The sequence below is a fragment of the Rhinolophus sinicus genome, linkage group LG16 (genome assembly GCF_036562045.2).
Source record: "Rhinolophus sinicus isolate RSC01 linkage group LG16, ASM3656204v1, whole genome shotgun sequence".
In the NCBI taxonomy this organism is placed as follows: domain Eukaryota; kingdom Metazoa; phylum Chordata; class Mammalia; order Chiroptera; family Rhinolophidae; genus Rhinolophus; species Rhinolophus sinicus.
The window spans coordinates 26,548,763-26,610,342 of NC_133765.1; the positions used below are offsets into that span (position 1 = coordinate 26,548,763).

A 61,580-nucleotide genomic window follows, 5' to 3' on the forward strand; every position below is an offset into this window, starting at 1 on the left:
AGATTACCCTCTGCTAAGGAATCTATAGTGGGCATTCAAAAGGGTGGTCCGTGAACATCTGGAAATAGAGTATAAAATTATATACCCGTATATCTATTTTCCTACGGAGGAGAGAGCCTTAACTTTCAACTACTTAAAGATGGGAAAACAATCCAGAGGGAGAAGGGGCCTTGCTCAAGTTTCTCACTTCATTCACTTATTTGTTCATTCACTCCTCATTTCATCAACCAAGCACCAAATATTTCCTGAGGGCCTCCTGTGTGCCAGAGATGAACCAGACACAGTCACTTCGTAGTCTCTATTCCCTACCTGCTAACTCTTGCCCCCAGGCATCTCCTCCTCACCTGGGAAGGGCTTCTGTTTTTATTCTGATTCTTGTGCTAACACACTGTCCTGGGGGCCGTCAGGCACTTCATCAGATCAATCAAGGCACTTGCCCCAGTTGAATGCCTTACCATAGCTTTACTTTTGAAGCCTTTAGTTCCCTTCTCTGAGCCTCAGTTTCCCAACTTGTAGAAAGAGGGTAATCATGCCAGCTGCGCAGAGATGTTGTGAGAATTAAAGGAAAAAGATTTAAAAGTGCTTTATAAATTGTGCTATGCTGATATTAGATATTATCGGCTGGAGAGAGATGAAATAGAAATCAATAAATAATTAAGAACTGCCCCCATTCTCTCCGTTTCCAATTTTTAAAAAAAATCTGCAGTAGGGACTTTCTTACCCAACCTGGTCTGATGAGTAATTGGTAACTTTATTGAAAAAGTCCATTGAAGCAGGAAATGATAAAAAAAAAAAATTACTTACAACCTTTAAATATCCTATTTTAACTTAAAAACCTTTCACTATATATTCGTTCACCAATCTTTTGATGTAGGACCAGAGCCTCTTCTTTGAGTCTGATCTGAGTCAGCCGGTTGGCGTTCCCTCACATCTTTCTTGCATGAGCCACTCTCCCGAGTTCTAGTTTGGGCTTCTTAAAAGTTGATGTGGATCTGAAGGCCGTCGTTGTCCCGATTATTAGAATTCCATCTCCATCCTCACCCAATAGTCCTTAGTTGGCCAGGCCACACCCAACTTAACTAACTCTGCCCATCCTCAGTGGCTTATGACAAAAGTTTGTTTTTGGCTCAGATTCTATGGCCACCATGGGCCAAGCTGGGGCTTTGCTCCATCCATCTTTCTTTTCCTTCCTTCCTTCTTTCCTTTCTTCCTTCCTTCCATTTTCTCTTTTTCTTTCTTTCTTTCTTTCTTTCTTTCTTTCTTTCTTTCTTTCTTTCTTTCTTTTTTCTCTTTATCTTTTATTCTCTCTTTTTCTTTTCAATTGACTTTCTATTTAGAGCATCTTTAGATTCACAGCAATATGAGTATTAACAAGGGTACAGAATTTTTCATATACCTCCCACCTCTGCGCACGCACAGCCTCCCCCCATTCTCAACATCCCCACCAGAGTGGAACATTTGTTACAGTGGATGAACCCACACTGACACATCATTATCACCCCAAGTCCATAGTTTACAAGAGGGTTCACTCTTGGTGTTGTCCATTTGCTGGGTTTGGACAAATGTATAATGACATGTACCAACTAACTTTTTAAAAGTTTTTCCAAAGCATTCGACTGTGCTTATAGAAACATTACTGTGTTTCCCCGAAAATAAGACCTAGCCGGACAATCAGCGCTAATGCGTCTTTTGGAGCAAAAATTAATATAAGACTCGGTCTTACATTATAGTAAAATAAGACCAGGTCTTATACTAATTTTTGCTCCAAAAGATACATTAGAGCTGATTGTCCGGCTAGGTCTTGTTTTCGGGGAAACACAGTAGTTTTCTTTTCCCACTACTATGAGGTCAGACGATTAAGTTCGCGAACTCATCCTAGGAAAAATGCTACATACCTCATTGCTGAATATCACTATGGTCACTTTCGAAGTACTCCCCTTGGGAAGCTATGCACTGATGCCAGTGCTTAGTCCACCCTTCAAAGCAATTTTGGAACTCTTTCTCTGGAATGGCCATCAGAGCTGTCGTATTACCCTTGATGTCCTAAATGTCATCGAAATGTCTTCCTTTCAATATTTCCTTTATGTCCAGGTAAAGAAAGAAGTCATTGGGGGCCAGATCAGGTGAGTTGGGAGGATGCTCCAATACAGTTATTTGTTTACTGGCTAAAAACTCCCTCATAGACAGTGCTGTGTGAGCTGGTGCATTGTCGTGATGCGAGAGCCATGAATTGTTTGCGAAAAGTTCAGGTCGTCTCATGTTTTCATGCAGCCTTTCCAGCACTTCCAAATAGTACACTTGGTGAACTGTTTGTCCAGTTGGTACAAATTCATCATGAATAATCCCTCTGATATTAAAAAAGATTAGCCACATCATTGCAACAAGTGTGCGAACTTAATTGTCAGATCTCGTATGTCATCAATTTATCATATATAATTATGTGATTTAATAACAAGACTAGCTGATTGGAGAACCTGCCAAGCTGACTCTTGGTAAGCACACAGTCACGTGGTTAAGTCCGCAAGCAGAGTTAGTGGCTGCTGTTCATCATATGAAAGATGAGTCCACCAGCTGCCATGGGCATCACATCTTTCTGGGGTTTTGCAGCAGGCAAGGCAAGTGTTAGTTAATCCAGTGAGCCAGATCCAGTGGTTTCTTAATCCAGTGAGGTAGTTCATCCAGAAAGCTTCTACTCTACAACCAGGTATAACAAAAAGCCATCCTTCAGAGTAATTGGTGAGACTAGAGCTAATTGTGTCCTTCTTTCTGATCATTTATAGTTTCTAGTTCTTTTTTGCACCTTTAAAATGGATGCAAGTATATGTGCCAAGTGCGAAATGAACTATACTAGACTTCAAATTCTTTGAATCGAGTCTATTGTAATAGGCTGGACGTGACATAACACGCATAATTGGGATAATGACAGTGGAGAAATCTTGGTATTAGCCTGTGGTTCTCAAAGTGCTCCAGAATCAGCAGCAGCAACTATTACCTGGGAACTTGTTAGAAATGCAAATTCTCGGGCTCCCCCCAGACCTGCAGCATCAGAAACTCAGGGGTGGGGCCCAGTCTTGGAACAAGCTCTCCAGGGGATTATGGTGCTCCCTCCAGTTAACAGATGCTTCACATCCTAGGTTTACCACTTAGAGGCTGTGTGATCTCAGACAAGTCACTGCATCTCTCTGAACCTGTTTCCTATCTGGAAAGTAATAATAATAAACCTATTTTACAAGGTGATTGTGAACATTAAATGCGATAATACATGTAAAATGCATAGGACAGTGCCTGCTATAGCAGGCACCCAATAAACTTTAGGAATAGTTAATACTATTAGGAATTCACCAGTGGCAGCTCTGACTCAGGTGAAAAACATTTGGGAGAAAAGGAAAAAGATGTTAAGGGGTTTAAAATATTTCTGAGCAGCTACACACACTTTGACTTCATATGTCCCTTTGCCCTCCTAATAAACATGATGAAGTAGGTATAGTTACACTCACTCCCTGCCCGTTTCACAGATGTGGAGACTGAGGCTAAATGACAGCTAAGAAGTAGAAGAGCTGGGACCTGATCACCTCCATGTGCTCCACGTGTCCCACCTCACCCCTAGTCTCAAACAGATGCAGGCAGATTGCCGACTCCCAGTGCTGCCCTCTCCCTCCAAACCATCTGCCTTCCAGAGTCTGGCTGTTCTCCTTCTGGCCCCCCTGCCCTGTGCAGGAGGAGGCTTGAATTTCCTGCAGAGGTCACAGCAGGATTGTTTTCTCCATGCTCTAGAAGTCAGGCCTTTCAACTCATCTCTGCTGCACAGGGATTTCCTGGTTCTGTTCCCTGGCCCATTTCTACTGCTTCAAACCCTTGCCCATCTCCAGCCAACACCAGCATGATTCAGTTTTGAATCTCAGACCAGACCTAATAAATGCATTAATTCATTGGGCCCTGGTAGTAGAGAGAGGAGCAAACCAGACATGGGCCCTACTGCAGAGAACTTGAATGTTCACGTGAAGGACACACAGAACCAGACAAATACTATACAGTATGATCACTGCAGGGATAGGAACACAACCTGGCACTGTGAGAGCCCAGAGGAGGCTTCTGATCCAGTCCGGAAGTGGGAGGAGATCTGGGAAGGCTTCATGGAGGATGTGACTTCTGAGCTTATTGGAAGGAGTTCATCTTACTGTTTCATAAATTTCTCATTTAATAGATGGCGAAATGGGTGCAGAGAGAATTATTCAACTATTTATTCATTTAATCAAGCAAACATTCCTGCAGTATCTACATTTCCCCAGTATCAAGCCCGGAACCCAAGGATACAAAGGTGACTAAGGAGACAGGCCTGATAGAGGGAAGGATAGAGAGAAGCCCCAAGCACCCAGGAGATCTCACCTGCTCATTGGCCCATCAGTATCTCAGGGGTTTTTGGTATGTATTTTATAATATTTTATTTTACCTTTTTAAAGTCAAGGTTATGACAGGATGCTTTACGTAGAGTAAAATTCTCCCCTTTTTATATTCTAGTCCTATGCGTTTTGACAAGTATATGCAGTCCTGTAACCACTATCATAGTAGAGACACAGAACATCATTTGCATCTCATGCTTATCCCATTTCCTGAGTCCAAGCTTTGCCCCTAATTCACCGTGGGATTTTGGGCAGATCTTCCTCTCCCTCCGTTTCTTCAAGTGTAAAACAGGAACCATCCTGTCTCTCTCACAAAGGTTGATGCCTGGCACACTATAAGCACTCAATAAACACCAGCTGTTATTAGGATGTCTCCCTTTCACTCTCCTTCTTGCTGGCTTTTCCCTCACCCTCTGGGTCGGTCTCTCTCTCTCTCTCTCTCTCTCTCTCTCTCTCTCTCTCTCTCTCTCTCTCACACACACACACACACACACACACACACACACAAAGACATTTTTGAAGCCTCTTGTTTCTCAGAGAGGTTTTATTTATAGGCCGCGCCTCATTGTGAATGTGAAAAGGAGAAAGCCCAGGCCCTCCGTAGACCTTTCATGTGTAAATCAGCCCGGGCCGGGAGCACCGGGGTCACCAGGAGGAGGATTTCACTCTTAATTACTCCTAGAGAAAGCCGGCGGACGGGCGGGAGGGAGGCCGGCTGCAGACTCCACCCCGTTGGAGGGAGGCCTCGCTGGGAGCCTTGCGCCTCGCTGGGCCCTGGGCCCCTCGCTCCCCAGGCCGGGCCGCGTTGGCTCTCCCGGGCCCGGTCCGGCCGGGGCTGGGGCGGGTGCCTCCTCGGCCTGGCCTTGATTTCTGCTGAACCTGGGCCAAGGCACAGGCGCAGGTGCCTCCGGGGAACAGGGCCCCAAGTGGGTTTCTTTGAGGGCAAGATGTTTGGACGTGGAAAGGGGGCAAACAGCTGGGCAGAGTGGGAGGTAGCCTTCAAAAGGGCAAGGGAGGCTTTAAATTTAAACAAAAATCTTTGAAAAAAAGGTATTTTACTTCTTCTTTTCTTTGCTCATAACATGCTCTAGAAAAAAGTATGGAAGTATTCTTATCAGACCTTGAACGTTGTTGACCCAAGGAGTGGATTTGCGGGTGAGGAAAGGGACATTAACATATTTGTATAACATATTTCTTTATTTTTTACGGATTACAATGACTATATCGCCTTTTGTAATTAAAGAAGATAGTTTCCATAATATCTGTGGCATTGTTTTCTGACTAGAAAAGAAATTCATATTTAGTGTAAAACACTGAGAAAATAAAGTATAAAAACAACCATGATCCCACCCAAAGAAAGTCACTTTTAATACTTAGGTATTATGGCTTTTGATGATTTATTTCTATGCAAAGTTTTTCTGCTTTTATTTTTGTCGGTTTTCTTGTGTGTGTGTTTTTTTTGTGTGTACTTATACTACACAAACCCTTTTGGCACAACTTAACATATTGAAGTTTTCTTTCACTTGTCTTTTCTCTTCATGTGTTTTATATATGTTATATACATATTTATATGACTGGATGGTAATATCTTAAAATTTACAATATACAAACACTTGGGTCCCCGCAACTCCACATCTAAAATTCTATTCAACAGATACACTCACATGAATGGGAAAAGGTAAATAGTATAAACAAATATGTTCACTGCAGCAGTGTTTATAAAAGCAAATCTAGCAACAACTTCATGTTATCATCAACCATGATGGTCATCAGTAAGGGATTAATTCAATAAATTATCATGTAACATTACAGTGGAATGTTTTTATAGTCGTTATAAGAAAATACCATACTTACAAAGACACCAAAAATCACTGATTAACAAAGCAAGTTCCAGAATCGTTTATATTGTGTTAATCTTTGTCTGTCTGTGTGTGTGTGTGTGTGTGTATACACACACACACACATATATATATAATCGGGTGCCAAAAAAATGTATACAAGAGGACACTTTGGTCAACATTGCTCAAGCAGTAGTTCACTGTAATCAGAAGTGTCTGGACGCTTATGGGAACCACTGTGAGCACCTCTTGTCATTGCAGAAGTCAAACATGACTTGTATTCATCTTTTGTTATTGGTATATATCAAGTATTACAATTTTAACACAGTTTTTCTTTCTTAAAATGTGTATACATTTTTTTGGCATTCTCTGTATACACCCATATGTATATGTATATATTTGTTTTAATGGATAATTGTATCTAAGTGTATATGCACAGAAAATTTCTGGAAGAAAATGTATGAAACTAGTAACCATGACTTTGGGGGAAGGAGACTGAGGGGAAAAGAGAGGTCAAGAACTTTTATGTTTTACCTTATATCTTTGTGTACTGGTTGAATTTTTCTTTTAATGTCAACATATGTTATATTTTTAATTTAAAAACACTAGCTAATAAAAATGTAGTTTAGCTATGTATAACTCTAATATATGTTCATTAGAGAAAATACAGTGGTCACTAAATAAACACAAAATTCATTAAAGAAATACAGTGTTGATTAAAGAAAATATAATCCCCTATACCATCCAAAGACAACCATTGTTAACATGTTGGTTTACTTCCTCCTAGTTTTATTTCTAATTATATCTTTTAACTTAAAAAATATACTAACGAAAAATATACATAAATTATATATTTGTAGAAAAGTTAAAAAACAAATACCACTCAAACCCTCTGATTCAGAAATAACCACTGTTTACATTTTGGTGGAGAAACTTTGCTTCTCTGCAGCATTTTCTTTGGGGAGTTACTTTTTTTTTTTTTTTTTCTTTTAACACCACTCCTTCTATAGATGTAAATTTGTGTTTTCCATTTATTCATTTGCTTATTTTTATATGCCTTTCCATGTTATTATGAATTATATGCAAATAAAGTCTTCCACTCAAACATTCCCTTCTTAATGACCACTAAGTTGTTTCTGAGTTTTTGTGATTACAAACAACTCAGATGAACTCATTATACTTACATCTTTTCCTCTATGTCAAATAATGTCCTCCTGTCTCAGCAGTGGCATTATGGGCTAACGGGTATGCCTATTTTTCAGGCTCTTAAAAAGCATTGTCCAACCATTTCTCATGTGTTACCCTTCTTTACATCCCCACCCACAATCTATGAGATGTCCTGTCCATGTCACTTATATGTGATGGGCACAGGTATTCTGGAGAAAAGACGGGAAGGAGAAGCTTCAGCTTGGCACGATTGGGTGGGAACACCTGGAAATTTGAATGTATTTCTCTGCATGTCTGTGGCCAGCTCTCCCCTTTATTTTTCTTCTCTAACATCGCAGTAACTACCATCAACTACTGAGTGTTTACTTTGTGCTTTACACTTTACAGGCATTATATCATTTACATCTCAAAAGAACCCTAGGAGTTGGCTGGTTTTATCAACCCCCATTTTACAGATGAGGAAATTGAGGCTTAGAGAGGTAAGTGTCTTTCCCAAAGTCACATAGCTGGTCAGTGGTGTCGTTGAGATTTGAACCAGGCAATCTTATTCCCTTTGCATGAATTTATAGACTAATCAAACTCTCATTTTACAGGTAGAAAATTGAGGCAGAAAAGGGATGTGAGTTACCCAAAGTCAGAGAAAGAGCCTAGCCCAGGTTGCTGGAGTTTTCCCCACTATGCTTTACTGTCTGGTACCAGGGAACTAATCCAGAGAGTCAGGCTGTAGGAGCTTCCAAATTCTTTGCCTTAGAAAACCTTCCTGTGGGGCTTTGGGGTTCCAACAAGACTCAGAATCTCTCAGAACTACAGCCCGAGCTGTGCGTCTCCCCTCCAGGGCTGGGTGCTGCCTGTCCATCATAAAAAAAATTTTAAAAAAGGAAATAGTCGTTAAGCACCCACATGCCCAGACAGGGAGGAAATCGGGCAGCCCCAGTGCATGTTCAGCCATGGCCATTCCATGGTTAGGAGTGTGAAGCATTAAGATGAACAGAAAAGCGGTGAGATAAGAGGAGAAGGAAAATGCCCAAAGACGGATAGCGTTCTGAAGGAAGGATGCACAAACAGGCAGCACAGAAGGCGATGGTGCCTGGAAGAAGTGAACTGGGAATCAGCTGGTCCCGGAAGGTGAAAGAGGACTAAATACCTTAGCCTGAGTTTCCACTTCAAAGAATTGTAACGTGTCTGGCCTAGAAAGTCCAGGCAGTGCATTTTATAGGGGAGGCCTCTGAAGCACAGACAGAGAGAGAGAACAAGTCTCTCCCAGGCCACAGAGATGGCAAGTCTGGGATTCTGCCACTGCCTCTGAGGTCTCCTTCTGTTACATTGTCCCATCATCTCTTGGCTGAAGGTCAGAGCCCCAAGAGGTGAAAATCTAGATTTGCTTTTCTTGTTTAGGGCTGGGGGCCATGTTCCCTGCTCATGTGGATGCAGATGCTCTGATGCCAAGGGTGGGGAAGCAAGTAGTAGGATGGAAAATTCCAGAAAGGCTAGGATACTAGGTATCCATCCATCCCTCCATCCATCCGTCTGTCCATCCATCCATCCATATAGCCATTGATTTGTCCATTCATTTGCTAGTCCTTCTCTCCATCCACCCACCCATTTATCCATCCTTCTGTCCATCCATAAATATCCATCATCCATGTTAACACTGCTAATCATGGGGCATGCTGGTTAAGACTGAGTTCTGGAATTAGACTCTTCGAGTTAGAATCCTGGCTCCACCACATACAAACTGTGTGACGTTAGGCAAGTTACCTAGCCTCTCTCTGTTTGTTTCCTCCTCGACAAAGTGCAGATAACAATATCATATCCACTTCATAGGGTTGTTGTGAGTGTTCAATGAGTTAATCCATTTAAAGTGCTTTGAGCTAGTTCATATCTATGGAGCAAATTTGTTCACGTTAAAACCACTTATTATTATTTAAGGATGTGCTAAATGGGGTCCCGAGGTTTGAATAAGGTGCTGTGGAATACAGAGGCAAAAGTGAACAGCTTGGTCTGGGGCCCAAGTCAGGGAAAGTTGAAGTTCCTGTTCCTTGATTCACTGTTTCTGGGTCCTTGTTTGGAGTCCAGAGGTGAGAGGAGGGGAGCACGGACCCCCTGGCTGTGGCCTGGGGAGCAGTGTAGCAGATGCCACAGTGCACCGTCCTGATCCCCCTTTAGGACTGAGGCATGCATTTCCCTCGCTGCCGGAGTTGGTGGCTGACAGCTCACAGCTGAGTCCCTCTATGTGGCTTGCCCACAGTTGAAGGGAGTCATGGCAGCAAGGTCATGCCCTCTTCTCAGGGCAGCTCATAGTCTTGGTCTGGTCAACACAGGTATAAATATTCAGGCCTCTTGTGTCAACTCAGGACAATGCTGATGGACCATCTCAGCTTCAGAGCTCCCGGCGTGGTTGGCGGAAGCCTCCACTGAGACTGCATTACAGCCCAGCTCTTCCCTTTACACATTCCTGCTTCATTGCCACAGGTGTTGGCCCCCAAAGCACCTCCTAAGAAAGGTCTGCATGCTAATCTCCATCTCTACATTTGCTTCCTAGAGAACCTGACCTGTTTTTGTTTTGTTTTTAGTTTTGGTTTTTTAAATTACAATTGACATTCAATATTGTATTAGTTTCAGGTGTACAACATAATGATTTGGCATTTATATAACTTACAATGTGATCCCCACGATAAGTCTAGTAACCATCTATTACCATATTATTGACTTATTCCCTGTACTGTACATTACATCCCGTGACTTATTTATTTTATAGCTGAAAGCTTGTGCCTCTTATTCCCTTTCACCTTTTTCACCCATCCCCTCTCCCCACCTTCCCTCTGGCAACCATCAGTTTGTTCTTTGTATCTATGAGTCTGTTTCTGTATGTTTTGTTTGTTTGTTTTAGATTCCACGTATAAGTGAGATCACATAGTATTTGTCTTTCTCTGTCTGACTTAGTTCACTTAGTATAATACCCTTTAGGTGCATCCATGTTGTCGCAATGGCAAGATTTCATTCTTTTGTATTCTGAATATTAGAATCTGACCTGTTGGATAAAAGATACACTCTCTCTTACAGGCTGTTCACCATGTGCTATATATATAAAATTCCTGACAACATCCTCGGGGAGTAAATGCTATTTATCACTCCCATTTGCAGATGGGGAAATTGAGGCACAGCAAGGTGAGAAGATTTGCCCAAAGTCACACAGCTGGTATGTGGCAGAACCAGGATTCAAACCCAGCAGTCAGGAGCGGAGTCTGTGCACTTGCCCATGCACTACCCTGCCTAATGAGGTTCAGAGCAAGCCCAGGAATTCACCCAGGAGGTGGGTGGGTGCAGGTGTGAGTGTGTGAGTGGAAGGATGCATGTGGGGCCACACAGGTGCACACAGGTACCCATGTGTTCACTGTGAGTGTGACTGCCCAAGTGCATGCCCATGTGAGTCTGTGCTCTGCTGGCGTGAGGGTGACCAAGCAAGGCGTGTGGGGCCGCACGTGCACATGGATACCCCGCTCAGGTTCCCACAGGACCTGTCTCCCTGGTTTCTCCTCTTTCCCTTTATATACAGGAGTTGTGAGTGTGTACATGGAAGGGGGGGAGTGCAGGACTTGGATTCCAAAGCTGACCTGCCATTTCCTTCTTCTCACCATGCCTCCTGAGAGTAGGTAGGGTCTGGATTGTGGGAACATCAAGCTCTCTGTAGAACAGAGTTGGCAAATTGGGCAGGGAAGTTTGAGAATGATGTCGTTTGTAGCAAAGGCAGCAACCTCAGCCTTTGGCCCTGCTTGACCTCCAGTGGGGCTGGCTGGTATTTATTACCTCAATAGGGTCCATGTAGTTAGGGATAGGAGAAGCCCGTGGAGTGAAACTGTTGGGTTCAAATCCCAGCTTAGCCTCTTAGCTCTGTGACTTCATCAACTTACTTACCCTGTCTGATCCTCGCCTTCCTCCCCTGTAAAGCGAGAGTCTAATAATAGGAACTCCTTCACAGGGTTTATTGTAAGGCTAAATACCACTTGAAATAATGCTGAGCCTATAGTAAGTCCTCAAAAATGCTAGTTTTATTATTATTTTGAATCAACACCAGACAAGTAAGGGGCAGAGATAGTGCTTTCCCAGAGGAAAGTGCTTTTGTCAAATAGCTATATCATCCAACATTGTGAAGCAGGTACTAACAGGCCCATTTTATAGATGAGGAAACTGAGGCTCAGCAAGATGAAGTAAATTGCTCCAGGTCACACAGCAAGTGAGTGACAAAAACAGATTTCCAATATTGGTCTCATCCTAATTCCAGTGTTCTTCCTACCATCCCACAGCTGCCTCCTTTTTAGCCTAGAAACTTCTGGGTTGTAACAACTTGTCCTGTAAACTCTGTTCAACGCAGATATTTTGCTGCCTACATGTTTTTCTCTCATGTTGCCTACTCACAAGAGACTATGTAGGGATTTACAGGTGGTCAGACTTTATAAAATTAAAAAAAAGAGACATCTTTCTTTGTGCAGAAAGAAACACAAGTGAGACAGTGGAGCAGGGAGCTCTTAGAGGAAAATGGGAGGTTCAAAAGGCAATTAATGCTTCTGTCTGAAACTGTAAACAGCTAGTTACCGGCTCTGACACCAGCAGCATGCAGACAAAAGGCAGACAGAAACAGCGCACCACAAGGAAGCTGGGATGGACTACGCCCAGGGTGGAAATTAAATGTTTTCCTGAAGCAGAAAGGAAAACCATGGTTAAAGCCAAGCCATGACTCTAAGTCTGTGACTCCATGACAGTTTAAGTTTAGTGAGTTAAAGGCCCATAATTTGTACCTAGGTGCTGTGAATCTTAAAGTCTTACTGGACATTTTCTCTTGACCTAAGTTTGTAAAGCAAAAGTAATAATTAGAGGTGAGTCTTCAATGCACACTGTCATTTATATATATATATATATATATATATATATATATATATATATATATATAGAGAGAGAGAGAGAGAGAGAGAGAGAGAGAGAGAGAGAGAGAGAGAATCATTGGCATATTTAGTCAGAACTCTTGGTTGTAAGCAACAGAAAACTCAACTGAAAAAGTTGCAACCAAAATATTAATAGTTAATAGTAATTATTACTTAGTGGCTCACAACTGGATCTAGACATTCAAACATTTCAGTTGGTGTCCTGCCATGTCTTGGCTGTGCTTCTTCTGTGGCTTTGTTCTCAGGCAGGCATGCTCCCTGCCAGGGTGACAAGATGACGCTCAGAAGCTCCATGTTGCTTTCTTCTCTGAGTGAAAAAGAGATTGCCTCTCTTCAGCTAAAATTTTAGGGTTCCCTCTGATTGGCTGTCATTGGGTCACATGCCTTATATTTCAACCAATCCTGTGGCCAGGCTGGATCACAGGGTTGGAGTAAGCCCCATCCAAGGTATGAGGCCTGATATTGGTGGAGGGAGAGTTCCCCAGGGAAACTGGGGTACTGTTTCCAGAAGAAGACACATGTTCACCATCTGGTAGTTCCTGCCTCTCTGTTAACCAAGCTTAAGGAGAGGCTGGCATCAGGAATAATGATAATAATAATTAATAATAATAGCTAACTCTTATTGAATACTCACTACGTGCCAGGCGTTATATACTGAATGCTTTATATACATTATCAAATTTACTCTTCATATTTATTCCTTATTGTCATCTAACTTCACCAATGGGCAGACTGATGTTTGTTCCTAAGAGTGTTTAAGGAACTGACCCAAATTCATACAGATAGTAAGGAGTGAAACCAGGCGGTCTTTTTCAAATTCTGTGCTCTTGGCGTCTCTGGGAACTATACTTAGAGCTGGTGTATCTCTCAGAATCGCCAACTCTGTGCCAATGAGAAAGCCCTGAGCTTTCTAAAGCCTTGCAAAGGTTGCCCAGTGCGGGATGGCAGATAGCATCCTGATGCTCATTTAGAGGGATTCATGATTCTCAGAGGGCTTTCCTGGGGCAGTGCCATGGACCTACTGCCATGAACATTGAGAGGGTTTCAAGGATAGTCTGATCCAAGGATCATTGTGGGTTTAAGAGCCTGGATTCCTTGGTGCCTTGGCCTGCCTCCACATCAGGAGTGTTGGGTAGTATGCCATGGAGGGATGTGCTGGGTCTGAGCCTCTGTTCTACAACTAGCCAACTATATATGTCTTCTAATACTCTCCGTGAATCTGAGCCTCAGTTCCCACATCCTTAAAATGGGCATAACAACACCTACCTCAAAGGATTGTGGGCATTGCATTGCATGCAAAATAATACCTGCTTGTCACCCAGCTGGTGCTCCAAGAAGTTGGTTCTCTCCACATTGTCCCCCTCCTCCCTACCCTGGAGATTTAGCAAGAAGCACAGCAAGGAGAGAAAGAAAAGCACCTTCTGCCTCCCCTGGCCAGCCTGCTGAGCTCTCCTCCCTTCCTCCTCCTCCTCTGTCCAGCATTGTTCCTGGGTTCGAATCCCAGCTCAGTTGTCCTCTTCCTAGTATCATGACCTTGGGTAAGTCCCTGTCACCCCCTTTTCCCCCCTTAGCGAACACACCACCCTCATGAGGTTCGATGAAAGCCTCCTCTGTAACCGGGCCTGGCCCATGGGTTGTTTATTCTCTGGGTCTGAAAGAGTGAAAGGGACAGAACTGGGTGGGTTAGGCTGCTTTGGGCAGGGCCCGAGATGTCTGGTCAGCAGAGGGGCCCTCTCAACTTCACTTCCCCTCTCCTGAATAATTCATGACAAACAAAATGGCTGGCCCAGACTCCTGTGCTCCCTCCTCCTGGCTGGGGAAGGGAGAAAAGTTTCTAATTACAGGTCAGCTGCCTGACTCCCTGGGCCCCTGGGCGCTACACACAGGGGGTATTTATGGGAAGAGACGGGAGGGGAGGGACTCTGTCCCAGCCCCTTTCCAGAAGGAACTCAACTCCTTTGGAATTGTAGCCTGGGCCTGCCAAGGCCTGGAGGACTGGGGAAAGAAACTTAGAATGGACAGGAAGAGAAAACTTTGCCGAAGGGTTAGAGAAGTGTCCAGAAAAATGGCAGGTCAGGGAAGGGACCACACTTCCTGAAGTCCCATGGAGAGTGTGGCCAACCTGGGCTCCCAGAGGAGGATGTCCTGATTCCCAAACCATAGCCTCTCAGCTACCTTACAATTTCCCCACCTGTGAAATGGGGGGAAACACAGAACCTACCTTACAGCATGGTGGGGGATTACATGAGTTAATATATATAGAGTGCTTAGAATACTGCCTGGCACAAAACTCAAAAAATATATATTAGCATTAGTGTAGTTGTTATTTTTTACATTATGCTGCCTCCATGGAGAGGTGGGTAAAAGATGAGGCTGAAGAAGAGAGAAGGTTCAGGGAGATTGTAGAAGAGGAGAAAAGTGACTTGGGAGGCAGTTTAGTATAGTGATTAAAAGTAGGGACTCATATGTTTTGCCACAATAGTAAAAAAAAAAAAAAAAAAGAAGAAGGACCATAGGACTAGGCTGCCTGGGTTCAATCCCAACTCTGTCTCTTACTAGCTGTGTGATCTTGGGCAAATTGCTGCATCTCTTTGAGCCCCTGGATTCACCATCTGTAATAAATGGTAGCCACTTCCAGTAGTAGAGCGTGGTAAACAAAAAAGACAAGGTCTCTATCCTTGTGGAGCTTGCAGTCTAGCAGAAAGTTTCTGTTAATCAAGAGCACTTATTGAATGCCTACTGTGTGCAGATCTTGTGCCTACTGCCTTCTAGAGCTTGCAGTCTACCAGAAAAGCTATACTAATCTAGAACATTTACTGTGTGCCTACTGTGTGCAGGTCTTGAGCACTCTGCAGACATTCTCTCCAATAAACCTCATAGCGTTCACCCCCATTTTATAAACAAAGAGGCGGAAGCTCAAGGTCAGGAGCAAAGAAGGAATTTGAAACGAAGGGATGGGTCAACAGCATGGATGAACCGCCAGACTTGAATAACGTTAAGCAGAAAAAGTCAGACACAAAAGAGTACACATTGTATGATTTCATTTATATGAAATTCTACAAAAATGCAGACTAACCTATAGTGACAGAAAGCAGATCAATGGTTACCGGGGACCGGGAGGGAGGACAAGCATTGACTCCAAAGGGGCACGGGGGAACTTTTTGGGGAGATGGACATGTTTTATATGTGACAGTGATGCTGGTTACATGGGTGTATTCACTTGCTGCTGCTCATTGAACTGGACACTTAAATGAGTGCATTTTATTGCATGTAAAGTATATCTCAGTGAAGTGGATTTTTTTAAGAGGGTGAAAAAACTACACCAGACTCCAGAGTCCTGCAACCCTTCTTGTATTATTTGTCTGATTTCAAGCTCATTAGTGGGCAGAAACTGCATCAGATTCATCGTTAGGTCCTCCCCCGACTTCCCAACCCAGGGCCTAGCAAAATGTTCTCAAACCCACTAGTTCAGATCAGCAAATACACCTTGGACCTTGGGCACCTTCTTTGTGCTGGATGCTGAGGTCACAGAGCAATCAGTCTAGTGGGGAAAACAGAAGAAAATGGACAAATAGACATAATAATACAGTTCAGTACATGTTCTGATGGGGTAAGTGAGACATCAAGCGTGTGCCTGCTGGGCCGCAGTAATGAGTCCTGCACAGAGCCTGGAACTTGAGGTGGTGAGGCTCCCGGGGTCTGGAATGTACTGCCTGGGTTCAAAGCCCCACTCTGCCACTTGCTAACGGTGTGCCCTTGGGTGACCACCTTAACATACCAAGTTTCAGTTCCCACCTCTGGAAAATGGAGATCATAGACTCTCCACTCAAAGAGGGCTGTTGTGAGAATGAAAGAAGATGGGGACTGTCACTTGCTTAGCACAGCATGCACAGTAAGTGTTCAATAATTGTTAGCTGTTCCTATCATGATTGAAGAACAGGGAGCTGGGGGGCAGAGACACACGGAGGGGGCTCCCTACCCAACCTGGGGGTGGGAGAGGGGTTGGGGATCCTTTCCCAGAGAAGTGATACTTGCAGGAGGAGTTGGCCAGTTTAAGTGGCCATGGGGGCAGGAGAGATTGGGAACAGCTTGGGGCAAACGCCAAATAAATATTTGCTCAATAAATAATAAAAAAAATAAAGACCGGTGCAAGGCCTGCCTGTAACCAGGGGGACAGAGAAAGCCTGCCAGGCAGACTGGGGGGTCCTTGGGAGGCAAGATCCGTGTGGCTGGCCCCAATGGCAGACTCCAGACCTTTTTAGGGATGCAGGGCCCACCCTGGCCCGGCTGGATCCCACCCTGTGCCCCTGATCTGTACACCCCAAGACCTGAGACCTGGGGCTCACAGAAGAGGGCACCGTGAGGCAGGTTGGTGAGGAGGGGGTCCTCCTGGACCTTCTCCCCCTAATGAGAATGGGGCCAAGTCTCTGTGAGGCGCCCCCGCGTTGTCCGAGCCACAAAGGGCCGGGATCAATGGAAGGCGGGAGCGGCTGACGGGCCACCTCTTTGTGCGGCTGTCTCAGGCCTGTTTGCGCCGCCGTCTCCGCGCCCCCATTGATCAGGCATGTGGAAAGATTCCGCCTCCTGGTCTCCCTTTGTGGCCGCGTTGCCAGGCTGCGCCCAGAGTGACTGCACCGTGCAGGGCGCTCCCGCCTGCGGTGGGCACAGGGCTGCGAGACAGGTCGGGGGTCCCGAGAGGGTAGGATTGCCAGAGTTAGCACATAAAAATACAGGATGCCTAATTAAATTTGAATTTCTGATAAACCACGAATAAAAGCAAAAAATATTTTTAGTGTAAGTATGTCCCAAATATTGCCTGGGACATACTTATACTAAAAAACTGTTTGTTTTGTTTTATCTGAAATTCAAATGTAACTAGGCGTCCTCTGTTTTATCTGGCACCCTATGAGAGGGGAAGCCAAAAAAATTCCTTTCCCCAGCACTTATGCTGATAACTTCTCCCTACTTCAATGACTGGAGTTTTTCTTTCTTTTTTTTATCCTTTTGCTTTTTGGCCCTATCTGCATAGGGCCAAGCTACTTGAACTATTATTTAGATGTTATTTTTCTTGAAATGAATCCATTTTTATACTTAAATTAATAGTGATTTACTGATGCATACATTACCTACATTCACCTGAACAAGTATTAAATGTAACCTCCGAATGCAGTTTTACCTGTGTGACATCCATCTGATGTGCCGAGATCAAGATATAGTCCCATCACCCCAGAAGGTTCCTTTGGATGGCTTCCCCTGTCAGGTCCCTGCCCCGTTGGCAGCCAGTATTCTGACTTCCCTCACCATGGATTTCTTTTAGTTGTTCTTGAACTTTGCATAAACAGAATGGCTTATACGTAGTATGTGCTCTCTTGAGTCTAGCTTCTTTCAGTCTGTGTTAAATCTGTGAGATTCATCCACGTCGAGGCTTGGGTCAGTAGTTTGTTCCTTTTCACTGCTAGGTGAGGAGTATTCCGTTGTATGGCTTGTACCACGGTTTAATATCCATTCTCTCACTGATGGATGTCTCAGCTGTTTCCAGTTGTTGGCTACTATGAACAAAGCTGCTATGATCAAACTTGTACTGGTTATTGTATGGACTTCAAATATATTTAACCTAAGCAATGCTATTTGGGAATTTGTAGACTGGAAATGCTAGTTTGATTATGTTTCTCCTGCATGTTAAATATAGAACTATTACATGTTTATGGGAGCCTCTTTGTAAGCTCACCAAACTCACCTGCTGTGCCATCGATGCCAAAATGCAGAATAGATGTTAAGAGAACAAAACAGCTTGGGTGGGATCCTGGGCAAGTGAGTTAGCCCCTCTGAGCCCCAGTTTCTTCATCTGTAAAATGGGAGTGATAATGCTAATTACCTCACAGGATGGTTGAAAGGCAAAATGGGATAATCTGTCTGAAAGGATTCAGCACAGGGCTGGCCGGCAAGTACTCCACACAAGAGCTACTGTCAAGCCCTGGATTGACAGTAGCAATCCATGAGCTGAGCATATTAGATGCCTGCTCTCATTCCATCCTCATTTCGATCCTTTGAGGTAGGTCCTGTTATTATCGACCTGTTCTATAGACGAGGAAACTGAGGCTCTGAGAGGCAAAGTCACTTACTCATGATGGCATAGTTAGTAAGTGACAAAGCCACCACCCAGTGTGGTTTCCAGAGCTGGTTGGCAGGAGGGACCCAGGAATGATGAGGCTCAGTGCCTGGAAATGAGAGTGGGTTATCAGGCAGAGCTGGGTACCTTCTCCTTCCTGCCTCTGTGTCGCCCAGTAGCACCCAACCCAAAGACAAGCAGCTGGCTTAGGACCCAGTTTCTCTTTGGAGACTGGAAGGAGCTGGGCTGAACATTTCTAGGAGAGGCTAAACCTTCCAGCCACAGGGCAGGTGGGAGGACAGGCAGGGCAAGTCTGACGGGATAGGTTGGGGGGGGGGGGGCAGAGAAAGCTAGAAGCAGGAGGAAAAGCCCGGCCCCCTTGCAGAACTGCAGCCACAGCCGCTGGGCAGAGCCCAGCATCGCTACCTGCCATCTGAAGGGCACGGGAACTGCTGATCTCAGGCGATTAGCATAACAATCCCCGATCCAGCGTCCTCGGGGCCCAGAGCTGGGTCTGCACAATCCCATTTCAAGCCAGCTCTTTCTTTAGCAGGCTAATTATGGGGGGAGGGGGGAGCGGCCGGGGGAAGAGGGGACACACAATCTTCTTAAAGGGCCCCTGCACCCAGGGCCCAGGCTGGTGCTAGGAGCAGGAAAGGGCCCCAGCAATACCTTCAGCTCTGACAAAGTGTGAATGCCACCACTCAGGCCATAGGGAAAATAACTATTCTCATCAGGGATTTCACTACGCTTCCTGTTTCTATCTTCCTCAGCTTCGTTCGTGCACAAATGTAGGGTATGTCCTGCTCATAGCTGTATCACAGTGCTTGGCACAGAGTAGGTGCTCAAATAACTAACTGAAGCACATAGCCTGTGACTCCAGAACTCAAGACTCTTATCTATAAATACAATAAGGCCCCAGGCTGGGTGCTAATGGAGGTCCCTGAGGCAATCTCATCTTTGCAGGTCCCTCAGAGTCTTCCTTCTGCTTATTCCCACCCTTAAGGTCCTGAGCCCCACTTTACCCCTCCAGCCTCCAAGCGCTAGAACTCAAAGAGAGCACATGGGTTCGAATGGGCAGAGCAGAGCAAGAGTTGGGTTCGAATCTTAACTCTGCTGCTTATCACCTGTGTGATCTTGGGTAAGTTTCTTAACCTCTCTGATGCTCAGTTTTTCCATCTATAAAATGAGGACAATCAAAACCTGCTTCAAACAGTACTGTATTTATAAGCATTCTCTAAAATGTAATATGGGAGTGTCTGTCACATGGTTGGGGCTCAGAGAATGGGAGTCTCCTCTCCACCTTCTTTAGAAACATCCACTGCATTACTACCAATGTGCCTATTTATCAGGTGCCCGTTATATGCCAGGCTGTGCTCAGTGTTTAAATTCTCTCTTCAACCCTCGTGACACCCCTGGAAGTGAGTTCTATACTTTTTGAAGACGAGGACAGTGAAGTCAGAGAGGCAAAGTGACTTGCCTAAAGCCATTCAGCTAGGATGTTCCAAAGGGAGGCACGAGCCCAGCTGACCCTAAAAACAACGATTCCAGGGACCAGAAAGTGACAGGAGTGACTGGGATCACTACCCTTTTCTCACTCAGCCAGCCAGCCAGTCTCAAGCCATTTGATCGTCTCCTGTGTATTAAGGGTTATGCTGAGTGCTGGGGATAGGTTGAACACAAGGTGGATATAGTTTGTCATTCTGTTCTTGAGGACAGTGAAACAGGGTGATAGACTAGAGTCATGGGGGGGTCCAAGAAGTCTTCTCTCGCGGAAGTGATACTTGAACTTCAGGATATCCTTGGGAAGATGGGAGGGGAGCAGGAGAGCATAATAGATAGAGGGAAGAGCACATGCAAAGATCCTGTGGCAGGCTCCAGCTTGGGATAGCTGAGGACTGAAAGGCAGCCAGGATACTGGAGACCTGGGAGAGAGGGTGAGAGTGGGGTGGGAAGAGGTTGGAGAGGGAGGAAGGGTCCTAGTCAGGCAGGGCTTATGGCACCTGGTAAGAAATGTGGATTTCCTCCCTTGCTCCGTCCCTTCCTCTCTTCGTTCCTTCCTTCCTTCCTGCCTCCCCTCTTCCCTCCTTCCCTCCCTCCTTCCCGCCCTCCTTTCCTTCCTTCCTTTTTCTTCCCTCCATGTCTACTATTTTCCAGGCACTGGGCCAGGGGCTGAGGGCCTGTGAGTTTCTCCCAGTTTCTCCTTCTCCTCCCATCTCCCCTCCTCTTCTGAATAGCTGCCCCACCCCCAGTGGTCCAGCTCTTCCCCCTTCACCCCACCCAAGCCCCTCCCCCTGACAATGAGATCGAACCCTGAGCCCAGCTCTCCATAGTATTGTCCCTTTAAGGAATCCCTAAATCCCGACGCCCCTCTCCTCCCCCACCTGAGAACCAATTAGGGTTCCCGAATTCAAGTAGAGGCTTTTGTGTGTCACGTGTTTGGGAAACAAAGCCCTCTCCGGCAGGAATAAAAGCTTCTATTCAGGAGCCAGTTTGTTCTCATTCTAATCGTTTCCACTCCAGCCTCGCCTCCTTGCCGGGTTCCCAGGGCCGCCCAGCTCGGTCTCACCTTCTCGCCTTAGCACCCCACATTAGAGCCCTACCCAAAGGCAGGTGGCCACAGACTCAGGGCTGGGCCCACCTTTTCTTCCGGAAAGGTCATATGACATCTGCTGGCTCTGAGCTGGGCCTTGTGCTCAGTGCTTCACACGGATCATCCTGTACGACTGTTACTATCCTCGGTGCAACTGAGGAAACTGAGGCTCAGAGGAATTAGGGAACTTGCCTGAGGTCATACAGCTAGTAAGAGGAGCATTCCAGACTCTTCAGCATTATTTTTCGGTACCCTCAGCCAGACCTTGAGTAGGACGGAGTAAGGAGAAGGGAGCTGTCATTTTCACAAAGCCCATGGGACCAGGCACCTGCTGGATATTAGATTCCTCACAACGCCATGTGAAGGAGCAACAACTGAGGTCAAAGTCATGGACAAGTCTGTGGCAGGATAGGAGTTCGAACTCAGGGCTTTGAGGATGGAGAGACAGGGAAAGTATGGGACTTCCATATAATGGAGCCATTAGGAGGAATGTATTGATGGAATGGTCATTGATATATTGCCAAGAGAAAAAAGGCAATACACTGAGCATAATATAATCCCATATGTGTAAAAGAAAAAGAAAATATCTACACACAAACACACGCATACACATATTGCACATTTCTATATGTATACATATGGAAAATGTTTGAAGAGAAATATGCAATAAATTGTAGTATCTGTGTTTATTTCTTTGGGGAGCGGAAATGGGGAGTGGGAGGTCACTTAGTACCATTCTGTGCTGTCTGAAAAAAATACTTTCTTACCACAATTATGTATTTCTTTTATAATAATTAATTTTGGGGTTAACTTAAGCATTTTAAAGTGTACAATTCAGTTGCATTTGTACATTCACACTGTTGTGCAACCATCACTTCTATCTAATTCCAAAACATTTTCATCACCTCAAAGGCAAACCCCATACTTGTTAGGCAGTTACTTCCCGTTCCTTCCTCCCCTGGCCCCTGGCAAACACTAACCTGCTTTCTGTCGCTATAGATTTGCCCACTCTGGATATTTCATATAAATAGAATCACAAAACATGTTACCTTTGTGTCTGGCTTCTTTCACTTAGCATGCTTTTGAATTCACCCATGTTGTAGCGTGTATGAGTGTTTGATTCCTTTTTATGGTTGAATTATATTCCATTGTATGGATAGACCGCATTTTGCTTATCCATTCATCATTTGATGGACATTTGGGTTGTTTCCATCTTTTGGCAATCGTGAATGGTGCTGCTATGATCATTCATGCACAAGTTTTTGTTTGAATACCTGTATTCAATTCTTTCAGGTATATACCTAAGGACTGGGTTGTATGGTAATTCCACGTTTAACTTTTTTCCCCTTTTTTAACTTTTTGAGGAACCACCAAAGTGTTTCCTATAGCACCACACCATTTGACATACCCACCAACAGGTTGCCATTTCTCTACATTCTTGCCAACACTTGTAACTTTCCTTTAAAAATTTTTTTCTATTAAAACCATCCTAGTGGGTGTGAAGTGACATTTCATTGTGGCTTTGATTTGCGTTTCGCTTATGGCTAATGATTGTGAGCATCTTTTCATGTACTTATTGGCCATTTGTACATCTTCTTTGGAGAAATAATCTAGTCAAGTCTTTTGTCCATTTTTAATTGGGTTGTTTGTCTTTTTATTGTTGAGTTGCAAGAGTTCTTTATATGTTCTGGGTGTTACGTAGATTCTTATCAGATATATAATTTGCAAATTCTGTTCGTTGTTTTTTCACTTCCTTGAAAGTGTCTTTTGATATACAAAATTTTCAATTTCGATGAATTCTAATTAATCTCTTTTGTCTTTTGTTGCTTGTGCTCTGGTGACCTAACTAAGAATCCACTGCCAAACCCAAGGTCACGAAGATTTAGCCTATGTTTTTCTACTAAGAGTTTTATATTAGGTTGGCACAAAAATAATTGCGGTTTAAAAGGTTAAAAATAATTGCAAAAAACACAATTACTTTTGCACCAACCTAAGAGTTTTAGGTCTTCGATCCATTTGGAGTTGATTTTTGAATACGGTGAAGATAGGCAGGGGCCTAACTTCATTCTTTTATATATAGATATTCTATAATAATTGATTCTATCCTTGTCCCTACTGTCTTAACGAATGGTTTCCAAATTTTTGTGATCATACGTTCCTAAGAGGAAGCAATCTTTGAACCCATATCTCTAAAGTATAGAGATTTACTTATTGATAATATATGTATATAATTATAGTGTTATAATATCTTTGCTATAAAACATACACAAAAGACATTTTTAGAGAATGAAATAGAAATCAACACATCTAGAAGGCCTCATCTTTTCTTGGTGGGTCATCTTGAGTGCCCCCAGGGCTCTTGACCCTCTGGGGCCTGCTGGTCCTGATGGCAGAGCAAGGTCAGCCGTCCTTCTAAAGGGACAGCTGGGACTGCTGTGGGATGGCACGGGAGGGTACTCTCCAGGTTGGATCTGACTTCCCTCTTCTGAGTTACAAAGTCTGATGTCATAAGGACAGGTGTATGAACCCTGGCTTTTTCTAGTTCCTAAGCTGTGTCCCATCAGGCAAGTGGCTTTGCCTTTCTGAGCCTCAGATCATAGTCTTTGCTTCATAGGATGGTGGTGGTGAGGGTTCTGTGAGGTGATATGAGTGCAGTGCCTGCTCCCTGGTAACGTCTCCGGAAACAACAGCAATGATCACAATTACTATATTAGGAGCCAGGTCCCAGCAGACCTTCTGATCTCCTCTGCCAGCTAAAGAAGTCAAGGCAGGAACCCCTCATCGGAGGAGCTGGAGGAAGGGACAGGACAGGGAAGCAGGGAGAATGAGCTGGCTTTGCTCTCTGAGAGGCAGGATGTGGCGTGATGGATGAGATATACCCGGAGTGAAGAGGGAGGCCTGGGATGAAGTCCTGCTCGTCCTCTTACCAACCATACGACCTTGGGCAAGTGGTAACTCTTCTTTGACCTTCACAACGTTCATCTGTAAGATGGAGATAATAATAATTATACCTGCATTATAGAGTTATGTAATGAGAAAACGAAATAGCATGTGTAAGTGTTTGCCCTACAATAAGAGCTCAATAAACAACAGTGATTATTATTATTTCTTGAGGCCTAAGGGGGGTAATGCGTTTACCACATTATTTACCTATATTCATTCCACCAAAATTTATAAAGTGCTTACTATGTGCCAGTCATACAACAGGAAACAAGAAGAAAACAGTCATTACTGTCAAGAAGCTTATGACATAGAGATACACAGACGTTAATCAAGCAGGGCATTATACATCAATACACATAGTGACAAGTGCGACAGCGAAAAATGGGGAAAAGGCAAAGGAAAAAAGGATCAGAAAAGTGATCAGGGAAAGTGACATTTATGCTGAAATTTGGAAAGGAAGTAGCCAGGCACAGAAGGGAGAGAGGAGTGTTTCAGTCGGGGAAGCAGGATCCGGCTGGGGAAAGGTGTCAGGGCTAAAATGAAGGTGCTCCAGGCTAAGCAAAGGTTGCTGCAGGCTGGGGTCAGGGCAGGGTGCTCCACATAGATGAAAAACTTCTCCAGGCAGAGGCAACGTGCTCCAAGCTACACGATGGTCCCTCCACGCTGGAGGAAGCCTGTTCAAAGACCCCAGGTTGAGAAAGAGCATGGTGGTTTGCAGTTTCTGAAAGGCCAGCTGACCAGAGGGAAGAAGGGAGGTAGGGTGTGGGGAGATGAACCTGGAGAGGCAGGGGTCAGGTCTTGCAGGGCTCTGTAGGCCACTGTAAGGGTTTGGATTTTGTTCTACCAGTGCAGAGATATCACTCGAGTGTTTTCATCTGGGGCAGAGAGCAACAGCAGCTGCCAGAAGAGCAGGTATACTGCTACAGACATCTTGCTGAGGAGGTGGTGGTGCCTGGACTTGCATGGTGGGTGAGAAGATGGAAAGAAGTGACTGGATTCCAGCATGGTTTAGAACTTGCCTGTGTTTGAGTCCCACCTTCTGATTTCTTGGTTGTGTGACCTTAGGACGTTACACATCCTCTCTGTGTCTGGGATTCCCCTTCTGTCAAATAAAGATAATAGATGTACCTACTTCAGTTTTGGGGCGGGGGGAGAGACGAAATGAGTCAATTAACATAAGTTGCTTAGCAAAGCACTTGGCACATTGTAAGCATGTTATGAATGGTAATTATAACTCCTACTTCTACTGTTATTGTTGTTCTATTATGTCACACAGAGAGATGGACCTGGTAATATTTGACTCAAATCCCAGAAGGACTTAACGCTATGCATGGAACATAATAGACATTTAGTAAATATTTGTTGAATGAATGAATGAATGCACCTTTCTCTCTCCATGTCTGACAAATGAGTTTCATCCTGCATCAGTCAACCAACATTGGCGGAGCCTTAATGTAGATCCACCACCATGATGTACAGTACAGGACAATAATGGAAAATACATAATTCAGCTGATACCACTGTCCACACTGGCTCTCCTTTGGGAAGTGCCCACTCCTCTATTTCTGCTTTCCCATCCAGCTCAGATACCAGTCTTCTCTGCCTCTCCAACCTGCTGTACCCTCTCCCTCCCTTGAGTCTCCAAAACTCCCGTAAGGTCCTCATACTGTGATTGATAAAATTTGTCCCTTTGCTGGAGTGTAAACTTCTCCAGAACTGGCAACAAGTTGTAGTGAGGTTTAGACACCTCCAAAGTACCTGACATGGTGGAAAGGCATTATTGATTCATTCGATGGAAGTGAAGATGCAAAGATGGAGCCACCGAGTACTAGCTGTGTGACCTTAGGCAAGACACCTCTCTCTTTGGGTCTCTTAACTTTCTCCATCTATAAAGCAAGAAGGGGGCATCAGTGGCTCTCCATGGCAGCCGTTACCTTTTTGAAATTGGGATAGAAAGACATTCACATGTGACGCATGCTTCCCTGGGCATTCAGATAAGATAGCCTGAAGCTCTATATAACCCCAGCTCTCCTCCCCCAGTCAGGAGAGCATGTCTGAAGGCCAGGGAGCAAGAGTGATGTTATTTATAGACATAACCTTGAACCCACTCTTGTTCACTATTTATTTCTTTTCCTTCCTTCCTTCCTTCCTTCCTTCCTTCCTTCCTTCCTTCCTTCCTTCCTCCCTCTCTCCCTCCCTCCCTCCCTCTCTTCCTTCCTTTCTTTTCTTTTTTTTTAAAGCAAGTAAAGTGTTTCAAGCTTCAGTAGAGGTAGTGGTTAAGAATACCACTCCAGAAGCCAAGGAGACTCTCATTGAAATCCCCTCTTTGTCACTTCTGAGTGGAGTGACGTGGAGCAAGTTATTGAGCCTCAGTTTTCAGGTCTGCAAAATGGGAAGATCATAAGAGAACCAACCTCAGAGGGCTGTGGAGAGGATAAATGAAATCATACAGGAAAGTTCTTAGCACTATCCTGAGCAAATGTCAAGGGTTCAGTAAAGTTGTCAATATCTACGTTTACAATTATTAGTGACATGTCATATGTAACACACTAGAAAATTAGGATACAATGCTGAAGACTGAAAACTAAAGTTGATAGTTGATTTTTCATGGTTTTCTGGCCCAGTCTTGGGGGTCCTGAGTACCAGCAGATTTCCAAGAAAGGATGGGAAATAGATTTATGGCTATAGCTTCTTTTCTTTGCCTTGTTACTCTATCCCCATTCTCTTATCCTATCGCCCTTTTAATTTTTTTAATTTTGTCTTTTTAGTAAATTATCATTCTTTTTTATTGAGCGATAATTTACATAAAGTAAAACGCACAAATATTAAGTGTACAGCTTGATGAATTTTTATATATAATGACGACTCAGGTTAAGTAAGATACACACCTGTGTTGTCTATTGCAGTGACCACTCACCACGTGAAACTACTGAACACTTAAAATGTGGCCCATCCAACCTAAGAAGTGCCATAAGCACAAAATATACATTGGATATTGAAGAATGTAACACATGAATGTAAACTATATCATTAATAATTTCATATTGATTATATGTTGAAATCTAACGTTTTGAACATATTACTAACAAATTTTACCTACTTTCTTTTCCTTTTTTATAGTATGGCTACTACAAAATTTTAAATTACATATGTGATTGCATTTTATTTCAGTTGGACAGCACTGATATGGAATATTTTTATCCTCCAGAAAATTCTCTCTTGCTTCCCAGTCTATATCTGTTTCCTTGTACCAAGAATAAACACTATTCTAACTTCTCTCCCCATAGATTAATTTTGCCTATTCCAGAACTTCATATAAATGGAATAAGTATGTATTTTTCAGTGTCTGACTTCTTTTGCTCAACATAATGTTTTTGAAACTCATTTGTGTATCAGTCATACGTTCCTTTTTATTTTTGCATAGTATTCCATTGTATGACTATATCATAGTTTATCCATTCTCCTATTGATGCACATTTGGATTGCTTCCAATTTCTATTATGAATAATGCTGCTATGACTGTTCTTGAAAAAGTCTTTAAATGGTCTCATTCAAATTATTTTTACTAATTTTTGTTGTTGTTGAGATGAATCCATACTCAGGAAAAAAATCCACATGCATACTAACATACAATGTGCACCCCACCCCCTCCTTGTTAATGGTTTGATGTAAATCCTTTCAGCCCTTTTCTCCACATACAGAGTCATGTATTATCATTATTAATAAAATTAACACTTTGGTGGTTCCTCCCTTGGCTTTCTGACCCCTGGGGATGGCTACACAGTCCTGGATTCTTGCCCTCTTTTTAAAAAATCCCTAAAAGACCAAAACTGGAAAAAATGTAGGGGTAGTCTAGGGAGGGCAAATGTATATCGCTCCTTTCAATATTCCCTGATTAACTGTACCCATGACAGACATCGCTAATCAATCACAGCTTTCTATCCTTGCCCAGCCCCAGCCACTACTAATCAATAGAAAAACTGAAACCAATTTCCCATCTCTGAAATAATCTGGCCACCTTCCATTTTGCTGATGAATAAACTAGGGCTCAGAGAGGGGAAGAGCCTGCTTCAAGGTCAGCGATGGAGCCCCAGGCTCCTGACTCCCTGTCTAACGTTTTTGGGTTTTTTTTCCTACTACATTCACTGACTCCAAAAAACAATTTCCCTGGGATCCTTGAAAACCTGGTCTCCATGGAGAGGGTGTTTTGTTTCCCAGACAAGGCTCAAAGGTGGGACCCTCCTCTAGCTAGCCCCTCATCTTTATGCCCTGCCTGAGTGTAACTGGACGCCCCTGCCAACAGCCTGGCATCCCCTCCCCCACCGTCACCACTGACAGACCTGCGGTTTCTGTTCTCCAGGTCTGCAGTTTCAGTTTCCCAAAATAAACATTTAAAAAAATAAAACATAAAGGAAGCATGCTTTTAACATCTTTGTCTTCAGCCTCAGAATTGTGGAATTATTAATTGACCAGACTAAATCAAATAGTTAATTACAGCAGAGAGGCGACTTCAGATGCTGAAACCATAAAACTCCAAAAGCATCCCCCTTTCACCAACACATCAAACCGACTCTGGCTGTCATTGGAAGCGACAGTGAGAAAGTGGGAGAGTCAGCAGGTCTGGACGGACTGTGGGTGTTCTCAGCTGGGCAAGCAGAATAGTTTATTTAATTCCCTCCCTGCCAGGGCAGGAGGGGAAAAGTCAGGGGCGGGGAAATGGAGACAGAATGTAGCATAATGTTTGAGTCAGGTGGAACTGGGTTCTTAGACTGGCTCCACACACTTGCTAGCTGCGTGACCTTGGACATGCCATTTCAGGTGTCTGAGTCTTAAGTTTCTTCATCTGTAAACAGGCATATTAATAAAGCCTACTGCGTTGGAGTATTGCAGTGATTAAAATGACTTGGTTAAAAAAGATGTGTATGAAACTCTTGTGAATATTTGTCTCTAGACTGTAAGCCCTTTGAGAGTACGGGTAGCTGTTTATTGCATTCACCATCGCATCCCTCAGTGACTGGTTCTAAGCAAGTACTTAATAAATAACTATTGAGCACCCAGTGTAAGGTATGGTCCTGAGGATGGGGATAGTGGTGGAGAAGATGGCAAAGAGGTTTATTAGCACAGGGGCCCCTCCCTTAAACAACTTTCATTACAGCATAACAGACAGGCCAGAACCATCTATAATAATAAGTGGATTGTTATGCATTAAATAGGTAGCTAATATAATGTAGTGGTTCATGGTGGAGATTCTGGCATCAGACTTGGGTTCAAATCTCAGCTCTCCCACTTGCTACCATTCTGATCTTTATTAGCAAGTTTTCTTTTTAATGCTTTTGTTTCCAGATATGTAAATTAGGGACCTCCCTGATGGAATTGTTGTAAGGACTGAATAAGTTTCCTGAAGCAGTGCTTAGTACAGTGCCTGGAACACAGTAATTGCTCAATGAATCTTAGCTATTACTTTTCCCAGTTACTATGTGACTTTAGACAAATTACTTATCTTCTCTAAGACTTGTTTTCCTGGCCAGTAAAACAAAAATATAATAGGTCCTATCTTGAAGAATTGCTGGGAGAGTAAAATGGGAAAATCCCTGAAAAGGGTGCTTAGCAAGGTGTCTGGTATATGGAAAGTACTTACCAATTTCTAGATGATGATGATGATGATGATGAGAAAGTTAAAAACAAGGTGCTATGGAAGACAAGAGAGTAAATTCATTTAGATGCATAGGCACTGGAATCAGAGAAAGGTTTATAATAGGTAAGTGATTTTTTTTTTGGTAACAACTTTATTGAGCTATAATTCACACATCATACAATTTACCCACTTAAAGTGTATAATTCAATAGTTCTTAGCATATTCACAGAATTGTATAACCATCGCCATAATCGATTTTAGAATATTTTCATGACTCCAAGTAGAAACTTGTACCTATTTCTCCCCAGATCTTCCCCTCCTCCGCAAGCCCTAGGCAACCACAAGTTTATTTCCTGTTTCTGTGGATTTGCCTACTGCGGACATCTTATGTAAATGGAATCATAAAATATATGACCTTTTGTTTCTGGCTTCTTTCACTTAGCATAATGTTTTCCAGGTTCATCTGTGTTGTTGCATGTATCAGTAACGCATTCCTTTTTATGGCCAAATAATATTCCATTGTATAGAGTTGATAGACATTGGGTTGTTTCCACGTTTTTGGCTGTTACGAACAATGCTGCTTAAACTTTCAGGTACAAGTTTTTGTGTGGATATATAGTTCCATTTTTCTGGGGTATATACCACGGAGTGGAATTGCTAGATTATGTGGTAACTCTGTGTTTAACCTTTTGAGGATCTGTTTTTCCAGACTGTTTTCCATAGTGCAGCACCATTTTATATTCTCACCAGCCATGCACAAAGGTTTCAATTTCTCCACATCCTTACCAACACTTGTTATTATCTATCTTTTTTATTATAGCCATCCTAGTGGGTGTCAAGTGATATCTCTCTTTTTTTTTTTTTAAGGAGGGCTCAGCTCACAGTGGCCCATGTGGGGATCGAACCAGCAACCTTGGTGTTATTAGCACCACACTCTAACCAACTGAGCTAACTGGTCACCCTCATTGTGGTTTTGATTTGTACTTCCTTATGGCTATTATTAGCATTGATCATTTTTTCATGTGCTCATTGGTCATTTATATATCTTCTTTGGAGAAATGTCTATTCAGATCCTTTGCCCATTTTTAATTGGATTATTTACCTTTCTAATTACTGAGTGGTAGGACTTCTTTATATACTTTACATACAAGTCCTTCATCAGATACATGCTTTGCAAAGTTTTCTCCTATTTCTGTGGGTTGTTTTTTTTTTTTTTACTTTCTTGATAGTGTCCTTTGAAGCATAAAAGTTTTTAATTTTGATGATGTTTGATTGATGTATTTCTCTTTTTATAGTTTTAGGTCTTACATATCGGTCTTTAACCCATTTTGAGTTGTTTTTTGTACATGGTGTGAGGTCGAGGTGCAACTTAATTCTTTTACATATGGATATCGAGTTGTCCCAGTACCATTTGTTGAAGAGACTGGCTTATTTCTGGACTCTCAATTCTAATCTATATACATATATATCTTTACGCCAGTACCAACTGTGTTGAAGGTAACTGAATTTGTACTGGACCAAATTAACTGGATCTGCTAATGCAAAGTCACAGAGCTTCTTTCCTTTTCCATAGTGCTTCAGAGATTTTAAGGTGCTTTCATCTACATGATCTCACTCAAGTCTCGCAGAAACTCTGAGACTAAATGGAAGCTCAGAAGGCTGAGTGGCTTACCTAGACTCACTCAACCAGGACCCACTTGGTCAAGTGCTCTCATTAACCCAGCCGTTTGCCTGCTGGTTGAGTCCAGAAATTTGGGAAAAGGAAAAAAGTATAGAAAAGAATCAGGATAAAAAAGGGAGGCGGGGTATGAAACAGACTGATTACAAATGTTTGGCTCCTAATCAGCCCATGATAAATTTTCCCTTCTCTTCCATGGACAAGAAATGAGAGGTTCTGGATAATCCAGGGTTTTGCTTGGGTATTGCATTTTCAAAGAATGAGAACACGGTGAAATACTCTAAACACTAAAACCACATGGACTGTAATTTAATCTTTAATTTTGTTGTTGTCATTCTAGAAGACTAGTATATTTTAGAGCAGTGTTTCTTTAAGAGTGGTCCAAGGAAAACCTCAGCTATCAGCATCATCTGAACGAGGTACTTGTTTAAAAAGGCAGTTTTCAGAGTCCCCACCCACCCAGGGTCTACTGAAAATCACTAGGTGATTTAAAAAAAAAAAAAAAAAAAAGCACATTATGATTTGGGAACCGTGTTTTAGAGCAGTGAAAGTCAAATTATGACTATCAATTATCATTGCACTCAAGAGATGCAGACATTCTGCTTAAGGGAGAGTTCTAGATAATACAGTAGATTAATATACCTCATTTCCTTTACGTCTTTGCGAAAATATCACCCCTCCCTATGAGAACTTTCCTGATTTAAAATTGTATATCACCCTCTCCCCCATGCCTCCCACCCTTCCTATCCGCCTTCCTTCTCCACAGCACTTACTAACAGCTGTCATATTATTTATTCATCTATTTATTGTATTATCTGACGCCTGTCTCTAGAAAGCAAGCTTCACAAAGGTAGGTGCTAGGAATATGGTGCCTAAGACAGTGTCTGCTGGGTAGCAGGTAAATATTTGTCGGAGGAAGAAATGTGCCAAGTTGCATCTTAGTGCAGAGGCATGTCATTTGTCCTCTGTTTTTCTCGAAAGGGTTTTAAAAAAAATACTATAAAGCAAATTATTCTTTAATTCTCTGAGTGATGCTTGGTGTGTGCAGCACTAGAGAGAAAGAGTTGGAACCACATCCTCTAATCTCCTAATTCTGGAGTCTGGGCCAGTTGCTCCGAAGATCATTTTTCCTTAATACCGCTGAGATCCTCAATTTATGATGAGGACCATGCATTTACAGCTGTATTGTCCTGTGAGGGCTTCCCCTAGGAGGACTCCTTGCCCCTAGTGCGAACAAAGTGGACTAAAGCAGCAAGGCTGAGATGGACCTGCAGTGGGAAGAGATTTCTGCAAGCCCCTCCACACGTTACTGTGCCTCAAACCAGGTAGTGACAAGTAGACAGTTTCTCCTCTGAGGTCGTGAATGAGGATGCTAATAAATGGGTCCTGTCCCAATCTATTACTCATGCAGGTTTGGCAGACTCTGAACGAATGACCCTTACCTATATCTTACCCTGTAAACTACCTGCCCAACAGCAACAGCACACAAATCAATGCTCATGGACACTTGGGGTTTTCCCCTCCTTGCACCTCTCTATTGGTCCCATTTTACACACAAGGAACTTGAAATTTAGACCTAGGAATAGTCAGTTCCCTAACACTGAAGGAGCTACCTACTGACTTTCATGTGTGTCTCCTCCAGGACATATCTGATGTTTCAGTTTGTATTGAGATGGTGAGAAATACCCTGCAAGGGATGTCTCCCACCCCCAGTTCAGGGGAGTCTGAGAAATCTGTGGGGTAAGACAATAAAAACAGGAAAAAGCAAGTAGGTTTCTTGTGTTACGCACACAGGGTGGCAGGATATACCTGCTGAGTGTTCCCTAAATGTCCTGGAGAAAACCATTAACTTGAGTCTCTCACGTTCTTATATGTATGGTGGTTAAGGTGGGAGGAGAGAAGGTGTACTAAGAGGAGGGGATGGGCACCCGTCCAGATGTTAGGGTTATGATGCCTAGAGCTGCCTCACACATTAATAAATGGTGGCTGACTGGAAAATGGATGTCAAGGTGAGCAGCGAGGGGCTTGTCATCAAAGGTTTTCACTGGGTTACATGGGAGGTGAGTTGGGAGGAACGGGCTTGTGTGGCACTGAGACCCTCAGCAGGGATGGGAAATGGGGGGGGGGCGGTAGTGGCTACTTAGCCTCCTGATTTGACCCTTGCTGGGCTGGGGAATTAAGGAGAGGATATGGATAAGGCTGGATGGGGATAGGGAGGACCGCCCCTGGTTCCGGGGGTGATCCTGCCAGGACTTTCTCAGGGTTCCCAGGCTGGTGGGAGGGAGTTTTCCTAGTCGGTGAGATGGCCCCCAGAGGCCTTGGGTGAATATTCTGGGGGAATCTTAGAGACCCAGAAGATAGGAGGGTGGGGAGGAGGAAGAATTGAAGGCGTTTGCCTTCGTGAGGAGTATTCTCAAATTGAGACGGACTGAGAGAAACAACTCCAAACGCAGTGGGTAAGCAGTTTAGCTTCTTCCCATCGATGGGGTGGGACTTAGAACTCTGCAAAAGAAAGAGGTCATTCGGAGGGGAAGGTGAAAAGCTGAGCCATCAGGCTCCTAAACTGGAAACGGTAGGCTCTAAGAGGCACTGACCCCCTACCCCAGCCTGGGTGGGGAGGAGGCGGTGAGCGGCTGAAACCAGTCAGACAGCAGTCTGAGGGGGGCTGATGAGAGCCAGGGAGGAAGAGAAAGAGTGGGTACTCCTTATACTGGGGGGTGGGGTGGCGGCAAACTAGGAACACGGGCTTGGGGCAGGGGGGCTTCTGTGAACCGAAGGGATTTGGGGGAGCTGAGGGAGATTCTCACTCGGGAGATCAAGGGCTGAGGAGGGATTGTCCCCAAACTGATACGGTTTCTACTGGGGTGCTGATGGAGGCTCCTCACTCGAGACGCGAGGCACTGAGAGGGTTCCCCAAATTGGATATGGGGGATATGGGACACTGGGAATGGACTGAGGGCCGCTAAGGGGGAACCTTAAATTAGGTTCGGAGGAAATTCGCGGCTCAGAGGGCGGCTTCTCGCTCGGACTGGGGGAATGGAGGAATTCTCACCAGCTAGAACCGCGAAGGGATTGGGGGCCACTGGGGCTATCTCCCTCCCGACCCAGGGAGATTGGGGATCTCTTAGATTCTGGATAGCGGGGGCCTGAGAGGGAGGACTGGGGGGGTCCCCGATCCGGAACCGAGCTACCTTGAAGGCACCGGGAAGCGCTTCGTCCCGGGAGGGCGTTCCCGCGGCCCGGCCCCCGCGCTGGGGTGGGTGGGGGGTGCGGCCGCGCCCAGGTCCCGGACCGCGTCGGGATTCGGGGTCTCTCTCGCCCTCGGGTACCCGTGAGCCCGGCGGGAGCGGGATCCGGGCGCCGCCGCCTCCGCGGGCGCCCGGACGCGCCGGCAAGCGCGGGGCTTTATGCGCGCGGGGCGGCGGGGGGAGGAGCCGGCAGGTCGGCCCCCGGCGGGCCCTCCCCTCGGCCGTCCCCGCCCGCCCGCCCGAGCGGGGTCGGGGGAGGGGGCAGCATGGCCTGTCCGTCCGGCCCCCTTCGCCGCGCTCCTCATCTGCCCCGCGCCGAGCGCTGCCGCCGCCGCCGCCGCCGCCGCTCCGCTGCCCGCGCCGCCCGCGGCTCCCGATGGAGACTGACGCGCCCCAGCCCGGCCTCGCCTCCCCGGACTCGCCGCACGACCCCTGGTACGGCCCGGCCCAGCCCGGCCCGGCCTGCCCGGCCCGCGCTTGCCCCGGCCCCGCCAACATGGCCGATCCGGGTCGGGCCGGGCCTCCCCGGGGCCCGGGCCCGCGCCCCCTGCGCCCCGCCGCCCGGCGCTCACGCGGGCCCTTTGTGTCTCTCCTCCTCCCGCAGCAAGATGTTCATCGGGGGACTCAGTTGGCAGACTACGCAGGGTGAGCGAGCCCGGGAGCGCCCGCCGGCTCGGCAGGGCACCCCGGACCCTTTGGCGCCCCGGAACCGGACACCCCAGCCGGGCCCTGCGCCCTGCTGACCCCGGGCGCCCCCGCGCTCTCTTTCGCGCCTCGCCCGGGGACCCCGAGAGCGCAGGGCGATCGGGAAGCCCGCACGGCCCAGCGGGTGGAGGGGAGGAGATGAGGGGTTCAGGGGGCATCGGGGGGTGGGCTGGGCCCCCGGGACCCGCTGGCGGCAGCGCCAACTCCGCTCGCACCTGCGGCTCAAACTTTTGTGAGGCGGCTCCCGGAGCGGCGGGAACCCGGCCGGAGCCGTCCCCCCTCCAGCCCAGCTCGGCCCTCGCCTTTCTGGGGCCCCCGTGGGCGCCAGGAGGCTCCTCGGGAGTCGGGTGAGGGCTGGAGGTGGGGGGGGCACACTGGAGAACGCTCAGGCTGCTTGGCGCGGGGGCGGACGGGCCGCGCCGGGGTCACCGGGGGCAAAGGACGGCGGAGAGGGGGAAGGGCGCGGGGCCCGGGCTGGTCCGAAGGCGGGTGTGTGGTTACAGAAGGGCTGCGCGAATACTTCGGCCAGTTCGGGGAGGTGAAGGAGTGTCTGGTGATGCGGGACCCCCTGACCAAGAGATCCAGGTGAGCCCCTCACCCCCTCCTCCTGCTCCCGGCTCGCCCCCCTCCACCGCCACTCACTGCCTTGTAACCATCTGCCTCTCCCTCACTACGGCGCGCAGGGGTTTCGGCTTCGTCACTTTCATGGACCAGGCGGGGGTGGATAAAGTGCTGGCGCAATCGCGGCACGAGCTCGACTCCAAAACAGTGAGTGGCCCTCGGGGCTTCGGGGGTCCTTTGGGAGAGGGAGGCCGCCGGAGGAGAGGGTCAGGACTCTCCCCAGGGGACAGTTGTATGGGGTCTTTAAGGAAGAGGGGAGTTTTCTGAGTGGAACGGCTGCCAGGCTCTGAAACTTTGTCACTAGAGTTGAGGGGAGAGGGAGGAGAAAAAACCCAGGCCTGCCATGAGATGCTACATCTCCCAACCCCTCCGGTATTGGCGAGGGAAGAAGCAGCTACCACCCCCTCCTACTAATCTTAAAGCCTCCGAGAGGAGCTTGGGGTGGGGCTAGGTCCCTCCCCTAACCCAAATTGGGTGAGTCAGAGCTGCAGTGACCCACCCCGTGGCTTCTCTGAACTGTAACTAGTATTTGGCTCTGCGACACCCCCACCCCATTCCAAACCAATGGCAAAGCACCATTGAATCCCCCTCCCTCCATTCCTCCCTCCCCTGACTTTTGGTCAATGTGCTCCTTGCTTTGTGTGGAAGACCCAGACCTGCTTTGCCCATGAAGGGGTTTATGAGAAGGGAGCGAGCGTGCCTGAAAACAACCCTTCCAAGGACTAGATCTTAGGTGCTTGTTTGGCATTCAAACTCCTGGAACATTTTGCTGTTGTCCCACCACTCCCCAGTGTCTTGGGCCCTGTAGGGGGCGCTGGCTCAGGCTGGGGCTCAAGGAAAGAGGGAAAAGGAGAAAGTCAGGGGTTATTCTGTGATGGGGGTGACCCGTGATGGGGGTGACCATCTGCCAAAGGCCCAGGACAGTGTGATCTCTCTCCACACTCCCCCACTCTCCTCCAGCCTTGGGCCTCCCTGCTTGGGTCAGTCCCTGGCTCCTGTTTACCTGCAACAATAGCTGGTTGTGCCCAAGAATTTGTTAAATTACCGCCTGTCCCCAGCTCCTGTTATCTCTGCCCAGTGGCTCCCACTCCTGCTCCCAGTAATGAGCAAATGAGGCCAGGCCTCAACTTTGCCGGCTCTGAAAGGATCTTCTTGGCTCAGACTGAGTGACCCAAGCTGGGAATGGAGAGACAGTGGCCTATTGTTTTTTGGTGATTATCTGCCATCAAGCTGCCTGTTCTCCTACCATCCCCTGTCCTCAGAATGCACTGATGGCTTCTGCAGCGCTCAGGAAGCTGAGATTTAAGGGCTGGGGCTGGAGCTGGAGGGGGGAATGGAAGATTGATAAAGGGACAGGAGGGGAGAAAGGAGGGTGAGATGAGCATCCTTCCGAGCTTGGGGACTCAAGGGCAAGGGCTTTGTGTTTGGCATTCTCTGGCCTGGGAAAGGGAGGGTGGGAGGGAGGTTTATTGTGGGGAGTCTATTTTGGGTTCTTTCACCTTTTATTTATTTGTTGGGTTTTACTTATGTTGCCAGCTGTGAGTCAGAGTGGAGGTGGGGCGTGTCAGGGATGGGTGTGTGTGGGTCTGTGGGACCTGGCTTGGGTACCATCTCATCAGTGTCTGTGCGGGGGTACTATCTGAGTTGTGTTTTGGTAGCTGGGGAGGATGCTTTCAGGAGAAACAGAAGGACGAAAATGTCCATAGATGTACAAAATCACACCTTCAGACAAGGAAAATGGTCAGCTGTGATTTTCTCTATGGCCTGGTGGGACTTTGGGAGAGAGAAGACACTGCCCTAGCGTGGATTTTGGAGGTTCCTTCTCTGTGGCCAAATTCTACGGGGGGAGCTTATAGGAAGCTGGTCCCTGGTTCATGCCATTCACGCAGAGGAGCCAGAGCCGGTTGAGTAGAATGAACGAGGCTGAGTTTTTGAACGGAAGGAACTTTGGGAAAAGATAGATCTTGCCTGGGATTGGCTGGTCAATTTCTGACTGGTGTCCACCCATGTGGGTGGCAAGAAACTCTGGAATGACCGGCCCTCATAGGCCCTGCATTGATCACAGTGTGTCATGGCTTTTGTTATTTCTAAGTACAGGTAGAGTACTTGGGAGTATCCAGGTGCATGTTGCTTTTCCCCTCAGTTTTCACAGCCAAGGGCAAAGGTGGCCTGCTGGTAATAGCACCTTTGTTTGTGCAGTGAAGGGCAGTTCACAAAGGGCCGCTTTTACCCACATTATCTCTTGATTCCCCCCAGCTGCCCCTGGGAAAAATGGGTGTGATTGTCCCCACTTTGCGGATGAGGGAACTGAGGTGCAGAGGGACCAGGCGAGGTCCCAAGATCATAGGTTTGGCCAGGGGCCCAGAGTTTCTGAGTCCAAATCCCATGCCCCTGCATGTCACCAGAGCCTGGGCTCTGCTTCGCCTCAAACCTAGCTGCGTTCTCAGGAAGCTGTTTGCACCGTCAAGGAGGGCTGTTAGATGTCGATAATATCGGGGAAACAGAACTGAGTCCATTCCTGGTAGTTTATGCATTCTTATCTTGAAGCAAAGAGTTTCCATTCGCAAGACTTCAAAAGTCTGGATTGCATGCCTCACCTAGACAGGTTATCTGTGTGAAGTAGGTTAAGCTGGGAAGGCCCTCGATATACCTGGTGCTTAAAGGAATAAGACTTTGCTTACTTTTTTGGGTTCTTGCTGTGAGCTAGACACCATGCCAAGTGCTTTGTAAGCATTATCTCAAATAATCTGCAGACGACTCTTTGAGGTGGCTGTTACTATTTGCCCATTTTGCAGGTGAGCTTGACCCTGAGGCTCAGACAGCTTAACTTGCCTAAGGTCTCACAGCTGGGAAGCAGTATAAGTGGAATTCAAATCCAGCAGCCTGGTTCTATGGCCTAAACGGTTAACCACTACACTTTCCTGCCAGAGGCTGTGGGGGTTTCTGTCACTTGTGTGTCACCTCTGTGTCCTGGGATGAGAGATGTCCTCAGGGCTGAAAGCTGTGTGGTCAGCCATCTGAAGTGTGATAATCAAGGCCCCTTCTACGTCTCCCTTCTCTTTCAGATTGATCCCAAGGTGGCCTTTCCTCGGAGAGCACAGCCTAAGGTAGGTGTGTCTGTGTCTGAGAGTACCTGTTACTGAGGGCTGTGATATTCCCAGCATTCCTTTCTATGAAAGATGCTTCTGGAACCTCTGTGGACTGGGATGGGAGGAGGGAGAATTCTTGATATCCTCGCTCTATGGATTGAAGACACCATGCATCATCTTTCCATCTGCTCTGGGATGGACCGGGCAGGGGCTGCATGTGTTGGGAGAAGGGGAACCTCTCAGGGGACCCATTGTCCTGTATTTGAAGCCAGTATGGTTTGGACCCTGAGTCAAATTCTGACCTCAGAGCTCACAGCCTCTGTGCCCAGTGACTTTGGGGGTGAAACCCAGGACAGGCTTACCCCCTGAGGCTGAGCTAGAATCAGGCCAGGGGGCTGCCTCTGACCCCAGTCACTCTCCTACCTCTTGGATGTGATGTGTTTGAAGAGGGGGAAGGCACCATGGAGTCTGTCACCTGTTGTCTTTCAACTTGGGTGACTGGAGCTGCCCTCCCAAGTGTTCTCTCTCCCTGGGCAGTGGCAAGTTTTTCTGGGTATGCGGAAAACAGATTTCTGAGCAGTTGAGCTATAGAGCACTCAAAATTTTGGCCCAGGGGAGGGGCCCAGATTCTATTCCAGGCCTCATGGCAAATCTTAATTTTTAAGCAGTCGCATATAGGGGACAGACGGGAAGGCTGATTAGAGTCCAAGGAGCAGAACTCTTGTGTCTGCTGACTTATCATGTGTCCTAGGACTACGTCCCTCTCCAGGAGATCTTAGTTTCCTCTTTGCAAGGGGGTTGGTGGGAACTAGGATGCCTTCGGATTTTGAGCCATGGTGCCCAGCTCCTGCCACAGTGAAGGGAGAAGGGCAACTTTCAGGAGACAGGAAAGGGACATCTCTGGAAGGGTCCAGCAGAGGGCCTGAAAGCAATTATGGAGCAGGTATTCGAAGGAAGCCGCACTAGGGAGCACATGGTCGGAATTGGGTTAATTCCATTAAGCAGTTTGGTGACAGAAGGTGCTTTAGTGTTAGGATGGGGCTGGGAATTGCCTGTGGATTAGCCATGCGCTCCTGGGGTAATTAGGACCATGTGTTCTTCCTAAAACAGGGCTGGGGCCACGGGGCTACCAGTGGTTGAGTTGAGAGGAGGTTGATGAGGGAAATGTTGGTGTGGAGTTCAGTGGCACCCTGTGATGGGCCTTGGCCTCTCTGGGAGGGGGTGGTGGTGGGGTCTCTAAGTTAAGCTGTACTCTTGGGTTACTAGCTCACCCCTCTCTCTGTGGGTCTTTAGGGAAGGCATTTTCCCCACACAGACCCCAGGGAGGGAGGCAGGGGAGAGGCACACTCCAGCCAGCCAAGGTTTGGGGTGCACAGCTGCCCATGACAGGAGGCTGGTGTCCAAGGGGGAGCTCAGGGGGGGCCTTCTGAGTAGCTGGGGCCACAGAGAGCTTGTCAGCTGGCGCCCTGGCAGGAGGTCTCGAGCCCCTGCTGGTGGCAGTAGGCCACAGGACTCAGATGCCCACTTTCTTATTCCCTCCTCCTAACAGATGGTGACTCGAACGAAGAAGATCTTTGTGGGGGGGCTATCAGTGAACACCACGGTGGAGGACGTGAAGCAATATTTTGAGCAGTTCGGGAAGGTGGGTCAAATCTGGGGGTGCTTGCTGAAGGGGTGACAGGTCTGTAGAATTGGTCAGTAGCAAGAGGAGTCCGGGTCATTCCAATTCCTGCAAAAGGTGAAGAAAAGGGGGTTGGGTCCTTCTGTGGGTGAGGCCAGGCCAACTCACCGTTCAGGCTCCTGGGCTATCTGTGGGCCTCAGACTCTGGACACATCCCCAGGGACAGAAGCCACACAGTAGCTGTCTCTGTTGTTGCCCTTCCCCTGTGTTTTTCTCTTGCTTATCTTCATTCTCCCGAGGGAGGCTGCTCTCTCGTAGCCAGTTCAATCCAGTCACCCCTTGGCCTCTTGGGAGTTTGCACCTGTCCAGGCCATGGGCTGTTGCACCTTCCCCCACTCCTTCCTGGTGAGGATGATAAGGGGGCAATAAATATGACTCCCAATTGCACTCAGCACCCTGCTTGCACAGGTGGGAGCTTAGGGCAGGAGCTTGGGATTGTGGTGGTGGCCCGTGCTGATTCCTAGCTATTTTGGGGGGGCTGAAGATCAGACTCAGAAGATTGGCCCTTAGCTTTGAGGTGCATCCAGCTTTAATTTTGGGCCTGTTTACTCTACACAGTAGGAGATACGGTGTCATCAGAAAATAGGATGTCCCCAGAAAGGTGAGCAATTTCACCGTCAAGGTCCCAGGGAGAGATGGCAAAGAGAGGATCAAATTTTAATCTGGGGGTGAAATAGGGCTGTTGTGCTTAATGCTGGGGTCCCTGGTCTACTCCTTCATAAAACAGGCTACAGGCTGGGTCTCTACTTTCCCATCAAGGCATTTCCAGTTCCCTGTTAGGCAAAGGGCAAAAAAGGTGGCTTGGGAAATAGGATGTGAGCTGGGGACTGGGTGGGTTTTCAGCCCCCTGTCTAGGGGAGAGGGTGGGAGGTCCCCTAGCTAGCGGATGCTGGCGGCGTTGAGGCCAGAGGCCGAGGCTCAGGCGCCTCCGTGGGGACCTGGGTCCAGGACAGAGGGCAGGTCGGTGGCCTGGGCCCCAGAGGGAAGGGCGCTCCTGGGAAGCAGCAGGCCCCGCTCACTCCGGCGGGGTGTCTTTGTGTCTGAACGCCGAGCATTAGAGCTCGCACTAATCTGATCCAGCAGCTGTGATTGGAGGCCGCCTGCCCCCGGGGCCGGAGTTGCCATGGCAACCGGGCCCCAGGAGAAGCCGTCAGCGGCCGCGTCTTTTGTTCGGGCCTAAATCGGCGTTGGCATGTGAAACCGGCCCGGGGAGGCCAGGGGGAGCCGGAGAATAGGCTGCCAGGGAGCGAGGGGGACAGCCGGGAATGCCAAGGGCCCCGCGGCGGGGGGCCCCCCGCCCGGATCGAGGGGCCGCCGCCGAGGGGGGAACAATGGTCAGCCGCCATGGCTGCCACTCAGGCTTAGCGGCTGCCGAACTTGGCGGCTCCCACTGGTCAGCAGGCCTCGGCCGCCTCCCCTCCCCCCTCCGGAGCCCCCCTGCCCTCGGGTTCCCATGGAGACCAAAGCCTATTAAGGACACCGGGCTGGGAGCCTCCCTCTCCTCAGCTGGCCCCAGGAGGGGACACTGGTGGGGTCTCCTGGACCCCAGGCCACTTTCCTTGCTTCCTGCCCTGGCCTCAGTCCCCCTGCCTCACTAGGGTTCTGTCCAGCCAGGGCCCAGGTTGAAGGGTCTGGGGGGCCAGGGATGGTGGAATTGAAAGGCTGGGTAGAGGAAAGCAGAAGGGCTGTAGATTTGAGCTGAATCAGTTTGTGGGTCAAAGCTATAGGAGAGGGAGGAGGGTGTGGCTAATTCTTAGTTTATTCATTCGTTGGTTCAGAAAAATAATTATTGAGCCTAAGTCAGGGTGCTCAATAGGTTGGTCATGGTCATAGCTGACACAGGCACTGTCCAGGTGGATCCTTGAAAGCCAGTGTTGGGCTGCTCTCTCTCCAGCTTTGCCTCTCTCCCCCATGTGACTGTGGAAAAACCCCTCCATAATAAGGTAATAACAATAATAGTCATTATTTATTAAGCACTTACTGTATCCCAGGGACTGTGAGTTAAGAGTATTACGTGCACGATCTCATTTAACTCCTCCCTATAAGACACTCTCATCCATTTCACAGATGAGGAACCTGAGTCATGGAGACCCAGAGCCACTTGCCCAGGGCTACCCACCAGCAAATGTGGGACCTAGGATTCCAATTCAAAGTCTGCTTTTATCACAACCCTCCTTTCTGGGTATCACTTTTCCATTGGTTAAAGGTGTGGGGAAGATGTGCTGAGCCTGAGGGTACGTCTAGTTTGGACAGTCAAGCTGATTTGGGATTGGGACTCAGAATGGGTCCATAAGGATGGGAGCGAAGGTGACACTCCCCTGCAGGGCCCTGGGGCAGGAAGCTCCTTGGGTGGGAGCTGTCATTTCCTTCTCAGATTCTCCAGGGACCCAGCTGCCTCCTGGCTCAGTGGGGTGCTGGTTCTCTCCAGGGGAAGTCAGAGGCCCGGAGCAGCTTGGCACCTAAGGAGAGATAGAGGACCACCCTGTTCGGGGTTTGCCCTTTTCTTCAAAGAGGCAGATGATGGGCCTGGAAAGAGAGGGAAGGAGAGTAGGGGAGAGGCTGTGTCCCATGGCCTCGGGAAGTTTACCTTCATCCCTTGGGTGTCTGAACATTTGTGGGAGGGTTGGCATCTGGAGTGCGATGGAAGGGATGTAAGGATGAATCAGACCTTAGCTTAACCCCATGAGATAGCTGACATTGGCTGAAGAATTAAGAGGGCAAAGAGGACTCACAGATGTGGCAAAGAGAAGGAGCTGGAACTCGGGAGGGAAGCTAAGGCCGTCCATGTGTTCATGCAGATGCCTTGAAGGAGTAGCGAGAGGAGAAGTCGGGGGTCCAGGGGAAGGGGGATAATGTAGACCCTCATCCTTTCTCAGCCGCTGTCCCCTCCCCCAGTCAGTGGGAGGCAAGCAGCTCAGGCACTGAACTCTACTTGCTTTAATTACAGCCTCTAGCAAAAGGAAACTTCAATTAGAGGAAAAGATCTGTACCAGCAGAGGGAGTCAAGACTGGCTGGGGTGGCTGCTGTCCTCCTGGCCTTTTGCAAAAAGGGAAGAGGCTTTTGTTTCTCCATCTCATATCTTGCTCCTGTATTTCCTCCTCTAGTGTCTACTCAGTGCCTCCTCCTCCCAGACTTGATCTAGGATTTGCTGTGTGACCCTGGGCAGGTGACTTCACCTCTCTGAGCCCATTTCTTTTTCTACAAAATGAGGATTTTACTATGCAAGGAATGTGGAGAGGATGATGGGGCAAAGTGCCAAGCACATATTTGGCACTTAATATTTGCAGGCTGGTCCACTGAGAATCTGGTGGTTGAATGGGGGGTACTGTGGCATCTAGTTGGGGTTGCAGATGAAAAGTTGTCCCCAGCATGGGGAACAGGTTTAAGATAAAGCCTGGACTGGGCAATAGGGGAGTGGGTGTGGGGGCCCCTGCTCCTGGGTTGTGATGGGTCCCCTGGTATCTGGTGGGTCCTCCAACAACAAAATGGCTCTGTTTTATTTCAGGTGGATGATGCCATGCTGATGTTTGACAAAACCACCAACAGGCACCGAGGTGGGTGTGGCCTCCTCCCCCCTTTCAGGCTGGGCTGGGGGCCTGTGGTCAGCCAGGGGGCTGCAGGTCACAGCTGCCCTTTCATCTCTCCTCCTGACATCCTATCCCTGAGGATCTGCATCCTCTCCAGGGCCTGGCCTTACAGAAGGCTTTTGTCCCGCCGCGTTTCCTGTGCTAGAAACTTGCAGAATTGCAGACACCCGAGAGGAGCAGAGGAGCAAACTCACCCCCGCCCCCCCCAACTCAGCCCTCCACCCCTACCCAGCCCCCACCACCCCACCATGTCTGCCCAGCCAGTGTCTGCAGGGGCTTACCTTGTCCCTGGAAACCAGAGCTCAGGCCACGCTGCCCCAGGGTCAGGCTGACTTGTAGCCCCAGGCAGTCTGCTCCTACCACTGCCCTTCACCCCCACCCTTGGGCTGAGCGCTGAGCCCAGCCCCCTTGGCCCTGAACCTGTGAGCATGTGGGCCACAGTGTTCACACTCACTGCCTGGTTGTTTTTCTCCCAAGGGCCTTGCCTTCTGAGAATCCCATTCCAGTCCCTGGGGCACACCCGGGAAGAGGCGGGGTTTTTCTCCAGTTGTTTCAGGCCTTTGGGCCTTTCAGCCTGTTCTGGGATTGGAGTATGTGCTATTGTGTGTGTGGTATGTGTGTGTGTATCTGCATGTGAGGGTGTCAGTATCTGAATATTTGTGTATGTCTGGTGTGTCAGGGTGACTGTACATGTATGCAGGGCTCTTTCTGTTTTTGTGAGCACCAGTGAGTATCTGTGTGATACACAGGTACGTGTGTGTCTACCGATATGTGTATGAGTGTGTGTACAAACATATGTTTGGGTGTATACAACTTTGTGTAAGTTAAAATAAGTGTTTGTGTGTGTTCCTTCTTCCCTCTTTGGAGAGCATCTGAGGAAGAGAAAGGGCACGTTGAGTGTCATTTCCTCACAGCTCTGCCACTTTCTAAGTTGCTGTGTGATCTTGACCAAGTCGCTTCACTTCTCTGAGCCTTTCTTTTCACATCTGTAATTTGGAGCTAGAAACCCTGTCTCAGAGAATAGTTGAGAGGTTTCTTGGCTGTGGGCAAAGCCTTCCGTTAACTCTCAGACACTAGCCTGCAAGAGAGAAGTGGTGGTTGGTATGACTCAGCGCTGGGTTTTGACCATGAGCCCCATTTTGACCCTGCCTTTGCCCACTAGGGTTCGGTTTTGTCACGTTTGAGAGCGAAGACATCGTGGAGAAAGTGTGTGAAATCCATTTCCATGAAATCAACAACAAAATGGTGAGCTGGGGTTGGATGGGGTGGAGGTACAGAGGGAGACAGAGGTTCCAGGTTGAGCCAGCCAGACACACGCTTGCGGGTTCTACAGGCAGGCAGTGGGGCCTCCCAGTTAGTGGGACAGAGCCAGTTCTCCTACCCCCTGAAAATCTGGACAGGAAGGCTTTTTAACCCATGGTGGTTAAAAAGCACAGGTTGAAACCTCACTCCGCCACTTGCTAGTGTAGTCATTGGGCAGATGACTTCCCCTCTCTGAGCCTCAGTTTCCTCATCTGTAAAAGGTGAGTAGCCATAGTACCTCCCTCACAGGAGCGGTGTCAGCATTCATGAACTATTGCATGCAAAGCAATAGTTTGCACCCACACAGTGCCTAGCGCATAGTGAGGGCTCCATAAATGGTAACTATGAAATTAAAACTAAAATGGCCTGCCAGGAAACAGGAGGGTCCGTGGGGGGGACAAACAGGAGGGATTGTAGGAGGGACTGACCGCCAGGTCTCATTGCAGGTGGAATGTAAGAAAGCTCAGCCAAAAGAGGTGATGTCGCCAACCGGTTCGGCCCGGGGGAGGTCTCGAGTCATGCCCTACGGGATGGACGCTTTCATGCTGGGCATCGGCATGCTGGGTATGTGCCAGGCCTGCACCTGCGGCTTCTTCCTGCCTGGAACTGCTCCAGAGGCTGCCAGGGGCTGCGTGGGTGTTGCATCTCTTCTATGGTCTGCCCTCCTGTCTGAGTCATTGGGTGGGAGTGCAGACCAAGGATCGCAGGTCTGGCAGGCCTACCGGAGGTGGGGCAGTTTTGTTGTGGGATACTGCCCTCTGGCGGTGGCCAGAAGAATGGTCCAGCTGCTCCTTATTAATTGGTCCTTCTGTTCATCCCTTTATTTGTTCATCCATTCATCCATCCAGTAAATAGTTATTGAGCAACTATGATGCCAGGCACTATCCTGGGAAGTACGTCAGTGACTTTCCTTGGACCTTTGTAGTCTGGCAGGGGAAACAAATAAGTAAGAACATAAATAAATAGGTTTGGGATGCAAAAGTATACCAAGGGAGCATGGGTCACAGGGAATTTGACCAAGACTTAGAGAAGCCAGAAAAGAAGTTACATTTAAGCTGAGTCTGTGGGTTGAGTAGGAGCTAGTTATGGGAAGGCAGGGGAGAAGGGAAGGGAAAAGTGTTCTAGGCAGAGGGAACAGCATTTACAAAGACCCAAAGATGTTTGGGAAGGCAAAAAAGAAGGCTGTTGCTTCTTGTTCATTCAACTAACATTGATTGAGCAGCTTCTGAGAGGCACCACCTGCCCTCGTGGAGTTCCCCGTCAAGTGGGAGGCAGGAACAAACGGTCTATGTCGCCACAGAGTGACTGGAGGCTTGAATCACCACAGAGTGGATTCAAAGAGGCACCTAACCCATCGGGGTGTCAGGGAGACCCCCTGGACGAGATGAAGGCTGCCGTGAGCCTTGGAACTTGAGGAGGGGTCAACAACACTTGGGGCCGCCCACGACTGGATGGAAAATCTGAGCTGGGCCCACAGGAAGTTTATCCCTGGAGAGACAAGATGTGTGAACACAGAAAGAGAACATACGACGGGGGTCTTTATTGCAAGGGATGGGGGAGGGTGCTCTGGGAATTCAGGGGAATTCAGAGGTGGGCTAGAGGGTGAGGATTTGGGATCACAGATAGGATGGGTGGGGATGGCACCCTCTAAATGGAGCACAGTCTTCTCTTGAAGTTTTTTTTTTTAATTTTTTATTTGGAAGTAATTTCAAACTTTCAGAAGGGTGAAAAAATAAAGTAGCACAAACGACATTCATGTCCCCTTTACCAGATTCACCTATTGTTAACATACCCCATTTGCTTTCGCATGTTCTCTCTCTCTGTGTATATATGTTTGTGTGTGTGTGTACATACGTATATGTGAACACACACACTAGTGATTTTTACCTGAATCATTTGAGGGTAAATTATATGCATTATGGCCCTTTACCCTTAAATATTTCATTGTATGTTTCCTAAAATTGGAGATATTCTTTCATGAAACCACATAATGATCAACTTTGTACATTTATACTGATAAACTATTTTAATCTAATCTATTTTCTGACTTTATCAGTTGATCCAGTAATATTCTTTATAGCATATTTTTGCCTCACAGAACAAAATCTAGGCTAGAATCAGGTCTTGCATTTAGTTGTCCTGTCTCTTTAGCCTCCTTTGATCTGGAACATTGAGAAAGTTTTCTTTTCAAGATGATTCATTTTTCACCCCATTTAAAGTGTAAAAAAAGAAAAAGAACGAAAGAAAGAAAGAAAAAGAGAAAGAAAGAAAGAAAGAAAGAAAGAAAGAAAGAAAGAAAGAAAGAAAAGGAAAGAAGGAAAGAAAGAAAAAGAAGTTTCCTAACAAATAGTTAGAATGGTGGTTAAGAGACTTGGAGCCAGTCAAATCTGAATTTGAACCCCATTTACAACATTATTACTCACTATATGAATTTTCTTTCATAGCTGCAAATATTTATTAGCTGCATACTAAGTAGCAGGTACCATGCTGGTGCTGGAGATGCAGAAATAAAAGATGGGGAAAACAGAAAATCAGCACTAAAAGAAATCCTGAAATAAATTCAGATATTGATCACCAGGGCTATGAAAGGGAAAAACCAGGGCGATATGATAAATATTGTAACTAAAAAGAGGAAAGACTTTTGTGGGGTGATCTCTCTGAGGAGGACATTTGACCTGAGACTTGCACAATGACAAGGACCCAGTCATGTGAAAACCTGGGGAGACGAGTGTTCCAGGCAGAGGGAACAACATATGCAAAGGCCCCGAGGTGGGACGGAGCTTGGTGAATTTAGGAAACGGCAGGGAAGTCAGTGTGGCTGGAGCAGAGTGACCAGGGGCAGAGTGTAGATGAGGTTGGGACGGAGGCAGAAACCAGAGCACAAAGGGCCTTGGTAAGGGTTTGGATTATTCTCAGCCAATAAGTGTTACCTCTCTGAGCCTCAGTTTCCTTATCTCTATAATGGGGCTCCGAATAGTAATTATTGCTTAGGGTTCTCATGAGGTTTAAGGAAAAAATAAATTGTGCGGTGGACTTAACACAGGGCTTGGCATGTGGAAGGCATTTGGTACATGTAACTGACTGTTACTTGTGATACTAGCTGGGGAGGGAAACGAGTGGCTCAGAGCCCTCCCCACTAATCAGGGTCCATGCTGTAGGTGAGGCATCTGACACTAGCCCTTTTGCCCCATCAGGTTACCCCGGTTTCCAAGCCACGACCTACGCCAGCCGGAGTTACACAGGCCTCGCCCCTGGCTACACCTACCAGTTCCCCGGTAAGTCCTGCTCAGTGTCTCTGCTGCCAGCATGTCCCCCGTTCCTGGGCAGTCTGACTCCTCAGGGCGGTGTCTGGGGGGTGCATGGCTGGGGGGAGTCTGCCTGCTGGAGGCTTGGAAGGAAGGGCATGACTGAGGAAGGAGCGCCTCTCCCCACCCATCCCCTCCTCACCCTTTTCCTAGAAGCTGGGGTTGGGGGCTCCAGCATGGCCCTGCATGGCACTGTTCTCTCCCAGGCCCAGGCCAATCCCTGCCTGCCTCCTGTCTTTCTCTCCTCCCCACCCCACTCTAGGGTTGCCACTTCCACCAAAGAGGGCACCAGGCTTGTGGTGGGGCAGTGGGGAGCTCCCCAAGGGCCAGCGTTGGTTGTGTCTTTCTGGACACATGTGCAATGACCACTAGCTACGCTGAGCCTTTTCAAGGCTCACAAGATCCTGAATGATGGAAAACAATTTAAAAGCATGATGGTCACCACCCTCATTTGTAATTCAAAATAAAAATAACACTAGGCCTTCAAATAAGTGGCAGGAAGCCCAACAAAGTTTTGAACTCTCCCATGATGACTATTCAATGTTGTTTTCTTTGAGATATTTGAGATATCAAATATCAAATTTTTGCAAGGCTTTTTCTTTCTTTTTGGGTCTGATTTGTTAGAGGATCCCTAAACACTTGCATCATTTGCCTGTGGGGCTGTACACCGCTTGGGATCCTGTGTACACATTATGTTGTCTAATCCTGACGACAATCTCATGAGGGAGGGCTGATGAGCCCCATTGCATAGGTGAGGAAACAGGCTCAGAGAGGAGTGAGTTGCCGTGATGACCCAACTAGAAAATGCTGGAACTGGGAACCAAACCTGAGGCTGACCTGCTGTATTAGGGTCATCGCTTTTCAGCAATGTTGCCGCCCTAGCTTTTCCTCCCCTCCCCCACTCCCACCAAAATAGGAGAAGAGGAGAATTCTGGGGAATGTTGTGGTACAATCTCAAGCCTTTTAAGAAACTTGGGAACGGTAGCTCCAGCATTGCCCTGTGCCCAGGGTATAGGTGGCAACTCTGCCTGCTCTTTCTCTCCCTGTCTGTCTGTCTCTCCTCTCTGTGTCTGTGTCTCCTCCCCTCCCCTTGCCTGCTGGGGACTATGCTCTCCCCATCCCCAGCTCTTGGGTCCTGTGCATGGCCTGTCCCCCCACCCAGTGTCCCTGTGGGTGCATTTGTCCTCTCTGGGCCATGCCCGAGGGTCTCCCTGCATCTTCCTAAGCTGTTTTACGTTTCATTTTAGAATTCCGTGTAGAGCGGACCCCTCTCCCGAGCGCCCCAGTCCTCCCCGAGCTTACAGGTCAGTCGCTCGGATTTCGTATACCTCACAGGCCACATGGGGAGAAAGAGAAGGACTCAGGGACCTTCCCCAGGGAAAGCTAGTGGGACCCTTTCCTCCTGCCCATCAGCCCTCCTGCTGTGAGGATACAGCGATCCACCCGGGCACTGGCCAGTCTGTAGAGCTGCATGGCCCTTAAGTGTGGGACGTAGGGCCGAGCCCAGCAGCTGGAGGCAAAGTCACTCATTCATCCATCTGACAGATATTTGTATCGTGCCTCCTTGTGTGCCAGGTGCCATGTAGGCTCTGGGACCCAGCAGTGAAGAAGCCAGGGAGTCAAACTCAGAGCAGAATGGGCCAGGTGGGGACTTCGGCAAATTGGAGTGGGCAGGCCTGCAATCCCTGCCAGCCGACCCTTGCTGGGAGGGGATACAGATCCAGTATTTTAAGATCTCGTTTTCCAAGAGAAGCCAGAAACCTGGCTTTTGCTTTCAAATGAATTTTTCAACTATTTTCAAATGTTGGCAACAAATTCACAATTTTTAAACCACCACGAGCCAAGGGAGACCTATATGAGGGGTAAATCCAGCCCTCTGGCTGTCCATTTGGGAATTCTAGGCAAGTGGTATGAAGCTGCTTAGCCATTGGAGCCATTTCTCCAACTGGAGCTTTCACTTGGGCCAATCAATGCAGCTATGGAGCTGGGGGCAAGGCCAAGTCCAAGGGGAGGGGAAGGACATGCTCAGATGAGGTGGGCTGCAAGGGGTTTCTGTGTTCAACCTGCTTCTCCCCTACCCCACCCCCAGACTCTCCCCCCCAACCTGGCCGTGTGTGGAGGACGTGAGCATGGATGCTGCTTTAGATGAGACCTTCCTTCCAAGGGGTGCTCAGGAGTCCCCCAAAGTGGGGAAGGGGGAAGAGAAACATGGGGTGAAGAAAGGGGAGGGAGTAGAGAGTCCTGAAGATGAGGGCGATAGAGACTCTTCCGTGAGCGGGGTGGGGGTTTGACCAGCAATGGGGGAGACAGATGGAGGGCCTTTTCTACTCATTGAAGAACTCGGTGTTGAGGACCTACTGTGTGAGACACTCTGCTAGGCCCTGGGGGACAAGACAGAGCCAGGGCCTGCTGTCACAAAGCTTGCAGTCTAGAGAGGGAAACAAATACGTATACAAATGAGTAACCCTTTACAGTTGCAATAAGCATGTCCTCGGGTTGGCCATGCTGACTTTCCTTTGTGGAAATGCCTAAATGGACCAAAAAACAGACCTCAGAGCCCAGCCCCCACCCTCAAAGAACTAAGGGAAGAAGTGTCCCCTCTGCAGGTCTAGGGTCTGAACTTTTCTCTTGCCTTCAGGAGATGTGGGTGTCTCCTTTATGCATTCAATAGATATTTATCATGCCCGATACTATTCCAGTCAGTGGGGATACAGCAGTGAATGAGACAGACAAGGTCTCTGCCCTCCTGCAGCTGATATTCTCGTGGAGGGAGATAACAATAGACAAATAAACAAGTAAATAAGATACTTTCAGAGGGTGAGAAATTCCACAAGGAAAATAAAACCGAGATGAGGTGAGGTATTAGGGTTATGGGCAGGGGGCTGCCTTAGTGGGGGTGGTCAGGGAGGGCTTCTCAGAGGAGGTGACATCTGAGTGAGGAGGAGCCAACTGTGTGAAGCTCTTAGGCAAGGCTCCTCTAATGTGCGGGAACTGCACTGTCTTAACCTTGAATCATCAGGCCAGTCAATGGCCATGCCAAGCATTTTCAGGGGCATTTTTCTGGAGTCCCTAGCCCCAGGTCTAGTTCCAGTTCCAGTTCAGGGTCAGGGTGACCAATCAGCCCCAAGGGGGCGCATTTTAGGATGAGAGACTGGTGTTCCCCAGGGCAAATGCCAACTCTGCAGACCGTGGCTTTAGGTGGGATTGTAGTCTCTCGGGCTGTAGCGGCAGAGCTAAGCGTTAAAAGGTGCTCCAGGTATTTATTTTTTAATTGTGTTTTCCCAGGACCCATCCGCTCCAAGTCAAATAGTTGTTTCAATCTAGTTGTGGAAGGCAACTCACAGTGGCTCGTGGGGATCAAACTGGAAACCTTGTTGTTAATAGCACCACGCTCTAACCAACTGAGCCAACTGGCCACCACCACCCCGCACCCTCCAACCAGTTATTTAAGCAGAGGTCCCTTCTGCTCCTTCAGCTGACATTTATTAAACACCTACAGTGTACAAGGCAGGGTGCTAGGTGCTGTGAAGGGAGGGTGAAGGTAGACAGCAAACAAGGAAATAGCAAGATCCCTGTGTCTGAAGAGGGGATCAGAGAAAAGGGGCTGAAGGGATTTGGGGGTGGAGGTGGTCATTTCTGGCTGGCTGGTGGTTAGGGGGGCCCTGAGGCATGTACACGATTTATTAAGGACATGCTCTCAGGAGAAGGGGAGCGAGGGAAGCAGGCCAGGCAGCAGAAGGAGCAAAGCAGAAGTGTGGCCGCCCCCGGAGTCTACCTTCCGCTGGTCAGCACAGGCAGCTCTGTGGCTTGAACTGTACCTGAGTCAGTTCCACCTGAGGGAGCGGACCTGGCTTTTTGGACCCCACGTCAATTAGTCACTGGCTCCAGCTGACGGGTTTGGAAGACGGACATAACCTCCCCAGTACCTCTGGGCTAGGTGGCCCCTTTTGGGCCAAGGGCACTCCTTGGAGAAGGGACAGCGGTGGGCAACACTCAGAACAGCTCAGGGTGGGGTGCCCTGCCCCCACCCTCGATGAGTTTTGGGTTGTCTGTGCTGCTTGAGTCCAGGGGTGAAGGATGGAAAGCCATCCGCCCACCTGTCTCCATCCTTTCTGCGGGGCAGAGCACAGAGGAAGCTCTTTCTGCCTTGACCCTGGGCTGCACTGTTCCCTCTGTGGTGGGGTAAGGCTGCAGAGGCTCTACCCAGAGGGGGCCTCCTTCATCTACCTGTCTCCTCACCCACCACACTGAAGTGTCCATACCTTTCCTTTCAGCCATTCCTCTCACCGCTTATGGACCAATGGCAGCAGCGGCGGCAGCAGCAGCTGTGGTTCGAGGGACAGGTGAGGCCTTCTGGAGTTCAGGAAGCAAGGAGAGGAGTGTAGGAGGTCAGAGAAGTCTAGGGGGAGGGAAGGTAGCCACTGCCACCCCTTCTCAGAGGGACTTACATAGTCATTCACTGGACAAGTGTTAACTGAGCACCTAGCGAGCCAGCCAGGAATGAGACTGGCACGGTCTCTTGCCCTCCAGAGATAACAGGCTGGTGGGGGCATCAGGTATTAAAAGGGCGATACTTCTGAAGGATGGTACTCTCCTTTGGGGAAGTCGGGAGTTCACAGGCCTCTGCGGAAGTCATCCAGGAGGAAGTCATTCAAATCTTCACTTCCGATTTGAAGGCAAAGAGGAGGAAAAGAGTTCTTGGCAGAGGGAATAGTAGGTGCAAAGACTTGGCAGCCAGGGAGCATGGGTGGAGGGCAGAAATGGGAGTAGGGAAGAGGAGGAACCGGGTCCTGGGGAGAGGCTGAACGTTTTAAGCAGTGGAGTGATGTGAATTTTAGAAAATGCACACAGCTGCAGCATGGGGGATGGTTTGAAGGGGTTCAAGAGGAGATCAGTGAGGGAGGGGGCTGCTGAGTGGTCAGACAAGAGATGATGGGGGCCTGGGCTAGGGCTGGTGGGGATGGATAGACGTGGAGGTATCTCCAGGAGGTGGACCCACAGGCCCTGCTGGGATGTGGGGCTGAGGCAGAGGGGAGGGGCAAGGTCAGGGTGGGTAGGACAGGTTTGAAGGCACAGGGGCTATCACCATCTTCTTTCTGGGTTGCCAGGCTCTCACCCCTGGACGATGGCTCCCCCTCCAGGTTCGACTCCCAGCCGCACAGGGGGCTTCCTGGGGACCACCAGCCCCGGCCCCATGGCTGAGCTCTATGGAGCAGCCAACCAGGACTCGGGGGTCAGCAGTTACATCAGCGCTGCCAGCCCCGCCCCCAGCACCGGCTTCGGCCACAGTCTTGGGGTGAGTGGGCCGGTCCTGGAAGACCCTGAAGTTGGAGGAGGGAAAGGCCTTGTCCATCTGCTGGGCAGAAGGGAGGCGAGGGATGATGGATGGAGAGAGAGTGTTGTTGCCCAGGGGGAACACGGGAGTCCTCATTCATTCAGTGGGCATGTCAGCATGGCTCTCGGAGTACCAGGCATTGATTGGGTGGTCTCCGGGGATAGCATGCGAATGAGACTCACCATCTCTGCCTGCATGGAGGCTAGATTCCAGCTCAGGGGGCCCAAATTTAACCAGGGTACTGGTGATACGCAAATCCCCAGGCGCTGCTCCGAAGAATCTTTTAGTGGGTCTGCAGTGGGAACGGTCTGGGCAGGTCAGAGTAGGGCCTGAGTCACCTTGGATCTTCTGCGGGAGAAAAGGAGCCCCTGGGCTTTTCTGCTTCCCCCAGGAATCTAGGAGTCTAATTCTTCTCTTTCCAGGGCCCTTTGATTGCCACAGCTTTCACCAATGGGTACCACTGAAGCGAGAGACAGGTGGCAGGAGGTGAGGTGGGCAGGGACCTTGGGGTGGGGGAGACATTGGGGAGGCTGGAACTGGTATCCCATTCTGGGACACTGACTGTGTTCCTGCCCACATGGAAACCACAGTCCAGTGGGGGGACAGACCTTCATACCAGCAATGGTCAATGAACATGAAAAGCTGCTCAACCTGCTACATAAAAAATGTGAATGAAAATAACAAGGCAGCACGTTCCACCTGTCAGGCAAAGATTTTTTTTTTAAAGATTCCTAATGCCCAGCATTGATGAGGGTGTAGGGGAAACTGTGCAAATACGCTCAGGGTTTCTAAAGGGCAGTCTGGCAGTGTTTATCCAGATTTTAAACATTCATCCCCTTGACCCAGTGATTCCACTTTTAGGCATTTATTTTAAGAAGTGCAAATAACTGAATTGCCCATCAAAAGGAAAGTAGTTAAATAAATGAGAGTACGAGTATATGCATACAATGGAATATTTTACAACTATTAAAACAATACTGTTGACATGTAAACATATACAGAGAGAGAGAGAGAACCCTGTACACGCCGTCAGCATTCAGTGTGTAGCAAGCTGGTGGGGGTACCGTGTGAATCAGTGACCTTTTTATTTTTTTTATTTATTCACTCAAACTATTTGTTCACCACTATTCCAGGAAAGAGGAGGTATAAGACAGACAAGGTTCCTCTCTCATTCTACAGATAAAAATCAAGTGAACAAGCGAGATAATTCCAAATTGTGTGTGAGGGGGCTACTTTAGGGGTTTAGAGAAGGCATCTCTGAAAAGGGGATATTTGAATAACTCCAGCCATCTAAATCTAGGGTAAGAGCTTTTCAAACTGGGAACCAAAAGCACAAAGTGTATGAACAAAGATCATCCAGGAGAGGGTATCAGGGAAAGAGGTCTATGCGCAGGGATACGTTCTGGGGCCCCCAAAGAATGGGGGGCAGAGGGTTCTAGGGGCAGGACGCCTCCTTGCCCCAATAACCTCCGGCTGTGTTGCAGCGCCCCAGCCTGCAGCTGAGGACCACGAGTGAGCCAGCAAGGGGGCAGGGACACCTCAGCCGCAGCCGCCCCCTCCCCCGCAGCGACTCGGACCGCTACTGCCTGCCCCCTACTCATGGGCCCACAGCCCGGGCCCCTGCCCTGCTGCCCCTAGACGTCGTCTGGCTCCCCTACTAACCTCCCCATCTTCTGCCCTTGTGCCCCTTTCCCCTCTCCTGCCCTCTTTTATTTATTTTGGATTAGCCGGTTGCCCCCCACCACCCCCTGGTTTTTCCGTCTCGGGTCTGTGCCCCTCCCTCTCTGCCGTGCCCCCATAGGACCCCGCCCCCAAGAAGGCTTTTGTATTTGTGCATAGCTAGAGTGAGGGTGGAGGGGGCCTGCTACAGGCCGCAGCTCCAACCCGGGGTTTTTTATTCTGATTTTCCCTCCTTTTCTCTTTACTTTTTTTTTTTTTTTTAAAGAAACCATTTTTTAAACTATTTCTAGGTTTGTGAATGTGAAGCCCCAGGCCGCAGGGGGCAAGGGGCCAGGTGCCCCCCACCAGCTGAGAACAAAATGTTTATGTGGGTGTGGGCCCCTGGCCACCTCCCTCCAGCCCTGGAGAGGAGGACAGGGCTGTGTAGGCCAGGCCGAGCCCCTGGAACCATCCCGTCCTGTATTATATGTAAATACTGTGAGGTGAAGCCCCTACCCTCTCTAAGACCCCTTGGGGGTGAGGGCATCGCCTGGCCCCACCCTGCACAGGTCTCCTCCCTCCCGTGTTTCTGTCCCCTCCTCAGACACCGTTACTGTAAGCTTGCAGGCCTCAACTGTGGCCGAGGCAGGCCCCCTCTCTCAGGCCCTAGGGCTCAAGGCCTTGGGCCTGCTCACCCTGAAAACCCAGTGTGGAGGAAGGGTGAGGGAAGAGAAGCGCTTGCCCGGAGCCACTGCTGGAAAGGAATTAACTCTCCAAAGGTCTCCCCTGCCCCTACCTAGGTCAGGCCTTCATGGCTTCTGCTCTGAGCCCCCCATGAGTGGGCATCAGGGGGAACTTTGGGAAGGGGCGGACCCTAGGGGAAAGCAAAGGGCTTCTCAGGGAACCCCCACATTCTCTCACTGAAGTTTCCCACCAGGACGGTCCCATGGCCAGAGCCTCTTGGCAGCCCCTTACTCCTGAGTCCCCTTTAAAGGAAAAAGAGGCTCAGGGTCTGACTTCATGAACAGTGAGTGACCTGGCTGGCGTGGCAGGGCCAAGGCCCACCCGTCATCGTCCCCCCTCTCTCGATGTCCCTTTCCCCCCAGGTCTGAGGCTGGGGACCTAAGCTCCCTTCTGCATCACAGCCCCCACCCTGAAAACCCCCTTTGGAGAGTTAATTGTCTGTGTGAGGTGCTTAACCTATTTGCCCTGAGAACACAAAGCAATAATCTTTGTTACTGAGATGTGCGGCTGTTCGTGTTTTTTTTTTTTTTTTTCCTGTTTTTTTTTTTTTTAATGTTTCCTAATAAAAGAGAAGCTGCATTTTATTGGTTTTTATTTTTAATTTTCTACAGTTTGAGCTGAGTCATGAAAGACTTAGCTTCCCTCTCCTCCCCTTCCTGTGACACCCTTACCCCCACCCCACTGGGCCCACCCATGGGATCAGGGCCCTGGAATTCCGTTTTCTGATTTGTTTGGGGAATTTTTAAAAAAGATGTTACATGGTGTTTTGAAGCCAGCAAGTTACCACCCTCCGGTGTCTCTTCTCTCCACATCTGTAACTTCTTTTTCCAGGTTTTATTTTCAGTTTGAAATTCCTAATAAATTATTTGAAAACGGTGGTGAGCTTGTGAGTATGTCTTGTTTCTGTGTGCATTCAGGTCTAGGGACCCTATGTTCTATTTTCCTCCTGGAACAATATTTGATTCTCACTGAGGTATATACGTAGCTTGTTGAGATATGATTTGGAAAAACTAACTGTAAAAAGACATTTTAAGACAAAGGCCCCTGAAAATAGTCTGAGTATTAGCTAATACTGAGAAGTCATTGGTATTTTTGTTGCATGTGATTGTGGCATTGTAGTTACGTTTTAAAAAAATTCCTACTGAAAGCTTTTTCTCTCAGATCAGGAGCAAGGGAAGGATGCCTACTCTGGACTTTTCAACATAGTGTTGGAAGTCCTACCCAGAGCATTTAGGCAGGAAAAATAAATAAAATCCACCCAACTTGGAAAGGAAGAAGTAAAATTATCTCTGTTCATAGGTGACATGCTCTTACATGCCAAAAACCCTAAGGATTCCACATGCACATAAAGAAAAAACTGTTAGAACTAATAAAAGAATTCAACAAAGTTACAAGATACATAATCACAAAAATCAACTTTCTATACATTAACAATGAACAATCAGAAAAGGAAATCAAAACAATTCTATTTACAGTAGCATCAAAAATAATTACATGCTTAGGAACACTTAACTATCATTAACCAGGTGAAAGACTTGTACAGTGAAAACTACACAACATTTCTAAAAGAAAGAAGACACAAACAAATGGAAAGACACCCTGCCTTCATGGATAGGAAGACGATATTGTTAAAATGTCCATTCTACCCAGAGTAATCTGCAGATTCAGTGGAATACCTATCAAAATCCCAATGGCATTTTTAGCAGAAATAGAAAAACTCCTAAAATTCATATGGAATCTCAAGGGACCCCCCCAAAGGGTAGAAACAATTTTGAAAATGTTGGAAGTCACACTTTCTGATTTCAAAACATTACAAAAGCTATTGTAAACAAAAAGTGAGGCACTGACACAGAGACAGCACAATGGAATAGAATAGAGAGCCCAGAAATAAGCTATTACTTTATAGGCAAATCATTTTCAACAATAACGCCAAAGCCACTCATTCTGGAAAGGACAGTTTCTTCAACAAATGCTGTTGGGAAAACTGGATATCCATGTGCAAAAGAATAAAGTTGAACCCTTACACCATCTAATAAAGTTAGCTCAAAATGGATTAAACACCTGAAACTATAAAACTAGAAGAAAACATAGGGGAAGAGCTTCATGGCCTTGGAGACGGCAATGATTTAGAGGATGTGAGACCAAAAGCACAGGCAACAAAAACAAAAAGAAACAAATTGGACTACGTCAAGCTTTAAAACTTTTGTGTATCAAAGGACACAACCAAGTGAAAGGCAACCTATGGAACAGGAGAAAATATTTGCAAATCATCTAACAAGAGGTTACTATCCAGAATATATTAAGAACTCCTTCGCTGGGTAAAGGGAGGTGGAGAACAGATGCCGCTAGAGTAGTTAGGAGACTTTCATAAAAATTCAAATGCTGAGGACGGTGGCTTTGGGTGTGGAAAAAGGTTTAGATGCTTTGGTATGTATACTGCCTCAGTTTGCTCATCTCTAGGAGCACTTGATTGTAGGCTAACCTGTATAAAGCTCTTATTACTTTTCTGGCCCAGCACTCAAGGGATGTTAGTTGTTGCTATTATTATTATTATTATTATTATTATTATTATTATTATTGAAGAGAGCAGCCCTGGACTGAGAGGCAGTTACACAGATTCAAATCCTATCTCTGCCACTTTCTAGCTGTGTGACTTTATGCAAGTCACGTCAGCTCTCTGAGCCTGTCTTATCATCAGTAAAAAGGGGAAGATGATGAAATAATAACTATGCCAAAAGGTTGCTGTTAGGCTGAGAAATCATGTATGTAAAGCCCTTAGCACAGTACCAAGCACCTAGAAGCACTCAGCAAATGGTAGCTGGTGGCTGCTTTTAAGCATTCCCTGGAAGCAGGAGCCATGTCCTCTAGGGGTTGGGCAGGTGTGACCTTGCTGGAGTGTGGGTATGCTGTCACCTGAAGGAGCCAAGAAGTTATCCTTAGCTGTTCTTTCCACTGGAGAGTGTGTTTTCCCAGACTGGGAGAAACTGTGTTCTACACACCTGTGCATGGATCTGCGGCAGCAGAAGGTCATGGTACAGAGAGTGTAGGGGCTTGGTAGGCAATCCAGTGACTGACAGGTCCATTCCTCTGCCATCTCTGTGTCCCCTGCCGAGGTCTGGACTATCACATTTAGTAGGTCTCTTTCCAGGAAAGGAAAGTTCTAGTAGCAGTCTGACCCCTCCTCCACCAGGTACTTTCCCTAAGCCTTAGCACAAATTGGATGTGGGAATTTGTGCAGCCTGCCCTTGTGGAAGGCCTCCAGCTGGCTGGAGGAGAGGGAGAGAAGGGAAATAGGTGAGACTACACTTCCTGGCCTCCAGGAACCGTCAGCACTCCCACCCACTTCTATAATTCTCTGTCATGAGGTGATATTCTGGTATCATAAGTACCAGATCCAACTCACATCTTGGTCCTGCTGTGTGACATTGGGGCAGTTCCCTAACCTCTCTGAGCCTCAATTGTCTTCTCTGGAAAATGGAGTTTGTAATTGGACTTATCTCAGAGGTTTGTGCCAAGTTCTTAGCATGGGACCTGGAATAGTGTTAGTGCTCAGTAAATGAGCAGTATTTGCCTTAGTGGATTTTGTAGTACCAGCTACTCCTCCTTCCTCAGAACCCACCCCCCCACCCCCGCCAACAGGAGTAGTGCCTAGTCCTTCCTCTGTTTCATTCTGACACCAAAGAACCCACATAAAAGGAACTTAGCGTTTTTTTGTTCAAGCCTTCCCTTGCCTTAGGTAGTCTTCACTCATTTTGGGTGCTGAGGAGGCAGACAATTCATCAGGCTGATGTGGGGTCCTGAGCTAACCCTGCTCTCCTTCCAGTAGCTCTCACAGCCCTGGGATCTGTCACGTCCTGAACAGCACTGTCCAAGAGAATCTTCTGTGATGGTGAAAACATTCTATATCTGTGCTGTCCAATACAAGAGCCACTAACCACATGTAACTACTGGACACTTGAAATGCAGCTAGTGAAACCAAGAAACTGATTTTTTAAATATTATTTCATCGTAATGAATTTAAATAGCCACATGTGGCTAATGGCTCCCATACTGGACAGATGTAGAAACAGACGAATAGACAGGTGGCATGAGAAAAACCTGGGTCAAATGGGGGCAGAATCAGGCCCAAGCAAATAAATCACTTCGCATTTCTGGGCCTCAGTTTCCCCACCTGCTTACTAACTGCTACTTTGGTGTTATCTCATTAGCTGATGGATCTTTCCTGAGACTCCTGGACTTGGGATGAAACAGGGAAGCCCTTTCACACGGATTTCTTCTTTCTTGGCCTGGTTGCATGCTCAAGGAAAAAGTACGCTAGCAGAAAAAAACGGTTAGGATTAGGTCAATTGATTTGCGCTGACTCACACACCACATAACCTTGTCCAGGCTGGAAGGAAATACTTCAGTGGGAAGAGGCAGGTGTGAGTTAAGTGTGGACATGGTCATTTCCAGCTCTACCCCAGGTTGAGCCCGGATGTCCTCAGCTGGGGAGTGGCCAAGGTGCATCCAGGATAAAAGAGATTCAATAGAACATGGTCATGTGATGAAAATAGCACTTTACCTCTATGATCTTCCTCCCCTAAATCCATAACCAACCTCTAGTCTAATCATGAGTCGAACATCAAACACATTCCAACACAGGGGCATCCTATGCTATACCAGACCAGTACTCCTCAAGCTGTCAAGGTCATCAACGACAGGGGAGCCTGAGAAACCGCCACAGCCGAGAGCGGCCCGAAGAGACCTGATGACTTAAGATGTTAATAATATGCTATCTTGGACTGGATCCTGAAACAGAAAAAGGACATTTGGTAAAAACTAAGGAAATCTGAGTAACCTATGGGCTTGAGTTTATTAATACTATTTTTGATGATGATAATAATGCATCAATATTGATTCATTAATCATAACAAATGTATCATACTAATATATTAATAATAGGTGAAACTATTGGAGAGGATGGGGCGGGGCAGCTGGAGGGTATGTGGGCACTTTGCTCA

At 47.5% G+C, this 61,580-nt stretch overlaps 1 protein-coding gene and 2 long non-coding RNA genes across 8 annotated transcripts; 1 reads left to right on the top strand and 2 right to left on the bottom strand.

The window, feature by feature from the left end:
• Positions 1-16,848: 16,848 nt before the first annotated feature.
• On the bottom strand, positions 16,849-19,001 carry LOC141569222 (uncharacterized). Its single transcript, XR_012492707.1, has 3 exons — positions 18,881-19,001; positions 18,083-18,190; positions 16,849-17,894 (listed from the first exon to the last, which is right to left on the bottom strand). It is a non-coding gene; the product is annotated as an uncharacterized LOC141569222 (long non-coding RNA).
• A 2,717-nt stretch (positions 19,002-21,718) lies between these two features.
• Positions 21,719-34,630, bottom strand: LOC109445444 (uncharacterized). 2 transcript variants are annotated; one of them, XR_012492585.1, is made up of 6 exons: positions 34,495-34,630; positions 32,925-33,036; positions 29,629-29,679; positions 25,749-25,876; positions 25,010-25,092; positions 21,719-24,029 (listed from the first exon to the last, which is right to left on the bottom strand). It is a non-coding gene; the product is annotated as an uncharacterized LOC109445444 (long non-coding RNA). The 2 variants fall into 2 exon arrangements; XR_002137044.2 differs by lacking the exon at positions 25,010-25,092.
• A 105-nt stretch (positions 34,631-34,735) lies between these two features.
• Positions 34,736-57,458, top strand: MSI1 (musashi RNA binding protein 1). 5 transcript variants are annotated; one of them, XM_074321289.1, is made up of 15 exons: positions 34,778-34,986; positions 35,156-35,196; positions 35,760-35,841; positions 35,940-36,024; positions 38,943-38,984; positions 40,516-40,608; positions 44,154-44,202; positions 45,398-45,480; positions 45,984-46,101; positions 48,732-48,812; positions 50,090-50,146; positions 53,117-53,185; positions 53,951-54,138; positions 54,600-54,663; positions 55,662-57,458. In XM_074321289.1, exons 1-14 carry the CDS (start codon positions 34,928-34,930, stop codon positions 54,639-54,641), a joined length of 1,089 nt encoding a protein of 362 aa, XP_074177390.1. In that variant the 5' UTR covers positions 34,778-34,927; the 3' UTR covers positions 54,642-54,663; positions 55,662-57,458. The 5 variants fall into 5 exon arrangements, with proteins under 5 accessions (XP_074177393.1, XP_074177390.1, XP_074177391.1 ...); XM_074321290.1 differs by having other exon boundaries at positions 53,984-54,138; XM_074321291.1 differs by lacking the exon at positions 50,090-50,146.
• Positions 57,459-61,580: the final 4,122 nt, after the last annotated feature.

What these genes read in the sequence shown, in the direction of transcription:
- MSI1 (XM_074321289.1), top strand. Translation starts at nt 34,928, where the DNA reads ATGGAGACTGACGCGCCCCAGCCCGGCCTCGCCTCCCCGGACTCGCCG. An exon ending in AGCTGTGGTTCGAGGGACAG is followed by an intron (nt 53,186 to 53,950) that starts GTGAGGCCTTCT and finishes CTGGGTTGCCAG; the next exon opens with GCTCTCACCCCTGGACGATG. An exon ending in GCTTCGGCCACAGTCTTGGG is followed by an intron (nt 54,139 to 54,599) that starts GTGAGTGGGCCG and finishes TTCTCTTTCCAG; the next exon opens with GGCCCTTTGATTGCCACAGC.